General features: G+C 46.1%; 3 protein-coding genes and 1 non-coding gene across 4 annotated transcripts; 3 read left to right on the top strand and 1 right to left on the bottom strand.

Moving 5' to 3' along the window:
- Positions 1–18,268: 18,268 nt before the first annotated feature.
- On the top strand, positions 18,269–28,345 carry Serping1 (serpin family G member 1). Its single transcript, XM_032903604.1, has 8 exons — positions 18,269–18,303; positions 18,806–18,880; positions 19,988–20,525; positions 22,169–22,303; positions 23,156–23,359; positions 23,541–23,677; positions 25,634–25,853; positions 27,868–28,345. Exons 2-8 carry the CDS (start codon positions 18,830–18,832, stop codon positions 28,119–28,121), a joined length of 1,539 nt encoding a protein of 512 aa, XP_032759495.1. The 5' UTR covers positions 18,269–18,303; positions 18,806–18,829; the 3' UTR covers positions 28,122–28,345.
- A 3,938-nt stretch (positions 28,346–32,283) lies between these two features.
- On the top strand, positions 32,284–32,390 carry LOC116902476. Its single transcript, XR_004388094.1, has one exon. It is a non-coding gene; the product is annotated as a U6 spliceosomal RNA (small nuclear RNA).
- Positions 32,391–55,792: 23,402 nt separating this feature from the next.
- On the bottom strand, positions 55,793–60,333 carry Ypel4 (yippee like 4). The gene is made up of 5 exons (XM_032903603.1): positions 60,119–60,333; positions 57,522–57,846; positions 57,317–57,360; positions 56,909–57,017; positions 55,793–56,734 (listed from the first exon to the last, which is right to left on the bottom strand). Exons 2-5 carry the CDS (start codon positions 57,660–57,662, stop codon positions 56,645–56,647), a joined length of 384 nt encoding a protein of 127 aa, XP_032759494.1. The 5' UTR covers positions 57,663–57,846; positions 60,119–60,333; the 3' UTR covers positions 55,793–56,644.
- A 5,713-nt stretch (positions 60,334–66,046) lies between these two features.
- Positions 66,047–69,782, top strand: Clp1 (cleavage factor polyribonucleotide kinase subunit 1). The gene is made up of 3 exons (XM_032903602.1): positions 66,047–66,214; positions 66,899–67,526; positions 68,685–69,782. The coding sequence occupies exons 2-3, from the start codon at positions 66,921–66,923 to the stop codon at positions 69,354–69,356; spliced, it is 1,278 nt and encodes a 425-aa protein (XP_032759493.1). The 5' UTR covers positions 66,047–66,214; positions 66,899–66,920; the 3' UTR covers positions 69,357–69,782.
- Positions 69,783–70,776: the final 994 nt, after the last annotated feature.

Raw genomic sequence — 70,776 nt, 5'->3', positions numbered from 1 at the left:
TCTGCTAACCTCCCTGGGCACCAGGCATATGTATGGTGCACACGTATGCAGGCCAAAGAATCATATACATAAAATACTCTTTTTTAACATCAGGAAAAGAAGGGCTGGAGAGATGACTCAGAGGTGAAGAGCACTGACTGCTCTTCCAGAGGTCCAGAGTTCAAATCCCAGCAACCACATGGTGGCTCACAACCATCTATAATGAGATCTGATGCTCTTTTCTGGTGTGTCTGAAGACAGCTACAGTGTGCTTATATATAATAAATAAGTGAATAAATAAATTTTTTTTAAATTAGAAAAAAAAAAAAGAACTCAGGGCTGGAGAGATGGCCCCACAAGTAAAGATTGTGGCTCCCCAGGAGCCACATGGTGGGAAGAGAAAAGGAGAGAACTGAGTCCCTTGGGTTGTTTTCTGATGTCCACATGAATACCATGGCACACACACACACACACACACACACAGAGAGAGAGAGAGAGAGAGAGAGAGAGAGAGAGAGAGGGAGACTACACACACCAAGTAAAAATATAATAAAAAATGAACCCTAAAATTTATTTCTTTTACCTAAGCATATTTGGTATCTATTATCCAGCTTCCTGTATAATTCCTCTCTGCTTCCCTTCCTCACTCCCTAGTAATATTTATTCTATTCTCTGCTTCCGTGAGAACTTTTCCAAATTCCCACACAGGGAAAGAGCCAGCTGTGGTGGCACACCTGGCACCTGGTGGGTGGGGACAGGACAATCAGTTCAATGTCAGTATTGGGTCCTTGAAGAGTTGGCAGCCAGCCTGGGTTAGAGGAGACCCTGTCTCAGACAGACAAACAGAACAGAAACCCCATATGTGACTTACAATATGTAGTATTTGTCCTTCAGTGTCTGACTTATTTCATTTACGACACCCACCAGCCATGCCCTAAAATTAAAGGTGGAAAGGTTTTTTTTTGTTTTGTTTGTTTTTTTGTTTTGTTTTTTGTTTTTTTGTTTTTTGTTTTTTTGTTTTTTGTTTTTTTGTTTTTTTTTTTTTTTTTTTTTTTTTTTTTGGAGCTGGGGACCGAACCCAGGGCCTTGCGCTTCCTAGGCAAGCACTCTACCACTGAGCTAAATCCCCAATCCCAAAGGTGGAAAGTTTTAACAACCATCCAGTCAAAGCTATAAACAAATACATAGTTTAAAGGCAAAGGTGGACATTTAATTTTCTTAAGATTCACTTTATGTGCTTGAGTGTTTTGTGTGAACTTGTGTGTGGGTACCACATAGATGCCTGGTGCTGAAGGAGGTCAGCAGACCACGACAATATAGCAAGCAACATTGTTGTCATCTTCTCCCTCCTCATCATTCAGGCCAGTGCAGGTAGAGGCCCCAAAAGGATGCTGAACATTTTAAATGGGTATAAGTAACAAAACTGGGGCTTTAAAAAAAAATAAGTAGAATGCATATAAAACCTGGCTTTACTCTCCAAAGCTACAGAATGCACAGACAGATTTAAAAAGCATTTTCTGCTTTGGGTCTGGTTAAGTTTGGTGCATGATGCTTATTATTAAAAAACCAAACAAAACCTTGCAGCCAGGCAGTGGAGGTGCAAGCCTTTAATCCCAGCACTGGGGAGGCAGAGGCAGGCAGATCTCGGAGTTCAAGGCCTCTATAGAGCAAGTTCCAGCATAGCCTGGGCCACACAGAAAAACCCTGTCTCAAAAACCAAACGAACACAAAATCTTCATATTAAATGTATTATTAAACCATAATAAAAAAGAATACTCTTGGCATAGTAGCTTAGTAAGTGCAAATGAGAAGACCTAGTTTAAATTCTAGAGCCCACTTAAACACACAGCATGAACACCCATAACCCCAGTGCTCCTATGGGAGCCGGGGATAGAAATGGGGAGGAAGAAGAAGGCTCCTCTGAACCTCACAGGCCAGCTAGCTTCCCAAGAAGTGGAAAAACAAAGAGACCCCATCACACACACACACACACACACACACACACACGCAATCTAGGTAAGGGGTATGAGTAACAATACTCATTGTTACTATACTTAATTTTCCCTCTAATTTTTTTAAAGATTTATTTATTTATTTTTATGTATGAGTACACTGGTGCTGTCTTCAGACACATCAGAAGAGAGCATTGGATCCTATTAAGATGGTTGTGAGCCACCATGTGGTTGCTGGGAATTGAACTCAGAACCTCTGGAAGAACAGTCAGTGCTCTTAACCTCTGAGCCATCTCTCCAGCCCCTTCCCTCTAATTTTTAAAGAAATTAAAGTTAAGATATATTCATAGACCCCTGAAGGTATCAGGCTCAAGGACCTGAGCCTGGCTGGCCCAGACCTTTTCCATTTGTGATGAGTGTTATTGATTTCCCGTTTATAGAGATGATGCCCTCCTCTGTTTTCCCATTAGTGTCGCCAGTAAACAAAATGAACCATTAAACAATATGAAAGCAAATACTCCTCTGGTTGGTTAGATGAGACTGTGGTAGGAATCAAAGCCCTTCATTGCACTGGAGAGCAGAATGGGGTCTAGAGACATTCTTCCTAACCCGGCCAGGGCAGGAAGTACAGATCTGAGCAGTCTCAACCCGTCTGTGATGAGGCTGTTTCAGCTGCCCCTGAACAAACCCGGAAGGGCTGATCTGTTCCCAATGGCCGGTTTTCACCGGATTCGGGAAGTTCCAGAATTACCCCATCGCCTGCTCTTGCCAAGCCTGAGGGCCTGGGGAGCTTCCCAGAGGACCCTGTGAGGAAACTGCTTCAGACTGGCCTTTGTTTTCATTAGAGCACTCTTTCTAAACTGCTGAGTACTTTTTAATCCACACTGCCACATCTTACTGAAGAAGAGGAAAAGAGAGGGTGGGGAACTTTGAAAAAGAACAAATTAATGGGGCTGGAGTGAATGCTAAGCAGCTTAGAGTGCCCCCTGCTTTCCCAGGGACCTCGAGGAAGTAAAGTAGCATCCCTGACTTGGAGGGGCAGAGGGGCGAAGGCAGGCTTCTGTCACTCAGGCAACCAAACCTAACCAGATGACCCACCCAGAGGTGGGACGATAGATCGAGATCTGAGAGTTTTGTTCCCTCCTGGTTTTCTTTTTTAACCTAATGGGGGTGGGGGGGAGGCTAAAGAGGCAGGCCAGAGTTAAGTGAGATAGCCCATGCACGCACGGGTCGGCTTTCTGGACCCGCTATTTGGATGTCAAATGGGAACCGTGATAAGAGATAAAAATATGACCATTGAAAATGCAGACAGAGGAAGGGCTGTGGAAGGCGGGGCCCTTTGTGGAGTCTCAGTTGCTCTATGACTCCAGGTAAGACCTAGAAAAGTCTCTAGAAAGCTTCTTGACTAGGGAAAAAAAACAGCCTGCCTGGGGATGGTGGCCCATGCCTTTAGTCCCAGCACAGGAGGCACAGGTAGGTAGATCCGAGACTAGCCTGGTCTACAGAGCGAGTTCCAGGGCTACACAGAGAGATGTGTGCGTGTGCGTGTGCGTGTGCGTGTGCGTGTGCGTGTGTGTGCGTGTGCGTGTGCGTGTGCGTGTGCGTGTGCGTGTGCGTGTGCGTGTGCGTGTGCGTGTACACTCCATGTCTCAACGAACAAAAATCACTTCCCACCTGTCTCCTGAGGCGGGGTCTTTCACTGAACCCAGAGCTCACCACTTGGCTAAACCAGTTAATCAGGAAGCTCTCAGCACCCCATCTCAGCCCTACCCAGCTCTTATGTGGTTTCTGGGGATCAGAACTTAGGTCCTTGTACAAGCCTTAAAGGTTATGGGGCAAGTGATTGATCAGCTGAACTATCTCTGGAACCCCATGTCTGTATCTTAAATAAAAACTCTGTGAGCAACGTGCAAAAGCAAACAGGAAGGCAATAGAGGGTTTGGGGTTTTTTGGCGGTGGTGGTAGTTGTTGTTGTTGTTGGTGGTGGTGGTGGTGGTGTTTGCCCAAGGATCACTTTCCTGTAGTATGCATGCCCAGGCAGACAACTCATGTGAAGGTTTAAATATTTGACGTAATAAAGGGATTTTTTAATAGGAAAATGAGAACCATTCTGGCCTAGAAATTGTGCGGAAAGATGAGTGCTGTGTGTTGGGATAGGGTCAGTAAGACAAAAATAAGCTTTCACCCGGGAGCAGTCACGAGCTCCTGCTGCAGCTGTTTCTCTGGAATTTAGGCAGTCCAGCTCTCCCTGTCCCCATCCATCCTCCATGTAATATCTTTGTTATCTTTCCTCTTAACTCTTATCAGCTCCCTAGAGGAGGCAACAAGTAATTCTAGCCTCTTTGTAAGCCGCTGCCAGAGGACACCAGTAAGGATGGGTGTGTAGGAGAAATAACACTGAAAGGCTTAATTGCACAATCTGGGTCCTTTTCAGCCAATATCAAAGAGCCTTGCCTATTCAATTGGTCAACAGCTATTTACTGAGTTTCTGTTGTGTGCCTGGTGTATGTGGATGTGAGGTGGTAGGGGAAAGGGATGACAGGAAGTTGCACAGACCAGAAATGTAATCTGAACTTTTCAGGAAGCAGGCAAGAATTCTGACACTGGGTCACAGTGGACATCCCTTGACTGACTCAAAGTCACCCTTGGCCACAGCGGAACTTAGAAGGGAAAGCCAGTGTGCGGTCAGTCTGCTTCTTTTAATGCCCATCTCTCCCAGTGGACATGGTGTTCTGTTGGTGGAGTGCTTGCCTCATATGCAGGAAGCTTCGATCCCCAGTACCACGAGGATGCACACATGTAATTTTAGCAATCAGAAGGTCGAGGCAGAAGGGTCAGGAGTTCAATGCTATCCTCAGCTACATACTAAGTTTGAGTTTAGCCTTCGATACAAGACGCACGTCTCCAAACAAACAAACAAACAAACAAATGATGCTATTCTCCTTAGCTATTGGTGTTCTTCCCATCACTTACTCAGATGAAAGCAGGATGTATCAGAAAGATGTAACTGTTAAGATTGTTAGTGGTCAACAGAGCGGACTCTCAAGCAGCACCTAACTAGGTAAAATCGTGTATGTGTGTTCAATACATAAAAATGCACCCCCAGTGACATGCATCTCTCACCAAGGACACAACACCTAAGCCTCCCCAAACAGTACCCAATGGAGACCAAGTGTTCAAATGTCAGAGACAATGGAGAGCATTTGTCATTTAAACCATCATGCCCACCCGGGACTGGAAAGATGACTCAGTAGGTATAAACACTGGTTGGACAGGAGTTCAGTTCCCAGTAGCCATCTCCAGTTCCAGGGGAATCTGATGTTTCTGACCTCCGAGGGCAACTACATTCACGCACATAACCGCATGTGCATGCCTATACATATTTAAAAATAAACTCTTTAAAGAAGTTCATTTCCAAACCTTGGCATTGGGGGCATGGCTCAGCTAGTGCACGTGGCTCTGAGTTCCATCTCTAGTTCTAGCACTATATAAAATATCAGCAAAGAGAAGTCCCAGCCGGGCATGGCAGTATACATACCCTTTAATGTCAGTCTGGGAAGCAAAGATAGGGGTCTCTGTGAATCTGAGGCGGGTCAGCTAGGGCTATATAGAGCAAAATCCTATCTCAAAAAGAAAGAAAAAGAAAAAGAAAGAAAGCCAGGAATATGTTTGGCAGAGGCACTACCAGTATGGCGTGGGCAAAGGGGGTGCCTGTGCAGGCCCATGCTGAGGTATCCCTTAATGGATAAAGTATGGAATAGATTTTATTTAGGGCATGGGGAGGGGAGTTAAGGGGGTAGTAGAGATTGGGGGAGAAAAGTAGAGGCCAGCCATGAACACGTGGAGAGAGGTGAGGGGAGGGCAATGAGGAGAGTAGGGGCAGAGAGGGAAGAAGGTAAAAGTGAGGAGGAGGCAAGCAGCCCCTTCTATAGTGACTTAGGCATACCTGGCTGTTACCGGATAACTGTGGGGCGGGGGGGGGGGAGAGAGAAGTAAAGAAAGGAAAAACAAAAACATCCAACCTGCATGTGGAAAGCTAGTGAAGACGCAGTGTTGTCACAGAGAACAACAAAAGTATGGTTAAGAATCTTCTAGAGGGCTGGAGAGGAGCTGGCTCAGCGGTTAAGAGCACTGATTGCTCTTCCAGAGGTCCTGAGTTCAAATCCCAGCAACCACATGGTGGCTCACAACCATCTGTAGTGGGATCTGATGCCCTCTTCTGGTGTGTCTGAAGACAGCTACAGAGTACTTATATATGATCAATCAATCAATCTTTAAAAAGAAAGAGAGAGTCTTCCAGAGAAGTTAGTATGTGTCGTGTGTGTGTGGGGGGGGGTGACATAAGAGGAGTTGAGCAATGCAGAGGAAGTTGGACAGGGAGACAGGGGTGTCAGCTTGGACATCAGTCTCAAAGACCTGTGTGGTAAGACAGCCTTTCATGGGGCTTTTCCGTAGAATGGTGTCCCTGGAAAACCAACTCATATCTTAATGATTCTAACTGTGGATTGGACAGTGGATGGAAGGGCCAAGAGGAAAATAAAGTCCAGTGACGATTCAGTGTTCCAGGTGGGAAGTGACTGTGCTAGGCTGTGACTGTGCCTAGCTGTATGGACAGGAGGACAACTGTAATGTACACAGCTAAAACCAAGAAACAAAACCAAGCATGAGTGGTCACCTGACTCATTTGCTAGCAAGGAAATAAAAATTAAGACCTCACAGTAGATTGGCTAAGAGTTTTAATTCCGGCACCACAAGAAGTTAGTGGGAATTTAAAGAAACGATGACTTCTTTTAAAGAGGTTTTATTTTATATGTGTGTGTGAATGAAAATTTTTGAAATGAAGCTGTGTGTCTCTCTGAAAATAACCACTCAAAACCTCCTGGAAGGAACCTGTGTCTGCAGAGACTGGTGGACAGTTTGAAATTTCAGTATGGTAGAGAGATTAAATCTTTGTAGATTCAGAATTATCTTGGACTAATTTTAGCCATTCCTGGCCCTCTCTGTATCTGAACTAACACCTCGTGATAGTAGATTAAAACCTCTTAAAAGCTGTTAACTTGAACTAACGTCTTGTGATAATAAATAAAGACCTCTTAGAAGCTGTTAAACTTAGCAGAACACTAGCTTCCATCAATCTAAGAGCTGAGCATATGATCAGATAACACTTTAGGCCTATAAAAAAGTTTCCCCCGTTCTCCATGTATCTGCCTCTCTGGTGTCCCCACCAGTGCATTTTAAACTTGCCTTGATTTATGATTTGTTTGTTTATAAAACTAAAAATTTCATGAAACTGCCTCCACACTGGAACGTGGATATTGGGGTAACCGAAATCTGTGATCCAGGGCCATGGTCACTCAAAACAGCTCCAGAACAAAATCTCTTTTGTTCCCTTTAAGATGACAGGTGTGATTTTTCCATCAATGGGTGTGTCTGCGCGTGGGTATGTGCACTTGAGCACGGGTGCCCACGGAGACAAAGAGAGCACTGGACCCCCTGGAGCTGGAGTTACAGGTGGTTATGGAGAACTAGAGTAAATGCAGGGAACTGAACTGAGCAAATGCTTTAACCTTGGCACCATCTCTCCAGCCATCTCTCCATGGAGTGGCTTTTGCTCCGGTCACTTCCTGTTCCCCATGGGGCTGCCGAGAGGTTCTCAGCCTGTAGTGAGAGAGTGGTCTAACATATACTGCCCGACACTGGACAGCCAAGAGGGACAGGGATTAGCCACATCTAGGTCATTACCCTGAGTGAGGACAACACAAGTCACGGTAGACCACACAGCGGCTGACCTCTCAGGAACAGAATAAACATCTAGAGGTGGTGGGATTCAGACATTATAATAACAAGAGTCTGAGGTGGCTCTCCTTTGACTAACTCTGAAGTCCGCCAGGGAACTTAAGATCATTGCTCGTTGATACAGGAATGTACCTGATACCCTTGACAAGGAAGGTTGTCAGCTAGAAGCCTTATCCAAGGGAGCAGAGTGGGAAGTTCTTGCCACAAGCCCCTGATATTCTCCAGCTGTCAGGAGAGCACGCACTATTGAGCCTGACTGTTTAGCCTGTATTAGTCATGTTTTCCAGAGAAACAAAACCAACAGGATGTGTATATATAAAAAAGAAATTTATTTAAGGAATTGTCTCACGTGACTGTGGAAACTAATCTAAAAGCAGTCTCCTGGCAAAAATTTTTTTTCTGGAAAGAGGGAGGGAGGAGTGTTCTATTAGTATCTCAGCTGACATGACCAGACCCTCCTACATCATAGTGGGCAATTTGACTTCCTCAAATGTGAAGCTCATCTAAAAACCCTCCTGGCCTAGATGGCTCAGTGGGTCCCCTCCCTGTGATCCACACTGGGAGAAGGAAAATAACAGCTCTTGTGGGTTTCAAACCTCTAAACAAATACATGTGCAAACACATACACATAAACAAACAAACATTTAGAGAGAGGCTGGAGAGGGGCTCAGCAGTTCAAAATGCTGTTTTCCAGAGGACTGGAGTTCGGTTCCCAGGACACACATGGGGCAGCTCTAGGGCACTCAACATCCTCTTCTGTAATCTGTGGATATCTGCACACATGTGGTACACACATACACAGCACCTGAAATATAGGGCACGTACACACACACACACAAATAAACTTTAAAAATAAATAACTCAGGAGGCATGGTGGTGCATGCCTTTAGTCCAAGCATTGTGAGGTAGAGGCAGGTGAACGCCGAGTCTGAGGCCACCTTGGTATACATGGCAAGTTCCAGGCCAATTAGGGCTACACAGTGAGGCCCTGCCTGAAAACAAACAGCAAACAAAAATAGATTCCTTCAGAATGTTTGACCAAATAAGAGAACACTGGCAGAAAAGCAAGTGAGTCTATAAAAATGTAGCACCATTAACACCAGCTGAGGTGGCACGTACCTCTAAGCTAGGCTATGGAGGTTGGAGCAGGAAAATCTCCAGTCTGAGATTGGTTTGGGCTACATCGCAAGACCAGCATAAAATACAAACAAATTTAGTTGGGTGTTGTAGGCTTAGATTTTTCAAAAACTAATTTTAGTAAGTGTTCTTAAATGTTTTAACCTCCTTTCTAGCCCATCCTCCACCAGAGGGAGTAGAAAGAAAAGGTTAGTTGAGCAAAGGAAGATGTGGACCTGTTTAGAAATATTTCCTTGCAGCAAATTCAATCTGCATTGTCAGGATATCAGCAGTTCAGTTTACAGAAATCAGCTCAATCCACTCACAAACACCATCCATGATCAACAATGGCAGGTCGATCCAGAAGAAACTGCAAGGCTCTGCCAATCTGCCCGAATCTTAGAAGAGGAAAAAAGCCATCAGTTGCCTGAATCCACAGAAGCAGCAAGAGGCCACCAGAACACCATCCCAAGTGTTTTGGTGCCTTTCTCTCTATGAAGCTGTGACCAACAAAAAATGGTAAGGGGTACGAATACCACCCAGCATCATCCACTGTCTGTTGGGTAATACATCCTTTCCAAGCATCATGTGCTCTCTCAACCATCCACTCTAACAAAAGACCACATGCTCTTTTATCCAGACTGCCTACAGAAAAATACCCCGTGTCTGTTCTTAGCAAAATATCCTCCCACATGTCTGCTTCAGCAAAAACATTCTCTCATAAGACAGTTTCCAGAAAAACATCACATGACACAACAGAGTCTCCAAAAGAAACCAGAAACTTCAGGGTGTAATGACAGACTACAAATATTCCAGCACTTGGTGGGTAGAGGCAGGGAGATCAGGGGTTCAAGACCACCCTAAGATAAATAAATAAAAAAAAAGGAAAAAAATAAAAAGAAGGAAAAAAAAGAACGATTGCAACACTTGTTTAAACTTCTCGGAGAGTCTACACTAGGAAAGACGTGCTGGAAAAGGTCAGTGGAATGGAGGCGGCATAACATCCCTGAGCCACGATCCTCCCATTTGTAAGCCCTTAAGAGACAGACTGGAAACAGGTATGTCCAGAGTAGCATTGCACGAAACCGCTTGAAACTGGAAGCAACCCCAAAAGCCATCAACAGTAGGACAGATAAAACTGCAGAGCACTAAAATTACTGAAAGTTGGCAAGGTATAATAGCATGCATCAGAAGCCCCAGCTCTGAGGCAGGAGGATGGACTGAGTACTGAGATGAAGACCAGCCTGAGCACACAGGGAGGTTCTACTTTCTCCAAAAAAGAAGAAAGGGTCCTGCAAATCACATACAAATGAAAATCAACTACAGCCAGATGCCATAGTAGTCGGATTTTTTTTTTTCTTTAAGACAGCCAAGCTAGGGAGATAGTTAACTGGAAAAGTGCTTGCCTTGCATACAAGAAGATTTTGAGTCCAATCCCCTGAAGCCATTTATAAGAAGGTGGGCATTAGGCCAATTAGAGATGGCTCAGTGGGTAAAGGAACTTGCTGCCAAGACTGATGATCTGAGTTTAATCCCTGAGAGCCACAAGAAGAGAAGTGACTGCCTCAAGCTGACCTCTGACCTTCACACATTCCCCCATCCCACACAAATACGCAAAGGCAATAAAAATTATAAAGCGGGGGTACGGTTTTACTCATCCACTTTCTGCCATGACAATAAAAGCCTTGAAACCACAAAAAAAAATTATAAAGCATCAAAATAAAAGGGAGGGCTAAGGAAATGGCTCAGTTGTTGAGAGTAATCCTTTGTTTATTTATCTATTTATTTATTTGGATTTTTTCGGTTTTATGAGACAGGGTTTCTCTGTGTAACAGTCCTGGCTGCTCCTGGAACTTGCTCTGTAAATGAGGCTGTCCTCGAACTCACAGAGAGATCTACCTGCCTCTCTCTTCTAAGTGCTGGAATTAAAGGCATGTGCCACCATGCCCAGCCTCCGTAATTTTAAATGATAAAAATTTGAAGACTGTAGACAGCCATTAAAACACATACTTCATCAGAAAATAAAACGTAAAGTCAGCTGGGCTGTGGTGGCATTCGTCTTTAATCCCAGCACTCAAGAGGCAGGGGTAGACAGATCTTTAAGTTCAAGGCCAACCTGATCTATAGAAAGCGTTCCAGGCCAGCCAGGGCTACACAGAGAGACCTTATCTCAAACAATAACCAAACAAAACCAAACAAACAAACAAAACGAACAAAACACTACCACCAAAATCATAACATCAAAACCTAAACATATAGGTGATTCCACAAACATTCTTGGTTCCATAAAAAAAGTTCATGACCCAGGCTGGAGTATAATCTGTAAGTTGAAATAATTTTATGATTTATCATGTTTTATCACAGCAATAGAAAGGTAACTAATACAGAGACCAAATTCACATCTGGATAAACAAGACAAACCTGGACCTCTTGGCATAAGAGATGACAACTGACACCTGGGGATGAAGGTTAAACCAGGAAAGCAACAAACACACCAGGTAAGCTGCTGGACAAGAAGGGTAGCCATTAGTAAGTGAGAGAACCTTCTAGAATCAGCAGGCAGCTAAGGCTAGCTTACAAATCAACTCAAATTTCATTATGCCTGAGGTCAAAGGAACAGTTTATGATACATCCATACAATGGAGTGCTATACATCTGCTAGAATGAACTAGAGCTATCTATAATGACTGAGGTTCTCGTGATACCTTATTAAGTAAGAAACAAATTATTATAGGGGATGGAGACATACTTGTGTTGGTGGAGTGCCTGCTCAGCATTCATAAAGCTCTGGGCTCAATTCCCAGCACCACAAAAACCGGGCGCAGAGACACAAAACCTAGTAAATGTGGAGGCTGAAGGATCAGAAGTTCAAGGACATCTCATATACCAAGCTTGAGTCCAGGGTTATATGAGACCTTTAAGACAGAGAGAGGGGCAGGGGAGGGAGAGGGGGAGAGGAAGAGGGGGAGGGGGGAGGGAGGGAGAGGAAGCATGAAATAATTATGTATTCAATATATGTTTTTTATAAATAAGAGATAGATACTGGAAGGATACACTAGTGTATCCTTAAAAAGCAGCTGTGTCTGCAATGAATTCATTTTATAAATGTCTGACTTATTTAAAAAAATTTACAAAGCAAATATATGACATTGAAGTGATAAGCTTGAAAAAATAAAATACCCTTAGATAAACGAATGAGCCAATTTAGAATGTCTATATCAGGAGTTACTGAATGCTTCTATTCTACTCTAAAAAGTTTTGCGCTACTACGGAGGTCATTTAGAGTTTTGTGGATTGGAAAGTTTGTATCACAGCAAGTATTTGTATTTATTTCCGGTCTTATCTCTCATCTCCATCCACCTCTTGGCACCAGCTGGAGACTTCCAGGAAGAAAAGAGTAGAGGTTTTAGCAGAAGAGTTATGAATGAGCAAGATTTCCAGAAAGGCTCAAACAGTGTAGAGCTGAGCAAGAGAACACCCACATGAGGGGACGGTGGCACAGTGCAGATACCACTGTGGTTACAGTGACACCAGGCACCCACATCAAACTCTGTACTTGTGGCTGCCAACTCTGTGGTTTCCACAGAAAGAGGTGTGTCGTAACAAATCAGAGACAAAGCTCATTCACACAAAACACAAGCCTGCAAGCAAACGCCTGCCCGCGGTGGGGAAGGACTGAATTCACAGCCGCAGCCACAGCAGGAAGAGACTCTGTAAACATGGAGAGGCAGTCTCCTGCTTCATCAAACAAGAAAGATGCTACAATGAAGCCACCCTGGGAATGGCCAGGGCGCACAGACAGTGGTGACCAAAATATTGAAGGAAAGCGATCTACGAACAGAGGAAATCTCTTTGCCTCTCCACCGTTCACCCTGAAACTTTGGCCAGAAAGCACTGGAGGGGGCTCCAGGATCACATTCTGGTGGCTGCTCTGAATTGATTGGTTCTAGCATGGGTTAGTAACCACAAGGATTTCAAGGTCAGCCCGATCTGGTCCAAGCTAACCTTTGACACTTACTAGCTGTGTATCTCTATTACTTTTACTGAACAGTAACCAGGTTGTCTAGCACAGATGACCCTAAAGGAGAATATCCACTTTGACCCACAACTCCAGACTTTCACTACATCCAAGCCGAAAAGACACGGCGGAAAGTCTCGGACCCAGGTGATGGAAACGAGGTGGAGGCCCTTCACACTGTGGTATACTGGTCAGCAAAGAGAATTGCAATCAGGGCCTGGGTGTGACCTTCTAAAGCTCAGCCCTAGTGCCTGCCCCACTTCCACCAACCAGGTCCTAACTCTTTTTTTTTTTTTTTAAGAATTTTATTTATTTTATGTATGTGAGTACACTGTAGCTGTCTTCAGACATACCAGAAGGTTTCGGATCCCATTACAGATGGTTGTGAGCCACCATGTGGTTGCTGGGAATTGAACTCAGGACCTCTGGAAGAGCAGTCAGAGCTCTTACCCACTGAGCCATCTCTCCAGCTCCCGGTTCTAACTCTTAAAAATCTGCCCCACCTCAAAATCGTGCCACCAGCCAGAGAGCAATCACGGAGTCTCCAGGTGACAGTTCAGACTCAAGTCATAACCTCCCACACCTGGCCACCTCGTAATGCGAAATAAATTTAGTGCAACTTTAAGAACCCTAAAATCTGCAGGCGGGTAGCAAGGAAATATTAGCTCCAGGTGAGAATGAAGCCAGTGGGGTGAAGGTCCATGTTCAGCATTCCAGGCATGTAGTAGCACCGTGTGAATTTAATAGACCTCTATGGCCTCCTCGTTTGTAGTACACATGGATGCTCTCTTGGGTTGGCTTCACGTGGGGCCTGCGATTTTTTCTCAGCAGATGGCACCCAGTTCTGGCACACCCGTCTCTTATTCTTTACCTTCACAGCTTCATACGTGGGCCTCTCAAGGATTCACTGCAGGGTTCTGAGCTTGATAGCTATGCCTGGCCTCCCAGGCTTAAATTATCTGGGTGCAAGCTTCCACGATCACAAAATTCTCACTCTGCGTATCTATAAAGCCAGCACTATGCAGATGACCTCGGCTTCCACTGCTAGGTCCAGGAGTATCCAGGCTCCCTTGGACCTCAGCTGAGTTTTACATAGCATAGCATGGAAGAAACTTTCTTAGGTGGAAGCCTTTCAGCACTGGAAAGATGGCTCAGCGGTTAAAAAAGTGTTTACCACTATTGCGGAGGATCTGAGTTCAATTCCCAGCACCCACATCAGATGACTCACAACCACTGGTAAACTCCAGCTTCAGGGAATCCGAGGCCTTTGTTCTCTATCCTTCTATCCTCTGAATGTGAGACACACACACACACACACACACACACACACACACACACACACACACACACACACACACACATGCACGCAAATAAAATTTTAAAAAGGAAGTCTTTCTAATGGTATTTCAATTATATGCCCTGGATCTACCTGTTAGCATTTCCTCTAGGCTTCACCTGTTACCTAGCAACAGCCAGGTAAAAGCTTGACTCCCATATAAGAACAGCACACGAGTGCGCTCTCTCTCTCTCTCTCTCTCTCTCTCTCTCTCTCTCTCTCTCTCCCCCCTCCTCCCCTCCTCTCTCCCTTTCCCCCCTCCAACTTGTCCATGGCCAGACTCTTCCTCTCTTCTCTCTTTCTGTCCTTCTCTGTCCCCCTCCCTTCTCTGCCTCCTCCTTTCCTCCAGGTCCCAAATAAACTCTTTTATATTAAACCTATTGTGGAACTGATTTCCCAGAAGGAAAGCTGCAGCATGGCCCTGCCCAGACACTGCCTTCTATGGCACCACTGCCGCCATTTTATAAAACACAACACTACCTTTGATGTATGGAGTCTCACCCTCAAGACACCTTTTCTGTTGGGCAGAGTACCATTTCTCTTCTGTGTCATTGATCTCTTTAACAATTATAGCCATCTTGTGTGCAGCTGATTTGTCTGCAACTTTAAACAACCCACATTCCTTTTCTAGCCATATTGGAGTCATTATCTTTCTGCCAGTCATTGTGCCCCTGATCCTCACTGCCTCTAAAGTTTTTCTATCAATAAATTAGTCTATTACTTTTCTTTTGTTGTTGTTGTTGAAATTATGCTTTAATGTCTTTTCTTTTTTTTTAAATTGGATATTTTTTATTTACATTTCAAATGTTATTCCCTTTCCTGGTTTCGCATCCATAAGCCCCCTATCCCATCCCCTTCCCCTTCTATAAGTGTGTTTCCCTCCCCAACCACCCACCCTTCCGGCCCCCAGACATTTCCCTACACTAGGAGGGTCCAGCCTTGGCAGGACCAAGGGTTTCTCCTCTCATTGATGCCTGACAAGGCCATCCTCTGCTACATATGCAGCTGGAGCCATGGGTCTATCCATGTGTAGTCATTGGGTAGTGGTTTAGTCCCTGGGAGCTCTGGTTGGTTGGTATTGTTCTTATGGGGTTGTAAGCCCCTTCAGCTCCTTCAATCCTTTCTCTAATTCCTCCAACAGCGACCCCTTTCTCAGTTCAATGGTTTGCTGCTAGCATTTGCATCTGTATTTGACATGCTCTGGCTGAGCCTCTCTGAGGAGACAGCTATATCAGTCTCCTGTCAGCATGTACTTCTTGGCTTCATCAATATTATCTAGGTTTTGTGGCTGTATGTATATGAGCTGTATACCCAAGTGGGACAGTCTCTGGATGGCCTTTCCTTCAATCTCTGCTCCAAACTTTGTCTCCATATTCCCTACTATGTATATTTTAGTTCCCCCTTTTAAGAAGGACTGAAGCATCCACACTTCTTGAGCTTCATGTGGTCTGCAGATTGTATCTTGGGTAATCTGAGCTTTTGGGTTAATATCCACTTGTCAGTGAGTGCATACCATGTGTGTTTTTCTGTGATTGGGTTACCTCACTCAGGATGATATTTTCCAGTTCCATCCATTCGCCTATGAATTTCATGAAGTCATTGTTTTTGATAGCTGAGTAATATTCCATTGTGTACCACACTTTCTGTATCCATTCCTATGTTGAAGGGCATCTGGGTTCTTTCTAGCTTCCGGCTATTATAAATAAGGCTGCTATGAACATAGTGGAACATGTGTCTTAGTCTATTACTTTTCAATCCAATCTTACTCAAAATTCCAGGACTCTCCAACAGAAGATGGCCCAATTCTTTGCCAGATTGAACCTAATCCATTTCTCAATAAAATCCTTACTGCTATCAGAAACCTCATGACCTGTCTTTACACGCTGGTTGGCAGTCAGTCTTCCAAACATCCACCAAAATAGCCCATTAAATAAGAGTTTACAATATTGTAACATTTCCCTCCCCTTCATTTCCTACTTCCTCCTTATTCTCCCCACAAACTAGTTCTAAAGGCCTCCATACCACAGGTTAGATTTGGTCACAGAAACTATCCTACTCTGGTACTTGGTACCGGTTTTCTATCTTAGTTACTTTCATGTCTCTGTGACTGAAATACCTGACATAGTCAACTTCAGAGTTAAAATGTCTAGCCTGGTTCATAATATCAGAGGGATTCAGCCCATCACAGTGGGGAGGGCATAGCAAGCAGCTGTATTCACACTGGCAGGGGCATGGGGCGGAAGTTGGTCACATTACAGCAGACCAGACCAGGAATCAGAGGCAGACAAGCCCGAATCAGAGGCCAGGTGTAACCTTCAAAAGACTGCTATAGACACCCACGACCGGCAATCAGTTTCCACCTCCTAGGAGTTCTCAGATAGTGTCACCTGTTATTCATCTGTCGGTGACATTTCAGCTCCAAACCATACACTTTCGTCTTCCATGGATCTAGTAATCACTCTGAGCTTCATTCCTAAATTATTCATCCATTTATTTTATACAAATACGTGCTGTATGGGCACTGCATGTGTGCTTGGTACCTGTAGAGATCAGAAGAAGGTACTGGATGCTTACACCTGGCCTTACGGATGGTCATGAGCTACCAAGTGGGTGTTGGGAACTGGACCCAGATGCTCTGCAAGAGCAAACAAGTGCTCTCTTACTGCTAAGCCATTCTCCAGGCCCTGAGTCTCATTAAAATAAATACAAAATAATACCTCATTTAAGATGTGATTAATAATTACTTACTTCCTGGCTGTTATGAGAGTTAATGAGAGGAGAGACACAGAGATGTTGTACGAATGCAATGAGTGTATTGGCTTTAGTTTAGCTCACCCATTTCCGGGAATCCACAGCTCATCGTGCCCCCAGGCCATCAATGGGGCCTTGGGTATAAAGTGGAATTTGCCTGCAACTGTTCAAGGGACAGCGCTGAGATTGTGGAACCTCCCTATGGTTTAGCAGCTCCTGGTGTGGTTATAGACTATGAAGCACACGGTGAGGTAAAACTTTTCTAAGGTCCCCAGGAAGATAGTTATGAATGTTCTCTACTCCTTGAGGATCAGATCTAGGCTAAGAACAAACTTTCCTGAAGGAGGCAAAGGCAGGAAGAGTCAGGCCTACAGTTAGACAATCACAGAATTTCACAAGCTATAGTGCTTTACCAGGGAGAACAGCCTGCTTTTGCAGAGGAAGGAGGACTGTTAGATCCAAAATAAAATACAGACTGCTCAGGCAAATTTGAATTTTAGATACAAAACAAATAGCAAAAAGTTTTATCACAAGCATATTACAAGACAGCATGGGACTTACTTAAAATTCAAATCTAACCGGGCTCTTTCCTTGCCAGGATCTCCCATAAGAGGCCTATTTGTGACAACTCAACCCAAACACATATACCTCAGGATTTGTTTGTCTTTTAGGCTGGTTTGGGGTCACCATTATTCTGTTTTAGTTGTTGGTTTTTGTGATTGTTTTGGTTTGTCATGCTAGTAGGGGTTGAAACCAGGGCTTCCTGGAAGCCTCCAGAGTCCCTGGTCTCAAACTGAAACCAATGATTATGTATAAGGATGAGGAAAATCCCTCACCATTAGGTTTTTAGGAGACACGGGTCCAAGCCTGGCATATCTTCAAATGAGGGCAATGGAAGGCCAGACATTTAACTACTTCTAAGGCTTGGTTTCTTAACTATCAAGTGGCCTATTTCCAAAGGCTTACTTTACCCATTAATCTAAAAATCCCTTGTCAAACACTGGGCACGTCTTGTGTTTCTTCTGCCTTTATCTCCATCCACCAAATACTAAGATCGCTAAGAGCTGCACTTAAGCTTCCCCACCACAGCCCATCACACCCTACCCCATTCCAGGAGGAGCTCCAGGCTAACCTCGTAGTCTGGCCCACAGTTCCAGACTCGGTCCAATCTGTACCATCCTGAATTACAGGAACTCACAGTAGCAATCAATCATCCTTAATTTTTAACTGGGCTGTGTCCTGAACCAGCCAATAGCTGAGACTGTCCCCCCCCACACACCCCACCCTCACTGACCCTTTGCAACTGTCCACTCAGTCTGCGCTGAAGCAGCCTAGTGACCAAGAACTTGGACCAGGTTTGGTAATGGGGCTTTGGGAGGACTACCAAGTTAAAGCGGGCTTGGCAGGGAGATCTCCAGCCTCCTTCCCTACTCTCCAGGCCGTTTGTTATTTCTGCAGTTTCCATGGGCTTGATTCTACTTGAGCCTTCAGCCTCCTCCTCCTCTTCCTCCCTTCTCCCTCCCCCTCCCTCAAAGCTGTACTGCCCAGCTCCCCCTGGCCCTCCTCCTGCTGTCTCTAGCTTATTGTTTAGTTAAGCGGACCAGGGAGATTGAACAGATGGGCAGAGACCTGGGCGTGAAGGGAGAGAAGGGCCAGCCGGTGCCGGGAAAGGGAAGCGGTTTGGGGAAAACAAAACAGAGGGCGGAGCCAGGGAGAAGGTTGCCCCAGAGGGAGGAGGAGAGAACACACCAAGGAAGGGTCGAGGCCTGGGAAGGAATGGGGGCGGGCCCAGGGATGGATTGGACCCCCAGAGCTCCTAGGCTCCGCGCCTGGCTCTGAGGCTAACTGGCTTCGTAGGACGCAGCTGACATCGCTGCCCAGATGGCCTCCAAGCTGACCCCACTGACCCTCCTCCTGCTGCTGCTAGCTGGGGTAAGTGGTCCCTCTGTGAGGAGGTGGGTTGGGGGTAGGAGTCAGAATTAACCCTTCAGGCCTTGGCGAAGGAGGGAAGCCTCTCCTGGGAGTCTTAAGTTCGAGCCTTGAACTAGCGGTATACCAGGGACCAGCGGGACTGGGTTGTGTATTGGAAGGTACGTTAGCTGAATGATCTTGGGCAGGACTCTTTTCCAGGCTTTCTTAACCCAATATATAAAAGGGAGAATACATAGATCCTACCCGGCCCATCAGCCGGGCTTAGATGGAGCATAGAAAGGAAGATGAAAAACAAGCCCGAAGTTGTGAAAAAAACAGACACCCTCCACCTTCCGTGCTGCTATGATGGGCTCCTCTAGGCTAGGGTCTGTAGGAAGCCAGTTGCAAAAAGGAAGGCGAGCAGACAGACCTGGACTCCATTCCCTCACCCCCACCAACCCCCAAGGTTGAGAGCACTGTGGTCCCAGTAGCCTGGTAGGTCAGGGATAACAAGTAAACTCATGAAAACAGTGAGTGCTTGCTTCCGGTGGGTGAGCAGTGTTTATGCTGGAAACTGGCATCTTGGGTGACACTAGGGAGTAAGCAAGGGTCTTTATTTTACACACTTTCCTACCCACTTCTGAATATACTGCCACATACGGAGATGCTCCTGTCTCCACTTTCCAGATGCCCAGATGACTGGGGTTATAGGTTGGGCCACTGTTCCTAGTCCCCACCCTTGCTACCTTTCCTTTTGGAATACCGTTTTCAGTACCCACGGTGCACCGCATCCATTCTTGGAAAATCCACAGTCCTAAAATAAGACTGGCACTAGTCTAGCAAGTGAGTCAAAACAAACAGATATTTACAAGAAAACAGCTTCTTGCATGGCGATCACTGAACACAGATAACTGACAACCAGATCAGAATTGCCTTGTGCCTCCTGCAGAGAATTCCCCCAGCATCACCTATTTCTGAAGGAACTGTGGGGTTGCTCCAAGGTTTCACCTGCCAGGCTGTACCAGAAGCAACTGGTACAATATGTTCTTCCCAATCTTCTTTTCTTGCTTGGAATGGTTGAGGGACTATGGCTCACCAGGAAATGAAAAACTGTTTCTTGAACCACAGGATAGAGCCTTCTCAGATTCTGAAGTGACCAGCCACAGCTCCCAGGATCCACTAGTAGTTCAAGAGGGAAGCAGAGACAGCGTCCCTGAAAGAGATGGCTCCTGGAGTCCCACTGAGCACACAGGACAGTCTTCTACCTGGCCAACAACCAGTGGATCCACCAAAATATCAAATGACACCATGGATCAAGTAGCCAACGAGTCCTTCATCCAGCATGTCCAACCAGCTGCTCAGCTACCTGAGGATTCTCCCAGCCAGCCCCTTCTGAATTCTTCCAGCCAGTCTCCCATGAATTCTTCCAGCCCACCCTCCACAGCCTCAGCCCCTCCCACCCAGGCTCCTACTGAACCCCTCTGCCCAGAGCCACTTGCTTGGTGCTCTGATTCAGACAGAGACTCCTCAGAGGCTACATTGTCGGAGGCTTTGACAGATTTCTCTGTGAAACTCTACCACGCCTTCTCGGCTACGAAGAAGGCTGAGACCAACATGGCCTTTTCCCCATTCAGCATTGCTAGCCTCCTCACGCAGGTCCTTCTTGGTAAGACTCTGACTCCTGTCCGGGCTATAAGCGGGACCCTTTCATGGGGATCACCAACCACAGACCTTCTGCCAGGCTATGTCTCTGGAAAGAAGCTGTAAAATGGGCAACATGATAGGGGTGCAGGCCTTCACTCTTCAACAGTGCTTCATATAACCATGATTTAATTAGGTACTATTATATTTCTGGTTGTGAGCTTCACCTTTTTTTTTTTTTTTTTTTTTTTTTTTAACTTGAGTATTTTTTATATACATTTCGAGTGTTATTCCCTTTCCCGGTTTCCAGGCAAACATCCCCCCCCCCCCCCCCCCCCCTTCTTTATGGGTATTCCCTCCCATCCTCCCCCTTGCCCCTCCCCCAACAATCTAGTTCACTGGGGTTCAGTCTTAGCAGGACCCAGGGCTTCCCTTCCACTGGTGCTCTTACTAGGCTATTCATTGCTACCTATGAGGTCAGAGTCCAGGGTCAGTCCATGTATAGTCTTTAGGTAGTGGCTTAGTCCCTGGAAGCTCTGGTTGCTTGGCATTGTTGTACATATGGGGTCTCAGGCCCTTCAGTGAGCTTCACCTTTAATGCTGATCCATCTCTTCAGCCCGTACACTTGCGTATACACTAAACCCCTATGGACTCATTAATAACATATAAAATAAGGTCCTAGTCACCAACCATGGTTCAAAGCAATGGAAGGTGATTAAGAGCGATGAAGTCACCAGAGACAGACCTAAGATAAAATCATGGTGGAGCACGTTTTAGCTATGCCACCATGGACAGACAGTTCACTCAATCGCTCTTGTCTGTGGCTTCTTGCCTGTTAAGTAGAGGTGGTGATATCGACCTCCTATGAAACAAGAGTCAGATAATGGGGTGCCTGGACTCCCTGGGAGGTAAAAAGCCTTCTGCCTTCAGGAGAGTGATTCATCTGGGAAAAGGCAATAACAAATTCCCATGGGCAGTGGAGAGAGAGAGGTGTGACACCCTCTCTCTCACAGCCCAACAAGGAAAATTCCAGAAAGTCTTCTAGAGATTGCACAGACAAGATTCCTTCTCCTGGCTTCTCCAAATTCTAATGTCCCACCGTAGCTGGTAGCACCCGACTCTCCAGGCATGATCCCTGAAATTCCAGGGTCCTCTTCTGTATCATAGGAGCGTGAGTATCCTATGTAAACGGCTTGGTGGCAGTTTAAGAAGGTAGCATAGGAGAGGTACGAGATAGAATGCCTGGAGTAGAAGAGATGCTCTCGACAAATCTTAGCTGTTACAGCAGGGAAGATGGGTACAGTAAGTGCTAAAAAGTAACATCCATCTTGTTTATAATAGTGCTCAAATGACTCTGCTTATAGGATGTCCCTTTGGAAATCCCAACCATCTAAATTGAAGTTAACGTATGGGATTCACAAAGTGAATCTGCCAAAGGGAAGAATATTTGAAGCCCTGGAAAAGTCTAGTGGGATGACTTTGGGACTGCCCACTACCTTCTTCCTGACACATGAACTGTCTTTCAGAATACAGTTCTGATGCTCCGAGACCCCTAATGGAGCAAAAATAAAACATCCTTCATTCTAGCCAGTCCTGAGCCCCGGTCTCAAATTGTAAGTCTCCCATCCTCCCCCAAGATCCCTCATCTCTCTCTGTGTCTGTTGCAGGGGCTGGAGACAGCACCAAGAGCAACTTGGAGGACATCCTTTCCTACCCCAAGGATTTCGCCTGTGTCCACCAGGCACTAAAGGCTTTTTCATCCAAAGGTGTCACTTCTGTGTCTCAGATTTTCCACAGCCCAGGTGAGTGTCCAGGGCAGATTGTAAGCTATGGATGGTTCTGGAAAAGAAAGCCTGGGAAAGAAGATGTTAAAATAAGAAAGTCCTATGTACCTGTTAACAGCAGGACTAGAGGTTAGAGGTTAGAGGTTAGAGGTTCTGCGTTGTAGGCTGTGTGAAGCATAAGCAAAGCCTAGGGTTCTGATCTATTTTGATCAAATTTGTCTCTGATCAAATATGTTGATCTACTTGGTCCAGTCAAGCTGTTCACTCTTTCAAGAACTCACATTTCCTTCAGTAGACTTGGGCTGTGAGAGCAAAAGTCAGGAAGTCTTGTCATGAACTCCCCCAAGGCCTGGAAGTAGGGTCTCTTCCTGCTGAATGAGGGAAGAACAGCAGGGAGAGGAGAGGGTAAGTGACCGTGGACGGCGGTCTAGCCAAGGGCAGGTCTGCAGCAGCAGCAGCACTGAGTAGCTCTGTGGCTCTCAGTTCCGAGTTTGTTTTCTGGAGCCTAATTAGCCCATTTATAATAGAGGCTCGGACTGGCCCCTGCTCCAGCATTTTGTCATCATTGGAGCGAGCAAGAACCACCATGAAAACCTGGACAAATGTGATGGTCTTAATTCCCTGCACTCTGAAGGCAGAGGCAGGCAGATCTCTGTGAGATCCAGGCCAGTCTGGTCTATATGAGTTCCAGGTTAGTCAGAGCTTCATACTGTAGCCATCTCAAACAAAAAAATAAAAAACAAAAAGCAACAACAACAACAACAACAACAACAAAAGCCTATGGGGAGTGTGCTCACTCTCATACTGGCTCTTTGAAGGAGGGTAGGACTGCTCAGAGGACTCACTTCCCTGCCTTGCCCTGCCTCTCAGATCTAGCCATACGGGACACCTATGTGAACGCCTCTCTGAGCCTGTATGGAAGCAGCCCCAGAGTCCTGGGTCCAGACAGTGATGCTAACTTAAAGCTCATCAACACCTGGGTGGCGGAGAACACCAACCACAAGATCAACGAGCTGCTGGACAGCCTGCCCTCTGACACCCGCCTCGTCCTTCTCAATGCCGTCTACTTGAGTGGTAAGGGAACACCAGGCAGGTAGCTTGCCTAATGCGGTTCTGCATCCCCTCCTGTCTTCACATGCCCCAGGCTGGGTTCCACAGCCACACTCCCATGTGACTGACAGTCCTACCCTTCCCTAACAGGCCCTTTAACACCCTTTGTCCCTACCTACATCACAGCCACCCTTTCTTCCTTTAGCCAAGTGGAAGAAAACCTTTGAGCAGAAGAAGATGATGGCGTCTTTCCTCTACAAGAACTCTATGATTAAAGTGCCCATGTTGAGTAGCAAAAAGTACCCTCTGGCCCTTTTCAATGACCAGACTTTGAAGGCCAAGGTAAGTTCTGGGTTCACTGTAGTCCTTCTTCAAACATGAGAGGCCTGGCTTCATTTCTGTAGTGACTTCCTTTCTCCTGACCATTATGGGGTGGCCTGATGGCAAATTCCCCATTTCAGCTTCTTCTGTCCGTTAGCCCTGTCCTCTTTTCTCCTTCTCCTCTCTCTAGTTTTGGCCAAGGCAGGGACTTTTAGGCTGGAAGACATGAGTCTAGACACGATTCGAAAGCTTCTTCATTTATCTCTACTGCATCAAATGGCAAACAGTGAGTTGTTTTTAAGTCTATGTATCGTTCTCTCTCTTAGCATTCAGCACTGTAGGTCGACTGTAGCTCTCCAAGTCCTCTGTGTGTGCATACTTGTACAGTATTTGTATGCATTGTCGGTGTATAACTGTATATGTGCAGATATGTATTATACACAGGTGGTTTTTTGCTCTATTTTGGGTTTTGTTTATTTTTTCCCCCAAGATCAAGTTTCTCTATATGGTTTTGGCTGTTCTGGAATTCACTCTGTAGACCGGGATGGCCTCAAATTCAGAGATCTGTTGGTTTCTGCCTCTTGAGTACTAGGATTAAAGATGTGCACCACCATACCAGGCTGAATTAAGTTCCTTATCAGAAATTGAGCAATCTATTTCTAGTGGGGAAAGGGAGAGAAAAGACAGAATATGGAGCCCAAGCTGGGTTGGGCAGTGCATGCCTTTAACCCAGCATTTGGGAGGCAGAGGCAAATGGTTCTCTGTGAGTTCCAGGCCAGCCTAGTCTACATATAAAGTTCCAGGACAGCCAGAACTATATAGTAGGGAGTTCCTGTCTGAAGGAGGAGGAGCCCAAAAGATTCTAGTTAGTAAATTCTTCGATGCCCAGTGCCTAAGCATTCCTGCCTTGCTAGCAAGACACAGATCTGTGGGACAGGAAGCTATGTCTCAGCACTGAACGTAAGGGAAACGCACCTTCATAGCATAGCATAGCCTGCTTTCCACCTTGGGAGATTTCTGGGTCCGGTTACACTCAGGTGTTTGCATCAGTGTCTCAGAGAGAGGGTTTTAGAGCCAGCATCCCATATCCAGGGGTGGTGTGTCCATGGATTAAAAGAACTCTCAACAGAAAACAATTTGAGAAAAGATTATACTAAACACACCCAAACCTTTTTTCTTGTCATTATTCCCTAAACAATATTTATGTGGCAGATTTACCTTTGGTATCAAAACTAATCTAGAGGGGTTGGGGATTTAGCTCAGTGGTAGAGCGCTTGCCTAGCAAGCACAAGGGCCTGGGTTCGGTCCCCAGCTCCGAAAAAAAAGAACCAAAAAATAAAATAAAATAAAAAAAAAATAAACCACATCTCAAGCTCATTTGGTAGAGGGCTTGCCAGACCTACAGAAAGCTTTGGTTGGATCCCCAGCTCCTCATAAAATTGACTGTGGTGGTATATACCAGTAATTCTAGAACACGGGAAGTTAGAACAGGAGTCTCATAAGTTCAGGGTCAGGTGAGGAGTGGTGGTGCATGCCTTTAGTCCCAGCACCCAGAAAGCAGAGTCAGGCGGATCTCTGTGAGTTCCAGGACAGCCAAGGATACAGAGTCTTGAAAAACCTAGAGAGGGAGGAAGGGAGGGAAGAAATTAGTTCAGGGTCATCCTCTGTTTGAACCCATTGTGAATTGCATAAGATCTTATGGGAGGGAGGGAGGGAGGGAGGAAGGGAGAGGGAAGGAAGATAAGATGGGAAAGAAGTAGTTAAAAAACCAAAACCCTTCTTTATTACATTGCTAGTCAGGATATGATTCAAAACTTGTGCTCATTCCTTGGGCTCTCACCAGGACCAGCATGCTTCAGTCAGACTGACTGGCATCCCCGTTTCATGGCACAGCACGTTAGTCAGGTTTAACCGGCCGCTTAGTGAAAGACAGTCCTGGGGCAGAAGAGCTAATGATGCGTATCTCATACCCTTTAGGTGGGACAGCTGCAGCTCTCTCACAACCTGAGCTTTGTGATCATGGTACCCCAGAGCCCGACACACCAACTTGAAGCCATGGAAAAGGCACTCAACCCCACTGTCTTCAAGGCCATCCTGAAGAAGCTAGAGCTGTCCAAGTTTCAGCCCACTTACGTGATGATGCCTCGCATTAAAGTAAAGAGCAGCCAAGACATGCTGTCAATCATGGAGAAAATGGGTGAGCCCTGGCCACCTTCCGTTACTCCTCAGTCTTGAGGGGAAGTGGGAAAGGCGGCGCTAAGATGTGGCATCACTCTACAGGTCTTTTTTTCCCTCATCCTTAACATGAGTTTACTCCTCAGCTATGTAAGTTAAAGGGACAGGGATTTTTATTTATCCCATGAAGTCACTGAGAAAGCTGAAAGTCTGAAACTGTGTGCGACTTACCAAAAGTTTGCCTGACTTCCCCTTGAACTAGTTGGAGTCAAGGCACAAGGGCAGTTCAGATCTCCATCCGGGATGTGCTTCCTCTAGCTCATTGAACCACGTGACCCAGATGAGCTGCCAACATTCACTACCTCAGCTACACTCAGTAGTCAACCACCTCACAGGATAGGCTCAAATTCATCTAGATGTGACAGTTAGGGGCTCTGAGTTCTTGGGAAACTTTAGAAGCACCATTTTATGTTTCCCCATTGATTTAATACTATTTAACTTTTTATTGATTCCTTGTGAATTTCATGTCATACACCCCAAACCCACTCATCTCCCCATCCTTCGGTATCACTCTTCACCCTTGCGACCTCCCCCACGATAGAAGACAAACAGTCAAACAAACGAACAGTCAAAAAATCTCACTGTGGAAGCTGTAGATTGCCACAGTGTGTCACACAGTACGTAAACCCTTTGCTTTACTTGCAAGCGTTCATTGCAGTTCTGGTTCGAGGCCTCTGGCTTCGGCTACACTATCAATACTGGATCCTCACCAAGTTGCTGGGTGCTGCACAGAGAAACTGCAGCTTTGGTTTGGCAGGACCAGCCCTTTCGTGAGCTCCAGAAGTTCACAGATGGGGTACATGTTAGGGTGGGCCAGTGTAAAACCCTGGATCTGGGCCTGGGTAGTAGCTGAGTTGGTCATCAGGACAGCTCTTCCATAACTACACCATCAAAGCCAGTGAGCCAGAACCCAGATACCTGGGCCAGCAATCCAGCGCTGCCCAGCAAGGAGCGGAGCCAGCTCACTGGCTCTCGTAGAAGCACCATTTTCTAAGCTTTAACTTCACCGCTAGTAGATTGATCACTCACTTCCTGTTCTGACTCTTGACCACCTAATATGTAATCTCACTTTCTAGAATCAGGATACAAAACCAAATCATACACTAAAAGATGCACCTAGTACTCCTACTCGTGAGGAATTACAAGGGGTTTTAGGAACAGGAATCAAAAAACAGATATTGAGCCAGCGGGTGGGGGCCCACACCTTCAGTCCCAACACTCAGGAGGCAGACTCAGAGGGTTCAAGGACAGCCTGGTATACATAGTAAATTCCAGGACAGCAAGGCTACGTGGAGAATCCCAGTCTCGAAAACAAAACAAGGGGCTGGAGAGATGGCCCGTTGGTTTAGAGGTCTGACTGCTGTTCCAGAGGTCCTGAGTTCAATTTCCAGTAACCACAGGGTGGCTCACGACCATCTGTAATGGGGTCTGATGTCCTCTCCTGGTGTCTGAAGACAGCTACAGTGTACCCACATACATTAAATAAATAAGTCTTTTTTAAAAAAGGAGAAAACAAAATCAAATATTAAAACAAAATGTTTTAATATTTTAAATATTTAAAATGGCACTTCTGCTGCTAAGGAAATGCTAGGGACTTAGGGGCTCTTTGTTAGGAATTTAGGGCAGAGACCAGTATATATTTATGACTTATGAACTCATGGCATTACACCCTCCTATGATCTCATTTTATAGCATATTACCCACCACTATTTTCCAAAGTCCTTTTAAAAGCAATGATGTCATTTTTTCAGGGGAGAATTGGTGGTAGACAGTGAGGCCTCTCCTCTCTTGAAGAGTGGTGGTTGGGTCTCCTGGCGGGGGGTTCCCACTGACAAGACCAAAGGCATGATGTAGAATCTGGGGAGGAGGAGACTACAGGAATTTGAGACTAACCCAGGAAATTAAGAGCAGAATCTCCACCCACCAAGGGTTTCCTGCAGATGTCTGATTTTGTCTTCCTCTTGTTTTTGCCCTAGAATTCTTTGACTTCACTTACGATCTCAACCTGTGTGGGCTGACCGAGGACCCAGATCTTCAGGTGTCTTCCATGAAACACGAGACGGTGCTGGAACTGACAGAGACAGGCGTGGAAGCAGCCGCAGCCTCCACCATCTCCGTGGCCCGAAACTTACTCATCTTTGAGGTGCAGCAGCCTTTCCTCTTCCTGCTCTGGGACCAGCGACACAAGTTCCCAGTCTTCATGGGCCGTGTATATGACCCCAGGGCCTGAGACAGGCAGGAGTCAGGCTTGAGTAAGCACTGCCACCCAAGCTTTAGCTCATCCAGTATTTCCTCGCCAATGCCTGCCCTAGCCACTTCCAGCCTTAGGAACTGGCAGAAGGAACAGTTTCCACCCACCAACCCCCATGGTATTGACATCCTCTCTAAACCACTGTTTTGCAGCTTTCATGGTTCAAGCTTAACAGAGTCTACAAATAAAACTTGCAGACACTTTCTTGTCTCGCTAGCCTCTGTGTTTTAGTTGCCTCAATATCAAAAACAGGAATTGCCACGCTTCCTGCATCAGCTACGTGTAATAAGCCAGTCTGTACTTAATGCCTTACGGCCCCCGATGTTTACTGTTTCATCCATGCCTCAGGATTGGCCAGTGTCTTGCTGACCTGACTAGCTGAGCCTCCCTGGACATATAAATGCATTTTGCATAGTGAGCAGGTTGTTTGGGGGATGACCAGTCTTTGACGGTTGTCTTAGTTTGGGTTTTATTACTGTGAAGAGACACCATGACCAATAAACTCTTATAAGGGAAAACATTTAATTGGGGCTGGCTTACGGTTTCAGGGGTTCAGTCCGTTATCATCACTGCAGAAAATATGGCAGTGTGCAGACAGACATGGTGCTGGAAGAAAGGAGAGTTCTACATCTTGGTCTGCAGGTAGCAGTTAAAAACTGTGAACCACTGAGCCTGGACTTAGGCATCAGAGACCTCAAAGCCCACCCCCAAAAGTGACTTCCTCTGACAAGGCCACACCTACTCCCACAAGACTATATCTCCTAATAGTGCCACTGCCTATGGACCAAGCATTCAAACGATGAATCTATAGGGTACCTATTCAAATCATCACAATGGTCTTGGGTGACACTTTTTGAAACTCTTGTATTTGTCTCCTATGTCCTGCCACCAGGATGACCTGTGTTCTAAGAACATAGCCTCTTTCTCTCTTGTCTGCCTATAGCAAGTTTACCATTTTTTTCTTCAACAAGCAGCATGAAATTTTGATTTAGAGTGTGAAACCACTACAGAGTTACAGGGTAGACAGCCATTAATTGAAGGACCACAAATGCAGTGTATCTGCCTTAATCCTCATCTTGATTGTTTGCTTGCCCCCCCCCGTCAAAAAAAAAGTAGCAATAGATAGCTCAGTGGTTAAGCGCTCTAGCTGTCCTTCCAGAGTACCGAGCTTCAGCTCTCAGCATCCACAGCAACTCAACTGTTTGCAACTTCAGTTCCAGGACACCTGACACCCTTCCCCCTCCACAAGGACCAGGTACGCACATGTGTACTGGCTTACATACAGGCAAAACACTGACACACTAAACATAAAAGATAAACTCTAAAAACGCAACAGTAGCAGTAACGTGGTGGGAATCATCGTGGGCATTCTGCTAAGAGTTTTGCAGACACTTAATTGCTGTAATAACTTTGTGTGACTAACTCAGAGGCTTTCTTCTGGGCATGGTGGCACAAACCTGTAATAAAACATTCTGGAGCAGTGGTTCTCAACCTTCCTAATGTGGTGAGCCCAACCTTACAATTATTTTCACTGCTGCTTTATAGCTGTAGTTTTGCTACTCTTGTGAATTGTAGTGCAAAATAGTTGTGTTATCTCATGGTCTTAGGCAACCCCTGTGAAAGGGTCATTCAACAACCCTCCCCAAAGGGGTTATGACCCATAGGTTGAGAACCATAGCTCTGGGCGCTAAGGCAGAAGGAATATACATTGTAGGATAGCCTGGTATAACAAGAGTGCTCCCCAAAAAAACCTTTTTATAGCTCTGCCTCCAAATTTGTTTGTTTGTTTGTTTTTGTGGGCTATACCCATCCTCAGCTCTGACCCCTCCTCTCTTCTCCCTCTCCCTCTCCAGCCCATATCCCTGTCCCTCATCTTTCTGTCTCTATTTCTCCCCACCTCCTCAATACATCTCACATTCTTACCTCCCTGTCTCCCTCTTCTTTCATGCGAAAGGCACATCCAACTCAGATACTCAGACCACCGTTCCTTGATTTACCCCATCAGCTTCTCTTACTGATGAGGTGAAAGATCCGGACTCCAGCTTCATCCATCTCCCCTCCCCAGCTCTGTCCCCAATACTTCAGACCCTCAAGTTTCGATCCACTACTAGCACAGAGGTAAGTGTACTCCCTGAGCTGTCGCTCCTTGGACATTTCCTAAGCCTCTTCCAGACATGGTGAAGATTTAATTTTCAAAAGAGGTCAAAGGTCAAGCCATGCTGCTTGATGTAGTTCTAGGTCAGGGAATCTCCCGCAGGCTGCAGATGGCCAGGATATAGAGTCAAACAGCTGTTACCCCACACTGTAAGAACGTCTGTCTTTCCCATCCTTCCCTCCCAGAAAATGTAAGAAGCTGAGACACTTGGGAAGTAGGTGACAGAGTAAAATGTCACCTAACCTAACTGTACCCAAGCATGAAGCTCTTGTGCCTTTGGGCTTGTCCCTTTCTCCAAGGTGCTGAGCTAGAGAGCCGGGCTCATGGCTAAATAAAGGATGTGAGGTCACCCAAGCTTCTAATAACCCCTGGCAGGATAAGCTTAGCATGGATTCTGGTTGCTGTCTTGTTACTTTTCTATTGCCCTGATAAAACACCATGACCAAGGCGGGGCAGAGGGTCACAGTTCCAGAGAGTTAGAGGCCATGACCATCATGAGAGGGAAAATAATGTCAGATAGGCATGGCACTGGAGCAGTAGCTTACATCTGATCAACAAGTAGGAAGGAGGGAAAGAGGGAGAGGGGGGGAGGGGGAGAGAGGGAGAGGGGGAGACAGGGAGGGAGGGGGGGAGGGAGGGAGGGAGGGAGAGAACATAGACTGGATGGCAGTAGTATGGTATAGGCTTTTTTAAACCCCAGGTGAGGGGTTGGGGATTTAGCTCAGTGGTAGAGCGCTTGCCTAGGGAAGCGCAAGGCCCTGGGTTCGGTCCCCAGCTCCAAAAAAAAGAACCAAAAAAAAAAAAAAAAAAACCCAGGTGACACACTTCTTCCAAAAAGGTTACACCTCCTAATCCTCCCCAAACGGTTCTACTAACTGGGGACTAATTATTCAAACAGAAGAGACCATGGCAGCCATTCTCATTCAAACCATCACAGTAGCCAAGAGATTTATTCCCGAAAGCCGGAAGTTTGGTTCCTGTTTCTGGTTTACCTGTTCTGCTTGAAGTCAAAGCATCCTTAGCGGGAGAGGAGATGGAGCCACAGTCATGGCTTATCCTTTTCCTCAGTATTCACCGCTATGGGTCTGTTCAGGCTTCTCCTCAGTTTCTGACTCCTCATGCAGGCTAGGCAAAAACCAAGCAAAGCCTCAGAATTTTGGGCCAATTCTTCATTGTAGTTTGTCTTCCAGCCAAGACCAAGAACCAAACAAGTCAGCCTAATTTGTCCTAAAACTGTGGAAAGATCCCTGCTTCCCACTACATTGCATTGTTCAACAGTTGTCCACAGCCCTCCCTTCTGTACCAGTGTGGACTATGTGTGGAGAGGTTTGACCTTGCTGGCTTACATAAGCTCTTGCACACATTTTGGGACATGATGTTAAGGAATCACATGGCCAACTGTTCCACGTAATCTCACTTTCATAGAGGCCAGTCTGGTCTTTCTCATACAGAGGTTGCAGACATAGGAATTCAAGGTCTTTTTGTTTGTTTGTTTGGTTCTAGGTTTGTTTGTTTTGAGACGGGATTTCTCTGTGTAACTCTGGCTGTCTTGGAACTAACCCCAGACCAGGCTGGCTTCAAACCAGAGATTCACCTGGCAATGGCTCTCAAGCCCTGGGAGGTATGTGCCACCACCACCCAGCTACAAGGTCCCTTGAATGTGAAGTTAGGAAGAGATATAACATCACTCCTGCTTAGTGACATTGCTCAGTTAGTTGACAAACCAGCTCAAATTCAAGATAAAAGGACAAAATCTCTACATCTTTAAGACAAGACTCTCAAAACCACTCTGAAAAAGAGTGTGGATGTAAGAGCACATGATCCCTTTGGCCACATTTCCAACCTAAGTGGTTGTACATATTTGTACAGGGACTTTTAGCAACTCTCTCTAGCAAGCTGTTGCTCTGAGCTTTTCCTTACAAAGACCAAGGGGATGGTCCAGCAGCTAAAAGTGCAGAGAGAACCAACCTTCAAAAACTGTTCTGTGTGTTCACTTCGGCAGCACATATACTAAAACTGGAAAGATACAGAGAAGATTAGCATGGCACCCGTGCAAGGATGACACGCACATTCCTAAGAACTCAAGAAGTTAGACCCAGAGAATCAAATAACCATTTTAAAAGATGGGCTACAGAGCTAAACAAAGAATTCTCAGCTGAGCAATATCGAACGGCCGAGAAGCACCTAAAGAAATGTTTAACATCCTTAGTCATCAGGGAAAAGCAAATCAAAACAACCCTGAGATTCCACCTCACGCCAGTCAGAATGGCTAACATCAAAAACTCAGGTGACAGCAGATGCTGGTGAGGATGTGGAGAAAGAGGAACACTCCTCCATTGTTGGTGGGATTGCAAACTGGTACAACCACTCTGGAAATCAGTCTGGTGTTCCTCAGGAAATTGGACATTGAACTGCCTGAGGATCCAGCTATACCTCTCTTGGGCATATACCCAAAAGATGCCCCAACATATAAAAAAGACACGTGCTCCACTATGTTCATAGCAGCCTTATTTATAATAGCCAGAAGCTGGAAAGAACCCAGATGTCCTTCGACCAGGGAATGGATACAGAAAATGTGGTACATCTACACAATGAAGTACTACTCAGCTATTAAAAACAATGACATCATGAAATTCTTAGGCAAATAGATGGACCTAGAAAATATCGTCCTGAGTGAAGTAACCCAATCACAAAAGAACACCCATGGTATGCACTCATTGATAAGTGGATATTAGCCCCAAAGTTTGGAATACCCAAGATACAATTCACAAACCACATGAAGCTCAGGAAGAAAGAAGGCAAAAGTGTGGATGTTTCAGACTTTCTTAGAAGGGGGGACAAAAATTCTCACAGGATGAAACACAGAGACAAAGTGTGGAGTAGAGACTGAAGGAAAGGCCATCCAGAGACTGCCCCACCTGGGGGATCCATCCCATATACGGACACCAAACCCAGACAATATTGTGGATGCCAACAAGTGCATGACAGGAGCCTGGTATAGCTGTCTCCTGAGAGGCTCTGACAGAGCATGTCAAATACAGAGGCAGATGCTTGCAGCCAAACATTGAACTGAGAACAGGGTCCCCATTAGAGGAATTAGAGAAAGAACTGAAGGAGCTGAAAGGGTTTGCAACCCCAAAAGAACAACAATATCAACCAACCAGAACCCCCAGAGCTCCCAGGGACTAAACCACCATCCCAAGAGTATACAGAGATTGACCTATGGCTCCATTTGCATATGTAGCAGAGGATGGCCTTGTCCAGCATCAATGGGAGGAGAGGCCCTTGGTCCTGTCAAGGTTCTATGCCCCAGTGTAGGGGAATGTCAGGGCAGAGAGGTGGAAGGGAATGGGTGGGTGGGCGAGGGGAGCAACCTCATAGAAGCAGGGGGAGGGGGAGGGGATAGCAGGTTTCTGGAGGGAAAACCGGAAATGGGGATAACATTTAAAATGCAAATAAAAAACCCAATAAAATTGTTCTATGACATATACACCACACACACACACACACACACACACATACACACACTACAGATACATACTCTGTAGGCATAACTTTTTTGCAACCTACTTTTAATAAGAGTTCAACCTCTCCTCTAGCCCACCACCCAGCAGAGGTGAAAAGAAAAGTTATTAAGATATGGGGGAAATGTACCTGTTCAGCAGTAGCTCTTTGGGGGCAAGCTTGATCTTCTTTGGTAGCAGAGCAGTTCAGTCCTGTAGCAAACCCCAGTACGACTCTGCAGCTGCAGACCAGTCCTCTAGGCAGGCAGGCACCATGCAGCTGTAGTCCAATCCTGAAGGAACTGCCAGGCTCACCAACTGGCCTGAGGCCATGACAAGCCTTGGGTGGGTTTTTCTCTTAACTGCTGAGCCATCTTTCTAGCCCAGGGTGAGTTTTTCTCAATGGCAGCCTTATCACAAGTTGAGCTCCACAACTCTATGTAAGGCAGGCCAGTATACACATGTCCTTAGTGCGAAGAAGTGCAAGACGGAGCAGACCAAGGCTCAGTGCTCATCCCCCCCTCTGTCTGTGGGGTCATAGTTACACTCCTTCATCAAGAGTCCTTTCACGTGTCTGCTGTATCCAAACACCCTTTCACCTGTGCCTGCTTCAGGAAAACAGACTTCCGTGTGTTTGCTTTAGGAAGACATCCTTTCACCTGTGTGCCCCAGCAAAACATCATTGACATAACTGACTTTCCAAAGAACTTCAAGTTTCCATTTCAATACCCTGCCACATACACACATATACCACATACACACACACTCCATACACACACAAACACACAAACACATCCCACACACATATACATCCCCCCACATAGCCCTACATACATGTACATACCCCTCCTACATATATATCACACATATACACTCCACACATGTACACTAATACATACACACAAGCACACACACACAAACACACACCACACATATACATTGCACACACACACACACGCACACTCCACACATACATATACCTCACACGAACATACATAACTACATCATACACACACTCCATACAAATACTGCACACATACTCCACACATACATCACACACATATATATATACCCTACACATACTACACACAAACACACACACACCACACACACAAGCACACACATATACACTCCAGACGTACATTACATATACACACACCTCACACACAAATGCACACATACACTGCACATCCCACACACAAATACACACATATACCGCAACACAAACACACACACACCTGCACCAATAATGATAATAAGAGTAATAATTAAAATATTTTAAGGAGAAATCTGTTGTTTGTCCGTAATAACAGTACTGAAGAGGTTGAAGTAGGAGAATTGTGGAAACTTTAAGGCCTACACAGTGAGCTCTAGGCCAACCTAGGCTACAGTAAGACCCTGTCTTGAAAACAACACAAAAAAGCCCTCAGGACGCACAGGCAGGTGGATCTCTGTGAATTTAAGACCAGCCTGATCTGCACAGGGTGTTCCAGAACAGTTGGGGCTACAAAAAAAATAAAATGAGCCAGATGAGGGGGCACACGCTTGCAGTCCCAGCACCCAGGAGGCAGAAGCAGGCAGATCTCTCTGAGTTCGAGGCCAGCCTGGTCTACAAAGTGAGTCCAGGACAGCCAGGACTCTGTTATACAGAGAAACCCTGACTCAAAGAGAACAAAACAAAACAAAGCAACACCAAGATGAATTAATTAAAAACATTTTGTCGACATCATAATACTAGGAACAAATTGGTTACATGCGGTGGAAGGACAATTGCATTGAATTTTCTTCTTGCACTGACTTTGTGACATCCTTAATCCCAGATCCTACAACACATGCATCTTTAGAAGAAGACAGAGGATTGCAGAGAAAGACACATATTCCTAAAATATCCACCCCGACGCCCTACTTTTGGGCAAACAGGGTCTCGTAAGTCAGCAAACCTATACCCAGAATCCTGTCCCCCAACTAAGCACCTGTGTGAGATTCTAAGATCAGTGGGTTGTGGTTTCTGTACAATTAGCATTTCTGCCACATGGTGGCGCTATTGAAGCTTTGTCTTGCATAGCCACGTGGACATTACCCTTGAATTTTGGTTGGTCCAGACTATTTTCCTTCTTTCAAATATGAAAAAAAAAAAAAAAAAAGACCTCAGGAATTTGCATAAAGTTTTTGTATGGGGCCATGACAATCTTCTCCGTGTAGTTCTGGTGTTTGTTTGTTTGTTTTACTTTGTATGGGTGTTTTTCCTTCATGCATGTTATGTCTGTGTACCACATGCCTGCCTGGTGACCACAGAAAGAACCGGCCTCCCTCCATCTTAGGCTTAAAAACCGTCGTATAGTAAAGATAAACTAGGTTCATTCCTGTTTACGATTAAACTGTGTTTCACGGATGGGGCCGTGCCCCACTGTAACCATAACTACAGCTCTGTGCTGCCTGTTGCAGTAATGGTGATCATGTCTTTGTTTCAAAAAACTAATAATCATTTTGCAAACCCTATCTTTGTTCCAAAAGGGTTGTTATTGGCTACCTTGTCATGACTACCTGTTGCTACCACCTCCTTGTAATCATGGTTTTGTTTCTGGAAGTCATTATAACTAACTTGTTATGCTTACGTTTTGCTCCTGTAACCCCTGTTTATTTTGCTTGCCAAATCCCCATTTGGAAATTCCCTACCCCTAAGCTATAAATGTCTTGTCTTCTTCATATCCAATACTGACCTCTCAAACCCTGCCTTAGGGAGTAGCAGCCCGTGTGCTCGAATAAAAAGCTTGTTTTAATTAATTGCTTGCTCTAATTAATTTGGACATGGTGATCACAGAACCGGAGTCACAGAAAGTGTGTGCTACCCTGTGGGTGCTTGAAATCACGCCTGCATCCTCTGGAAGAGCCGTTAGTGAGTGCTCTTAACCACTGAGCCTTCTCCCCAGCCCCTAGTTCTGATAGTTCCACGGGTGCGGCTGAAACCAACAGTGACCCACAATCTTATGTTGCCCGATATGGATTTAAACTCTGATTCCTGGACAAAGATATGGCTCAGTAACAGAGTGCTTGTCTAAAACACAAACACAGAACGTTGGCATTCCATTGCCAGACAACAATAAATAACCAACCCTGGCAAAGTTTATAGCTCTCACCAGCTCGACTGCTGTTTCGGTAACAATACCCTCAGGTCCTGTTGAGGCTCTGGAAGGCTCCAGACCTCTGTGCCCCAACCGTCCTGGGGTCCACCAATGTTCAGGGTCTTCTCCTAAGCTATAGCTTAGTCGTAGTGGAGTCAGTAACTACCCAACACAAGGTAAACCAATGTTATTTAATTTCAGAAGCCAGCTTGATGAGTTTTTGCCATTATCTTTGGGAATGTGTTTGAGAATGTGTCAGTGAACACCAGCATGTGGATACAATGGGCCAGTGTGAAAGCCGTACTCTTGGTATAGATGGGGGCAGTCTATCTAGCTGGCTTCAGGCACTGATGGAGCAAAATGGTGAAGGGAGGGGCTAGGAGCTCTTGCAGGGTTTGACTCCCAGCACCCACAGGATGGTTCACATTGTCTTTGGGTCCAGTTCTGGGGGTCTGATACTCTCTTTTGCCCTCTGTGGGCACTCAGCATGCAAGCGGTGCACATACACACGTGCCGACAAAATTACACCCACACCCTGGGCACCGGCTACCCAACCTGAGGATGACCTATGTTCAATCCTCCAGACCCACAAAGTGGAAGGAGAAAAGCAGTGTCAGCAAGCTGTCCCTGAGTCTCACACTCACGTCACGGCGCACACACGCCTGTACACGTACACGCTTACTGAATAGGTAGTGGAATGACGATTTTAAAAACACCTGCACACTTAAATATAAAATAAAAAGTTTTAAACATTTAGGGTAAAGGAAGTGAATCAGTGTTCACTCCTTTTTCTAGAGCTGGGACACAGTTCTATTTTTGGACCTTAGAGCACTAGATTTTTCTGGCTTTTAGAGTCCAGTACTTTCACTAACAGTTTCCAGTTCTCAGACCTTTGGCCTCTGAGAGTTACACCACAAGCTTCCTTGGCTCTGAGACCTTTGAACTCGGACTGTGCTGTATCACGGATCTCCCTGACTGACCAGCCTATTAACGTCCTGCCATGGAACTTCTCGGCCTCCGTGATCATGAGAGCCCATCCCCTTAGTAAGTATCCTCTCAGCACGGTGTGGTGGCATACGAGTGATTCCCATCTTTGGGAGGGAAAGGCAAGACGACTGGGAGTTCAAGGATATAACCTCAGCTACATAGCAAGTTCCAGCATACCCTGGACCTTTTCTCAAAACAAAACAAAACCACAAGCAAACAACTAACCAATCAATAGACTAGAAAAACAAAAACAAACGAACAACGCAGTAACCAAAGAACTAAACAAACAAAACCAAAGGCCTGGGCCAGATGCAGCAGCCTACGCCTTTAGTCTCAGCACTGATGGAGCAGGCAGCGCCCTTAACTGCTGACCTACCTCTCTGACTTTATTTGGGGTTTTTCATAGATTTCGAAAATGAACATCTCTAATTTCCATTACAAAGTTATTGATTTTGTTTTGTGTTTTGGCACTAACACCTTGGCTTCATGAACCGAGATAACATCAATCCAGGATGAAGATTCAATGATTACTCTGGATGTTAACATCACATCACATCATCACTAATGTCACTGTCAAAAGTTATGATGTACTTAAACAACAGCCCCGTTTCACACGAGTGTGGACGGCAGTTACTTACTGTGGCTACCTTAAGTGGTTCTGCCGCTAGCAATGATTGTGAGTATAGGTTACAACCTCCTCAGCCAGCAATTTTGAAATTACATAATCCCATGATGATTTTTTTATAATTGTGGGAGATTTTTCAGTATTTCAAATTTGGACCATTAAAATTTACATAATATATAAGTAGCACCGGGCATTAATATCTCCTATTTATAAATAAAAAAATGAAGCTTTATTAATAGAATGCACTTATTCAAAGTGTCTCAGCTGACAGATGGTGGAGTGAAGAGTAACCTCCAGTGTCTAATTCCACAGCTCGTGCTTGATAGACAAGATTCGTTTTCGTCCGTGGTGGTTTTATTATTTTAGAAGGTACTGACAGCTATTTCTTCTCCTAAGCCTTGGTTAAAGACTCACCCAGAAGCTTGGCATGGTTTTGAATCTTAGGAAGAACTGCTGAGAACGTATGAGAGTCCCTATTTTCTACAAAGGGGCCTTGGGTGTAACCACCACAAATGCAAGTAGAACGCTGACTGGTCCACTGGCCCAGTGCTTTCAGAATGGGCTGGGGCTGCCTCCTGCAGCACTGAGATGGATGGACTTCTCAAGAGTCTCTTTAAATGTCACATAAGAAAGCCTGCTACTGAGGTTGGTAGAGCGCTTGCCTAGGAAGCGCAAGGCCCTGGGTTCGGTCCCCAGCTCCGAAAAAAAGAATTAAAAAAAAAGAAAACCTGCTACTTCAGTGATTCCTCACTCTAGCCTTTGCCTTGACTAGAGATTTAACACATATGCCGCAGAGGATTGAATAAGCTTGGCCCAGAGAGCAGCACTTTTAGGAGGTGTGGCCTTGTTGGAGGAAGTGTGTCACTGTGGGGGTGGGCTTTGAGGTAGCTTCCTCACAGCTGCTTGAGGATGCCAGTCTTCTCCTGTTTGCCTTCTGAATGAGATGTAGAACTCTCAGTCCCACCTGGACCATGCTTCCTGCCTTGAAGATAATGGTCTGAACCTGTAAGCCAGCCCCAATTAAATGTTGTCCTTCTAAGAGTTGTCTTGGTCATGGTGCCTCCTCACAGCAATACAAACCCTAACTAAAACACATACACACACACACACACACACACACACACACACACACACACACACACATCCATGAGACAGAAGAGTCACAAACCATGTAGATGTTCACATTCACATTCTTGTACAAAAAGCACATGAGCACATACATGCTGCTGTCTTGAAAGGGGTAAATTTTACATCCTAGCTCCTGAGGAAAGCCTCTTGAGTATCCTAGCTCCTGAGGAAGGCCTCTTGAGTAAGAAGGGTACATCCATTTCCCACTGAGCTTCTCATCACTAATTCCAAGCCTTGAATTAGCTTCATCCATCATTCTGAAGGGACAGGCAGGCCCCACAGCTCCCTTCCCCATCTACTCTGTTTTTCATTGAGTGACCACAGATCTGTTCCACAAAGCAAACAAACAAACAAACAAACAAACAAAAAAACCATTTTACTTCAATATTCGATTCTCTCCAAAACCATACATGTGGGCATGTCCAAGCTCAACCCCTAGGCTTCTGCCCCTCTCCCCCACCACAAAGAGAACTCATATTGGACTCTCCCTCCCCACCTCCAATGCCAAACTCCCTTTCAACTAGTCTTTACGTGTACACGCATAACATCGCAACAATCCTGTGGCCTCAAGTTGATTTTTACCACAGTCAAACATAAAAATAAAGCATTTAAGGTATAATTTTTCCAAGATCTGTGTACAAGCAAGATTAGAAATGTCATTCACAGCAGGGTTCCAACTCCGTCCCCAACGCACTAGCTCAGGTTGGAAGAGCTAGCAGAAGGATCTGTGGCTCAGCATTTGTGCTTGGAAGCCCCATGGGGACCTCTTCTACATCACCTCTCCTCTATTGCAGTTTAAGATTGCAAAGCTGTATTAGCCCCGTCAGGAGAGACCAGATACAAACCTTAGAGGCACCAGGCCAGTGACTAAGCAGATAGTGCCCAGCAGAGCCAATGGAGCAAGGACGCTTCCAATGTCCCACACTCGTATGGGCACATCGCTTCTCTCTCGGCTGGCTCCAGGCTCCAGCATTAGAATCAAACCTCAGACTCTTCTGTCTCAACCAGCCTTCCCTCCTTGCAACTCCAACCCCTTAGCTATGAAACTCTACTTTGTGGAAGAAGGCTGATTTCCAAGAGCATCCCAAAGTGAGGTCAGGAGTGGGCCATATGAGAGAAATTTACTCTGGTGCTGATGCTGAAATGACTTTGAAAACCTCCCTGAACGCATACACATCTTTTCTCATTGTCCTTAGCTCTATATTGTCTTAGCATAAAGTCTGGCACCTTCCAAGTGCCACTTGGATTCATATTGCTTAAAACAAAACGCAGAGAGGAAAAAAACCCTTTCTGCACACTTAACTGTTTCTGCTTGTGTATCAAGTACAAACCCCATTCCTCGATATGTTTTCTTGTCTTCCCCCAGCACAGAACCCTTCCTACACTGCAGAACCTTTTTTATCCACTCAGTAGCACACTCACAAGTACTTGAGTCTTTTCTTTTTCCACTACTAAGATTATTTAAAAATGTTTTTTTCCTAGGGGACTGGAGAGATGGCTGAGAGGTTAAGAGCACTGGCTGCTCTTCCAGAGGTACTGAGTTTAATTCCCAGCAACCACATGGTGGCTCACAACCATCTGTAATGGGATCCCATGCCCTCTTCTGGTGTGTCTGAAGTACACACTACAGTGTACTCATATACATTAAATACATACATACATACATACATACATACATACATACATACATCTTTTTTAAAAATGCTTTTTTTAGTGCTGGGGTCTGAACCCAGAACTTCATTGTAAACAAGTGCTATTCCAGAACTTGGAAGCCCTTTGTGAACCTAATTCAGACCACATTTCACTTCTTTTTTTTTTTTTTTTTTTTTTTTTTTTTTTCAGGAGCTGGGGACCGAACCCAGGGCCTTGCGCTTCCTAGGCAAGCGCTCTACCACTGAGCTAAATCCCCAACCCCCACATTTCACTTCTTTGATATCATTTATTCTTTTTTTTTTTTTTTTGTTCTTTTTTTGAGCTGGGGACCCAACCCAGGGCCTTCGCTTCCTAGGTAAGCGCTCTACCACTGAGCTAAATCCCCAGCCCGATATCATTTATTCTTATGAGTGTTTAGTAAATAGCCCAGAGTTGTAGCACACATCTGAAATCTCAATGTGTGTCTAGGGTATATATCTAGAGGTAGGAAGATTACAAGTTTGAGACCAAGTTAAGCTAAGAGTGGATTTGAGGCCAGCTGTGGTACATGATAAGACCTTGTCTCATACACAAAAATAGATTAGATTACAAAACAAACAAGGCCTTAATGATTAGATGCACTATCCCTGTCTTATAATTGCATCAACCAGGAGAGTTCAAGAGAGAACTTGGAAGGGAAAGCAGGAAGATCAGGAATTCAAGGCTAGCCTTAACTACATAGTGAATCATAGGCCAACTTCGGCTACTCAAGACCCTGTTTCAGACAAATAGACAAATCAAAAAAACAAAAAACAAAAAAAACCAGACTTGGAGAAAATGGTTGGCATTTTAGAGGAAGGTAGTTAGGTGACTGAGAATATCACTCTGGAAAAAATTAAAACTGGCCTGGCCAGCCAGGCGTGGCAGCTCATGCCTGCAATCTCAACACTTGGGGAGCCTGAGGTTGGAGGAGCATTGTGAATTTCAGGCCAACCTGTAGTACATTGCAAGACCTTGTCACCAATAAATTAACAAGATTCATATTGGTCGTGTGCAGTGAGTCACTGCATCAGTTCTTTCGAGAGTAAGTTGCTATAAAGAACAAGCTTAGCCTGTGGTGGCAGCAGTGGAGGCGGTGGCGGTGGCAGTGGCCATGGCGGTGTTGGTGGTGCACACCTTTAATCCCAGTACTTGGCAGCCTTGGCTACAGAGCAAGTTCCAGGACAGCCATGGCTACACAGAGAAACCTTGCCTCTATATCCCTCTGGCTTTTAGTCTCTCTGCGTGAGCACTTCCTCTCAAACACTCTCCTAACATGGTGGGATCCATTGTGTTCTGATGCACCCAAGGGGTCCCTCACTAGAGGCCAAACTAATAGGGAAGCTCAATCTTGGACTTCAAGCTAAGTAACCTTTTTATATTTTTTTCTTTGAGACAGTTTTTTTTTCTTCTTAAATATTACATTTATTGCTTTTATTTTACATGTGAGTATTTTGCTTGCACATATGTATGTGCACCAAACACATGCTTGGTGCCTTTGGAAACCAGAAGACAGCACGGGATCCTTTGGAACTGGAGTTACAGAGGGTTGTGAACCCCCACGTGAGTGTTGGGAATCATCCTTTGCTACACAGCAAGTTTGAGGCCTCTCTGGGCTATATGAGACCTTGTCCCAAAGCTGAGCGATTTAGCTGAGGACCGTGGTTTTGGCATGCTCACTCTCCATCACTTGCCTCTGACTCTGTTTACTGCCTTGTCACATTAGGCTTTCCCATACACGACAGGAGCTATGACCGTTGGCCATTTCAAGTTTGCCTTCTTCCACTAGCTTGCCAATCCTAGCAATATGGCTTTTTCAAAGGTTCAAGTCAAAGCATTCAAGCCAAAAAACTATGATTGACTCTGATTGGTTACTCATCCTTGAATCAATCAATTAGCTAAGTCTGGTGTGGTTGACGGCCTTTGGAATAACTCGAAATGCTGCTGTATCCTGGTATCCAGGCTCTTGTGTAGTTCCCTCCTCTTAAATAACTAATTTCTTCTCTCTCTCTCTCTCTCTCTCTCTCTCTCTCTCTCTCTCTCTCTCTCCCTCTCCCTATTATTATTTTTGTTATTATTATTTTAACAGAGTGACTGATTTCCAATAAGTTGTCGGATGTTGAGGCGTTGCCGCTTCCACGACTATGTTCCTGAAGCTTGTGACTTTCATCTTGCCAGCAGGGTCTCTTTCTTGTTGGCTTGACTGATTCAAGCTAGTACGCTGCAGAGTCCCACATTGCAAAGAACTTAAGCTGATAACGCTGTGAAACAGAGGCTCTCAGTCCATTGGCACTGGAGGAATGGAACTGAATCTCAAAACTAATGAAAGTAAGCAGGGAAACAGACCCATCCTCCCTGAAACCCCAGCCATGAAGGACACATTGTAGCTTCACGAGAAACATAATCAGAGGACTCGGCTAAGTCTCACCCAGATTCCTGAGCCACAAAAACAGCGAGGGAAAAGAAATGTGTGTTATTCTAAGACATTCAGAGTTGGACTAACTTGGTACCTAGCAGTAAGCAGGGAGTACATTTCAGTGGTGTAACTGCCCTTGAATGGGCAGGTGGGGTCAGTCTCATAGGAATCATGGTGACTGAAAGTAAATAGTAAGGTATCTCTGGAAAACAGAAGTAAAATGCAGTTGCCAGAGGCGGGGTGGAATCGAGTCAAGCAAAATCAGCAGCTGCTCATCTCGCACATCTGTTTGGGAATGTAAGAAGACAGCTGGAAACACATGCAGAGATACAGATTTGGCAATGACTGTTGAAACGAAGAATGGATAAAAATCGTCACTAAAGACAGAAGAGTCAAGAGCAGTTCCCTTGGGAATCGCAACAATTAAACAGCAGATGGGAAAAGAGCCCAGAGGGATAGGCAGAGGCAGGAGTGTAGAAAGACATGGGTTTGATGTTAAACAAATTGGGCTTGTTTGGCAGGTACGACATCTGTCTAAGGAATCGTTGTCTTCTGTTAGAAATCTGAACTTTCAGCTCAGAAGTTATATGTTTGCAACTGTCGTTACAGAAGTGACTAGAGAGCTGAGCATGGTTCCACACAGCTCTGACACAAGCAACCGAGAGGCTGAGTGCAAGACCAGGCTGAGGAACATCCAAGACCTTGTCTCAGAGAACAAGACAAAGCAAAGCAGACAAGCACAGAAATGTGACTGCCAAAGTTAGGCACACGATGATCGGGTCCAGTGGAAGTGTGCATGGAAAAAAAGGGCTAACGATAAATTCTTGCAATGCCAAGTGGTGGCAGCTCACGCCTTTAATTCCAGCACTGGGACAGAAGCAAGTGGATCTCTGTGAGCTCCAGGCCAGCCTGGTCTACAGAGTAAGTTCCAGGACAGCCAAAGCTAGACAGGAAAACCCTGTCTTGAAAAATAAACAAAAAATAACAAAATAAATTCTTGCAGACTCTGTATGCTGCGAGAGTGAGAGAGGAAAGAGGGAGCTATAGAAAGGGAGTTAAGCAACCACTGGAGAGAGAAACAGTCCAGCGGGACTCGTTTCCCAGATATCACGGACATTCCAAGACACATGCAGTTGAGCCGGAGAGATGGCTCAGTGGTTAAGAACACTGACTGCTCTTCCAGAGGTTTTGAGTTCAATTCCCAGCAGCCGCATGGCAGCTCACAACTGTCTGCAACTCCAGTTCTAGGGAGCCTGACACCCTCAAACACCAATGCACAATAAAAATAAATAAATTTTAAAAACGACACAAGTAGTCAACAATGACAAATGATGAGACCTGAGGCTAGTGGATCAATAACAAGGAGGCCTTGGGAAGTAAAGAATGCTTTAGTGGAACTATTTCAGTGGGAGTGGGACCAGAAAAAACAGACTACAAGAATTTAAAAACAGTCACGTATGGCTGGTGAAATGGCTCAGCCGGTCGAGATGCTGGCTACCAAGCCTGGAGACCTGAGTTCAATTCCTCAGACCCACAAGAAAGGAAAGAGCTTCCAAATTTTGTCCTCTGACCTCCACGAGAGCCCCATAACATATATGTACACATAAACAGATACACATAAATAATCACATGTAATAAAAAAAATTGAGACAAGGTCTCTCTATATATCTGGCTGTCCTGGAACTCACTCTGTAGGCCAGGCTGGCCTTGAGCTCTCAGAGATCTGCCTCCCAAGGGCTGGAATTAAAGACAAGTACCACCACACCTGGTATAAAAAGTATGATAATAATTTTTGTGAGTGAGTAGAGCTGGAGAGATGGATGGCTCAGTGCTTAAAAGTGAATGCTGCTCTTGCAGAAGACCTGCATTCAGTTCCCAACATTCACATCTGGTAGCTTACGTCCACTTGTAATTTCAGCTGCAGGGGATCTGATGCCTCTGGTTTCCAAGTACACTCACACCCATGTTTTCTTATCCACTCCCCACATACACAGAATTTAAAAAAGAACTTAAAAGTGGGTCGGTAAATGAATCATGCCAGAACTACTGAAACAGATGCTGTACGTTCTCTGGATGCGTGTGAAATACATATGTGGAAACTGAAAAATTGGGTCTCAAAGTAGAAGTGCGTTGCTGTGATTACTGGGTGATAGAAATTCCGGGGGGAGGGGTGGTGGTACGGTGCAGAGAAAGCAGAGGATATATGAGTGATGGACACTGAGTCACTTACCCAAGAGGAAAAGTCGTAGCAATTTGTATAACTTCTGAAAAAAAAAAAACTAGAAAAAAAAGGAGAGGTTCCCGTTCATTATCCTGACTTGATCGTTGATACATTGTAAACTTGTGATTGACTCACATACTGTATACAAACTTGTTATGCATTAATTTGAAATAAAAGAACAGAACAGAAGAATGAAAAGAAGAGCTAGAGCGGAGCTAGTACTGCTCAGTGTTTTGGAACAGACTGAGAGAAGACATGGATTGGTCCACGGAGGCTGAGATGCAGAGTGGATTGTGTCCCTCCCAACGTCACTGTTAGGCATCTCGATTGCCTACTTGGACTCCCTTTTCCTCTTTTCCGTTTGCTCTTCTCCCATTCTATCCCTTTTTTCATTCTCTTTCATGTTTGTTGTTTCAGGCAGGATCTTATCATGGTGTAGCTCAGGCTAGCCTGTAACTCATTATGTAGTCCTGGCTGGCTTCAAACTCAAGATGAACAGTACTCCTGCCTCGACTTCGGGGTGCTGGGATGATGTCCCAGCCCCTTTCCAGGTCCTTCTCAGTTGCCCATCTTACATTTTTCTAAAATGAACAAAGTCTAAAACTTCTCAGAAGCGAGGCATTTGGCAAGCTTTTTATTGTAAAGCGCTAGGTAGTAAACGTGCCAGGCTTTTGCCAGCCATGTTTTCAGCTGCAATCACTCAGCTTGGTTGCAGAAAATAGCAAAGGGAGTATATTCACTAAGGAGCAGTTGTGTTCTGGTGAGCTTTATGCACACAAAGATAGGCAGATGCAGGAGTAGGTCTCTGAACGTTCCTTGCTGACCTTTCCCCTAGCTTAGGGAAAGGCATCGGAGATAGTCATTAGGGCAATTGCTGAAGCAAGGTCAGCATGAAGACCTCAGAGAAAGGAATGCACTTCAGAACGAAGAGTCTCATGTCTGTTTGAACCTGTCCCTTTTGATGTGCCTCCTGTGTACTTCTCTGCTTTGCACACCTAGTAGCCAACAACGTGTTTGAGGCCATCCAGAGTCTTCCATACTGTCGGTTGCCAGATGTGAAAGCACACGAAAGAAGCCAGACAGTGAAGATAAAAAGCCACCTTACTGAGGGATGAGGGGAAACTGAAGAGGCTCTTACGGACAGCCTGCTTCAGTGAGTCTGCTCTTTCCTGAGAAGCTGTTCTGCTCTCTTACCTGAGAAGAGATGGGGTCAAGCAGGGCTTTGGAAGGCTGTGAATGGAAAAGGAAACACTTCACCCATATGATTATACATGGGCAGAGCCGAGAGAATCAGTCCTCTAATGGGGAAGGAGAGTCTGCTCTGTCTGCAGGGAGAAGTCTTGGTGAACAGAGGACTTTCAGACCAAGGCAAACACAGCCGAGAGCTAAGGATAGACCAGCTAGACGAAGGCAGTAAGGGAAAGGGGAGGGAACCTTCAAGAAAAATGAGGTCTTTGCAGCTGAGCAGTGGCTACAGGAACTCTAGAGTCTGCCCTAGCTTGCTTTTCCACTCTTCCTGTTTTTCTCAGTACACATTGGGGTTTTGAGGCCTCCCCAAACAATAAAGAGTACCTATCACCACATCCCTACCTCTCAGCTTCTATGCTGTTCCTTTTTCTTTTTCTTGGGGTGCTCTGGCTCTCCTCAACCATAATCTTGTCTGGATCCCATTGGGTGGTCAAGTCTCAGGTACTGCTTCCAGGCATTTCTTTAGAATTGCTTTCCAAGTCTTCTCTTCTCTGAAGCTTTTTCTCACCAAAGAAGGCGTCTAGCAATCTCAGCCCAGGAGTAAAGGGATGTTGAAGACAGAGCCACTTCCTAGGTATCTCTTTAACTTCTGACATACAAGCATGTTATCCCTGCAGAACCTGCTAGAAGCAGAGATTGAACAAATATTCTACAAGTTCAGCCCTCTTCTTTACGAGTGCCCTCTGAGCTGTGTTAGAGTCCTGTATGTGTATTCTGAGCTTACATCTATGCGAATACGGTACACCATGCATTCCCATTTCTCCACAAGTCCCAGTGTCTTGTATTTCTGAATAAGCCCAGGAATGAATAAATCCAGTCATTCTTTCATTCCCTCAGCAGTTTTTCCTCATGGTAGGAGATAGTAAGGTCTTTCACTAACACTGATTCAGGAAGCCGGTGCTGTTCTGTTTCCTTCCTCCCTCCCTCTTCTTCTTCATCCTCTTTCTTTAATAATCTTGCTATGTAGTCCAGATTGGTCTCAAGTTTGCCAATTCATCTGTCTCAGCCTCTGAAGTCCTAGGATTGCAGCCATGTACCACCATACTCAGCTTCTGCCTGTTTTCTTGTAACTCTAGCTACCCTGGAACACAGGGATCCCATATGCTGGTTAAAGAAACCTATTGGATCATCCCACAACTGACCATCCTTAGATATCAGCCACTGTGATTAACTATTACACCAGCTCCCATATAGCCTTGGTTAAAATACACATTGAATAAATGTAATAATGTGTGTGTGTGTGTGTGTGTGTGTGTGTGTGTATTAAGCTATGTACTGGTTTTATTGGTGCATATTAAGGCATGAATAAATAAATATCCATATTGCCTGTGCCCTTAGTCAAGTAGCACACTCTATCTCCATCCCTAACAATATCTTAATTTTGGCTGTTGAAAAAAAGATTCTCATATGGTCTAGGCTGGCCTCTAATTCAATACGTAGCCAACAGTGATCTTAAATTCCTGATCATCAGTTCTTTGTCTCCTAAATACTGAGGCTACAGGCTTGTTTCAACCAAGCTCAGCAACATCTTGGTTTTATCCTTGTAAAAGCAATAAGGTCCTACACGGTGGAAGGACAAAACTGATCTCAGTTGTCTTCTGACCACCATGCATGTCCCCCACACACATTGCATATTAAATAGCACAATTAAAAAAAAAGATAGCAGGGTTGGGGATTTGGCTTAGTGGTAGAGCGCTTGCCTAGCAAGCGCAAGGCCCTGGGTTCGGTCCCCAGCTCCGGGAAAAAAAAAAAAATAGCATCTATACAGAATGAGTTCTGGACAAGGATGTTGAATTTCCTTCCCTATGCATTGATGCCCCTGGTGATGTCTGATGTGGATCTGCACAGCTTTTGATGGAATAAAGGATTGTCTTTACTAAAGGGGGAGGGCAGAGTGTGGTGGCACGTGTTGGGTGGTAATCACACTGTTGGGGGGAGGCTTATCGAAGAGGCCTGACTGCTGCAAACTTGGGTTGGATTTGTACCACCTAGCAAGACCTTGTCTCAAGAAAACCCCCAAACTTTACACAAATACACACACAACAAAGAGACAAACATCCAAGAATATTCTGTCATTCATCAGGATAAAGAATATCTATTCAAAGTAGCCATTGTATGAAAAGGGACAGTCTCAGTTTTATAGCAAATTCAAGGTTGTGACGCTGTCTCAAAACAAAACAAAAAGCACACAAAATAAACAACAAAGTCATAAAGAAACGCAATAAAATTAATATACAATTAACATATAGTGATCCAATTTAAACTAAATTTGAAAGCCAGTTCCTTTACTCTAGCCAGATTTCAAGTGCTTAACAGCTTTGTGTGTCTGGTGGCTACCATCTTGGATGACACACTTAGATAGAATCATTTCCGTTTTTACCCCAAAAATTTCACATGGCAGCTGTTTTGGAATTGAGGAGACTGAGGCCTATGGAAGGAACATGACCGCTGCATGCTTGTTACAAGCAGATATAGATGTAAATATAAGCTACCTTATATACCTGATATACCCCACCCCACCCCTTCCTCTTGAGACTTTAGGATCCTCCAGCTCAAAGACCCTAACCAGTGCAAGAAAGTCAGCCTGGACTAGGCAGAGGTGGCGGTGATGGGGGGTGGGGGCAAGGCTGGTTCAGAGGGATGTTTGTGACTGAACAGGGCTTCAGATGCTGCGCATTCCTGATCAGGTCAGGCTTGCCCTGCGGCTCTCTGGATTAGCTCTTCTGAACAGCCCCACCTCTTCTTTCTGGAGTTGCCAGTTTCCTGCCCAGCCCAAGGGGCGCACGTATTCAGGAGGCTCCCGCACTGCTTTGGGTGAGGCTAAAACGCTGAGAAAACAGAGAGGGAGTATTGAAGATAGGCAGGAAATTGACCCGGTGCATCTTTCAGAGGTCTCCAAGTCCAGAGCCAGGGGCATCTGGGAACAGCCTAGCTGCAAGTTATATTTGGCGGGAATTGCATTTGCCCTCACCTGGGGTCGTGTGTGTGTGTGTGTGTGTGTGTGTGTGTGTGTGTGTGTGTGTGTGTGTGTGTGTGTGTGTGTGTGTGTGTGGTGTGGTGATGGGGAGGATGGAAAGGAGCTGGAAGAGGGGCATCCTGAAACAGGGTAAGTGTAGGGAACAGGAGGCGAGAGGCCAGGGGAGGGGGCGCCGGGAGCGCCCTGACCTCGAGGGCTGTCGAGAGGCGGAGAGGATGGGGGTTGGGGGAGAAGAGGGGAGCCTGGCAGCCAATGGGAGGGAGGATCTCGTTTCAAAAGGGTTAACACACAGCCAATGAGAGCCTGGGGGAGCGGATCCTGCTCACTCCATTCAAGAATCCCAAGTATTCAAGATGGACGGCAGGGAGTGTGGAAGGAGAAAGGGGGCGCGGGGGGAAAAGCGAGATCTGTAGAAGAGCAGAGCGCCACAGCCAGCCTATTCCGGAGCCTCGGTCTTGGCCGGAGGGTAGAGGGGCAGCGGGCGAGGACTGGAGCCTGGCGGGGGAAGAGAGGCTGGCGGGATACGAGAGGGCGTGAGAAGGGGAGCGAGGCCAGAAAAGAGAGCCAAAAGGGAGGGAAAGGCAGAGAAAGAGCCCGGGAAGAAGGAGGTGGCGGGCAGAGGAACCTAAGAAGAGCGATGTGTAGGTATTGGGAGCTCGGCGCTTTTCGGTTTTCTTCTCTTGGCGAGGGGAGGGGGTGCTCTGGCCTTTTCCTCTCTTCTGCCCTCCCCCTTCACTCGTAGGCATCTTCTATATTTTTCCTTTCGAAACACTAACTGGGGAGCACCAGGCATGTCTTTCTGAGGTAGCTTCACTGTCATTTTCCAATGGGGGGCGTGGTGGGAATGGGTGGGGGGCTCTGAGGCTGAGCCATCTGCCTGTCTCTGGGCTTGGGAGGGTGTGGGGACACAGGGGACTTGGAGGGTGTGTTCCAAGAGCAGATAGAGCATTGCAGGGAATTCGTCACGTCCAGAACTTGTGAGGTGAGCTCCACTTGCTTGTAGGGGTGTGAGGCTGGCTTTAGCTAGTAGCGGTGGGGTGCGAGGACGTGGGGGGCCATGCCTCCTCCCTCCAGTTGGGGTGAGTGTCGACTGTGGGGTGAGTTGTGCAGCAAGTATGGCTGAGAGTTTGTACGTGTGCGTGTGAGCGCGTGTGGTCCAGCCTCGAGGTGTGGTGGGGGCACAGTTGGGTGTCGAGGGAGAGTGCCCCTCACCCCACACTTCCCAGCTGCCCCTCTCATCCCATTCACAGAACAGGGCTTTCAGGACCCTCCTGCTCTCCTCCTCCCGTCGCCATGGTTGCGGGAGGAGGTGGGGGGGATTGCAGGAGGAGACAGTTGGAGCCAGCCCCTTGCCCCTGCTGCTCTAGCTAACCCCCCACCTGCCCTTTCTCTCCTTTCCACAGGCTGGGCCCCATTCCTGCTGCTCTGGCGGGCTGGGGCCGGAAGATGGTGGCCAATGAGGAGGGGGAGTGGAGAGAACTTGAGCCAGGGCCTCCCCTCCCCCATTTCCTCCTCTGTTTCTACACCGGCTTCTGGAAGGAGCTGGGGGATGGCTCCTAGGCCCAAGGTGGGGGAGGGGTCCTGCTGGCTGTTGAATTGCTGATCTCCCCTCAGGAATGAGTTGGGCACGGGAGCTCCAAGGGACTCAGTGTCCCTTCTGCGTATCCCTTCACTCCCTAAGGAAAGATCTGGGAACTTCTTGATGAAGAATCTTCTTTGGCTACTGTGAAGCTCACTGGGTAGTCTTGTCTTTGTCCCTCTGCCCCATGTTGGTCTGGTCCTGTTCCCAACTGGCTTGCCCAACTCCAGGAGCAGAGAGGCCTGGCGACTGATCCAAGCCAGGCCTTGGTTTCTGTCCATTAGAACTGTGCAAACTGTGGGGCAGGGCCCAGTGTTTGCTGATTACAAGAACAAACTGCCTGGGAAGGCGGGAAAGACGCTCTCCTGCTTCCTGAGGCGGTGGGAGGAGGCTGGAGGGGAAAGCCCAGAGGAAGAACTCCCAAATGGAACTCTGTCCTTCCGTTTTTTTTTTTGTTTTTTGTTTTTTTTTCTGCTTGTTGCAATTTGAGGGGAGGGTCTCCCTGAGGCTACTCCACGGTCTGAATGGGTCTCCACAGGGAGGCATTTCCTTGCAGTGTCTGTCCCTTTGGTCAGAGCTGTAACTGGCTTCTGGTCAGTATGTTTAGCTGGTGTGTGACTCCAGAGGGCTCTGAGCCTTTGCATTCCAAGTGCATCTGGCTTTGAAATTTCATCAGTCTCTATTGTCCTGAATGAAATTAAGGATGATAGACTGGGGTCACAGAAATGAGTGTGAAGACTCTACAACAGGAAACGAGGCTTCTAATCCCACTATCATTGAGAGCTTATCCTTAATTCAAGAGCTAAATCACTGACCATTTTCCTTAATACCACATCCATAGAGTATTTGGAAGACATCAGAAAGGAAACAGAATGGGGTTTTGTTTGCTTGCACCTCCAGATCTGGGAGCTTCTTTCTCCTGCCTAAGCACCTGTAGTCATCTTCCATTACTCTGGTCCTGGAGGGTCACTTGGGACCTCCAAGGTTTCTTTTATTAAAAATTATGAGTTAGCTTTAGGCTGGAGATGAGTAAAGGTTGCAGGCAGAATGCAGTCTCACCTATTACCACCTGGACTTTTTAACAGTTATTTCCTTTGAGAAGCGTCAAATGCTGAGACTCCTTGTGGCTCTGCACCACCACCCCTCAAGGAAAAGGGCATCTTTGCTGGGAAGGAAATGAGGATGAGAGGAAGGCTGTGAGCTGAGTTTGGTCAGGGACTGGGAGAAAGGGTGAGGAGGCGGGCCGGCATGCCTTTGCTGCTGGCCGGAGCTCTTTTCACATTGTGCTACTGTCTACACGTGTACCGAGCAGTGCAATGTTAAAAGGGCATCGGCCTTGTAGTACTACCCAGTGCCGGCAGCCTCCTCAGCGTCACTGTTTTCTCCCATCCGAGGACCAGTCAGCGACCCTGGTGGGAGTTTGGATATATGAAGCCATTCGTTAGGTGAGAAGCTATTTGGCTTGTGCTGTAAAGCTCCTAAGTGAACAGCTCTGCTCTAAGCCCAACAGGAAGGCACTCATGTTTTTGTAGACCTGTCCAGAGAGATTTGAACTGAGGAGGTGAATGGTTTTGATGCCACCTGCTGGTTATAGGAGGGTATCATCTGGTCTTCAGCTTTTCAGAATAAAACCCCAGGGGCAGCTCCTTAAATGAAGGTCTGAGTTTTCGGATGAGGCTTGGGGTGGACAGTTTGTAGAGTTTGGGGAAATTTTGTGAGGCCTCTGGGAATGAGGAGGTGCACAGGAAAGGAAAAAGGACAGCAAGAATGGACAGGCACCTAGGCAAAGGGACTTCAGTGACCCTCCTGTCCTCTATTGCTCGTCCCTGCATCTTCCGTGTAGGAAGGAGGTCTCTTCACTCACAGTTTTCATTTCCAGCACAACCCCTTCCTGATCACTCACTTCATCAGGATGGATTTTGAAGGCAGACCTGCCTGGTCACCCAAAATTTGGACAGCACTATTTATGATCTTAAAAGATTAATCTCTTAAGCGGTGACCAGAGTCTTCTCATGCTCCACAACCATACCATTGACTTTTCTGTCTTTCACAGGGCTGCTCTCTAGTAGATTTTTAAACTTGCTCTGATGCAGGAAGTGGGGCCAAAGGATGGAATTGGGTACCTACTAGAATCTAAGGAAAGAAGATACTGGTATCAATATAGTGGGTCAGACACTCCTCCTTTGGCCCCAGCATTCATGCTTCTGGCTTGGCCCTTCTGTGTCTGCTGGTTCTTTGTCTTGTCTACAGTCTCCATTCCGATATTAACAGCATTTGAGATACTACAGATAGATCTAAATCCACTACTTCAACCTAATAAAGTTATCTGAATCTCCACACCTTTAATCGCAGTACTCAGGAGGGAGGTAAGACTAGCATGATCTGTATAGGAGGTTTCAGGCAAGCCAAAGCTATGTAGTGAGACTGGCAAACCCTCTCTCCCCAGGGCTTTATATCTAACACAAAATAGTCATTTAATAATGTCATTCTACTTTTCTTAAGTTTTGGGGTGAGGATGGGGGTCAGTCGATAGAGTGCTTGTACAGCCTGCATGAAAGTACCGACTTGATTCCTAACACAAGAGATCCAACTGGCCAGATACGGTAGAGCATGCCTATAGTCTCAGCACTTGGAAGGTGGAGGTAGGAGGATTAGAAAGTTGAGGCTGGAGAGATGGCTCAATGGTTAAGAGCACTGACTGCTCTTCCAGAGGTCCTGAGTTCAATTCCCAGCAACCACATGGTGGCTCACAGCCATCTGTAATGGGACCTGATCCCCTCTTCTGGTGTGTCTGTAGATATCTACAGTGTAGTATATATATACATAAAATAAATAATTCCTTTTAGAAAAAAAAAAAGGAAGGGGTTGGGGATTTAGCTCAGTGGTAGAGCACTTGCCTAGCAAGCACAAGGCCCTGGGTTCAGTCCCCAGCTCCGAAAAAAAAAGGAAATCAAAGTCATCCAGCAAGTTAGAAGGCCAGCTTAGGCTACATAAGACTCAGAATAACAGTAGTTTGCCCGTGCTTTCCCAGTGTATGTGGGATGAAATCACAATCCTCTAAGGTTTGTAGCTCTTCCTTCCTGTTTCTCCCATTTTAATCTCATGTCTCATCCTCTTGCACTTCTATTCCAGCTTCAGAAAAACGTAATTTCCTCAAATTAGCCCAGCTTGTGCCACATCCCACAGTTCTGTCTGAATTTCCTTCATCTTGGCCTTTCCCAGCCCATCTTTCCAACATGGCCTCTCTTTTGTGAAGCCATCCCTGACTCCTCAAATCTAGGAAGCTGGACTGTACTAGAGCCCTTGTTATCTTCTGTTGGGATCAATTAGCGTCTTCCTGGCCATTAGATTTAGAGCTCTAAAACGGCTGGCCATGGCTGGTTTGCTCACCAGACATCCCTGGAGTTCAGTACAACGTCTGGCAAATAATACATACCTACAAATATTTGCAATGCCCATGAGTTGATCTAGAAATGAGAATGTAACTTATGATTTTTACCATAAATTGAGCCACTCCAATTCACATCAGTGCACCCCAACCATGTTTCTTACGTCACTTTTGTGTTGATGCTGTAACTTTTGAGTTACATCCCACTTTAGATCAACTGTCAGCAGCATCTCAGCCCATTGATTTTCAGTTTGGCCTCCATGGTATCCACGAATTAAGACATTTTAGGACCACCCCCCCCCCCCCCAAAAAAAAATCATGGATACACAAGAAAACACCAAACTGTGGGATAAGTCTACACCAGCTGCTCATCTTGAGTCCAAGTAAAAGCCTCACTGGGTAGAGGTCCGGGGGACTGAAAACATTAGATCTTCCCTTTGGACAAGCTCACGAAAACCCATACCTCTTGGTTCACCTGGATGCTTACCGCTTGTGAAACAGGTGGAGGGTCTTGCCACAGACAGAGCAACTGCTGCCTCCTATTGGTTTAAAAGAGGGGGCCCTTGCTGGTGTGCATACAGTGGACAGTACAAGGTCCATACCTACGGAAGGAAAGCCAGGACAGCCACCTCACAGTTGCTTTTCCCCTTTTTATTAAAAATAGACCCAAACACTTTATGTATCATACAAAAATTTCGTTCGCTGGTGGCAGTCACAGGAAAGACTGGTCCCCTCAGCGCTGATGATCCGCCTCCTCCAGAGGACTGGGTCCCAGGGAGCAGTGGCTGAGCCTTGGGGAACGCCTGTAAAGACTGCTCTCTCTGGCAACGGCCAGCTGGGGGTAGGGGCTGTTCTCGGAGCAGCTTTTCCCACCCCACCCAATGGCAAAGATTAGATATTTGAAAGTGCCTCTTTAGTGCCAAGGTAAACAGTGGAGTGAAATGGAAACCCCTGTAACTGATTCCCAGGGTCTAGGGTTTGTGTTTTTCCTTCTATTGGCCCCATCCCTGGTCCTTTTTCACCATGAATGGGGGTGGATAAACTACCCTCAGACTCTGGGGCCCTGATATCTGAGACCAAAATTTCACTCCATCTTTGCTCTTCTGTAGTCTAGCCCCACCACCAATGTTTGTCCTATTCATTCAAAAAAGGCTGACCAACATTTGGTAATTCGTAGTCCTATCTGCCTGAGTTCATGCCCTGCCATCACTTGGTTTCTGGTGCCACAATTATCTCCTTCCCCTGTTCTGTATTTCCCTGACTGCTACCCACTCCTGAGCCTTAACCACCCCTGGGGTATCCCAGGCTCCTGTTCCAAAGAACCTGGTACTGCTGTGACGGGGGAGGGAGGAGGTGGTCACTTGGAACCGAGTTTCCCCAGGGGTGGGCAGTACTCATGCTGGTGTGGACTGCTCAGCAGGGCCGGGGACTGGTATGAGGAGGGTGGGGCATGCGGAGGAGGGTCACAGACTGCTGAGCCCCTCAGTCCCAGCCGTTGTCCTTCACCATGTGTGACATCTCAATGATGTACTTCCCTTCTTTGTATTTCTGGCTGGTCTCAAAAGCTTGTTCCTGGGGGTTGGGGGAAGGGAGTAAAGTAATGACCAAGGGAAAGAGTGTCTCCCCTCTACCGACACTTAGGCCAACCCAATTCCAAGCTCCCTCTGTGGACTATGCAAAGGCCTGGTATGTGGACACTGGCTTTGGAGGGCCACAGGGACTGTCTAGGAGTCTTCAAATACTTACATATTTCCAGCCCAGTGTAGTCTTGCAGCTTTCACAAAAAATGTCAGCTACCGAGTGGAGTCCTGTGAGCAGGAGGCGCTGTTCAGCTGGCCCACAACCCACGTTGACCCTGTCTCGGGAAACAAGGACCCAGCACACAGTAGGGTTGCTCTGTCAGTCCAGCCCCCAACCAACCCAAAAGGATCTCTACCTGAGGAACCTGCCTTCAGCAGTCCACCCCTTTAGAATTAGTGCTTGAGCCTTCTTTCACCCCACAAAACTAAACTGCTTTTCTTAACCACTTTATAGAGGAACCAGGAGTGCCTGGTCCTTTTGAAGGCTCACCCCCATTTTGCAAAGAGGAAAGCTGTTGAAATAAAAGTACACACACATAAACACACACACACACAAAGAAAGAGGTGGACTCACACGGAGTTAAACAGGTAGGCCCGGCCATGGCTTCCTTGGAAAGACTGTGGAAACAGGACAGACAGTGACCACTGGGTATCCCTTAGCCCCACTGCCTAAACCCCAGCTGGAGTGACTGGAGACCTCAGATGCTCTCATTTGCCTCTCTCTTGGCAAGCTTGGAGTAAAAGACTGGGGGAGTGGCAGCCCCTCACTTCAGCGTTACCTTGGAAATAAGCTCATCATGTTTGGCCAAGTGTGCTCGACAGTGGACGCAACTGTATGTGCGGTGGCAGCGGGGCAGGTAGCTGCGGAAAGTCTTGGTGGGTAAACATGCAGGGGCCGGGCCAGGGTCACAGCTGGGCATGACGGGTTGGAGGACGATGCCCTGGCGGGCTGGAGGGGCTGGTGCGGTGCAGCCCCCACAGAGACGGTCGCAGGTAAAGCAGCGGAGCAGATTGGCTAGAGCCGTGTTTCAGGACGGTAGAAGTGTGGGGGGGCTGCCCTGCCAGGGCCCCCCCAGACGAGAACCAGATAGAAATGGAAATCACCTGGCAAGAGAAGAAGGTGTATCACAAGGTAGGACCTCACAGGGAGCCGTTTCTGAATGGCTAGAGAAGACGGGCTCAGCTCATCTCTACCTTCCCCACCACCACCAGCCCTCAGCCTCGCGTTGCACTTTCCGTCCCCTAGAGTCCCATTCTGTTCTGGCAGCGGTTCCAGGCGTCTTGTGCCATGGCCAGGGATTTGGTACCTTTCTCTCTCCAGAGACGGTAGCAGCCTCTAGCATTTTCCATTGAGAGCAGCCTGCTGGCACAGACCCTGCCTTGGGAGCAACTTCACCTGCAGAGGCCCACCTTGTGTCCAGTTCTGTGAGGAACTGCACCCAAACACGAGATTGGAACCTTTTAAGAGCCAGGTCTTCCTGGAAGTTGGGTTTGTTCGCTTGCTTGTTTAGCTTTTTTGTTTTTTCTGTCTCAAGGCCTCCGTTTGCCAGTACAATTGGCCCACATTTGGGGAAGGAAGGAAAGAGGAACAGGGAAATGGGTACACACACTGTTTCAGCACTCCCCTGGGGTTGAATCCTGCACCCTGGAACTCTATAGAACTTGGTAGCTTCTTGGGTATTGCAGACCTTACACAGTTCCCGGGCTAGAGGGAGCACTTGCTGTCTCCCTAGCTTCTGGTTCTCTGGTGTCATTACTTACTGTTGCCTTAGCTCTAAGTTAAAGACAGGCACCTAGCCCTAGGAGAAGAATTATCTTTCCACCAGCAAGTCTGACAGCTAGACCCATGGAAAATAGGCAGCACATCAGAGGCCAGACTCCTGGGCTGTGGGCTGAGTGCAGCAACCTTAAGAGGAGACAGCAGGGTGAAGGGGACTCCTTATTTTTAAAAGCTGGGCTTTGGGGCACAAGGCAGAAAATATCTCTCCTCCCAGGAGCTAGAGCACAGGCCAGTGCCAGGACAGCAGCAAATGAAATAATTGCAGGGATCTGATTAAGAATCTTGAGACGCTGGGATCTGCTCACACTCCAGTCCTAAAGTGGCTGAGGTACTGCAGGCAGAGGATAAGGAGGGAGGTGTCTTCTGCTAACTCCGATAAGCAGGTGACGTGCCTCTGCCTCTCTAGTGGAGTATTCTGCAGCTGTAGGTGGGGTGGCCTGTGTCTCCTTCAGAGATGCCCGCTAAGTGCTCTCGTGATGCTGGACCACCAAGCAGAGGCGGCAGTACAGCTTCAGTTGCCAAGACAGACTGTTCCCCTGTCCTCTGTGGTGGCCATAAGCACCCGATTCTTCTATTGTCTCCGAGGGCTGCTGGTGCAGTCTCTACAAAACCCCCTGAGTGAGACCATCTTCAGTTTCTGGTCCTCTACTGTTGTCTGCGTCCCAGGAAGACACCTTGGGCTGAATTCAGGGTGACATTGTATTCTGGCCCTCCTTGCTACAGTTCAGCATCACTTCCTTGATCTTTAAGTTTGCCTTCAGTTCCCCTTGAAACACCTACTTCAAGGGACTAGGAGATGCCAGGTTTGCCCCCCTCCCACTATCTTCTTCCCCAGTCCTGTCCTTCCGTCACTGTCACGCCTCCCTCCCTGTCCCCCGCTTCTCTATCCAGCAGAGGAAAAGCTGCAAAGGGTAAAAAAAATAATAATAAAAAGGAGAGTTGGGGTAATTTCTTCTCCCATCTCTGCCATCTCTCGTCATGGGGTGAAGCAAATCAGGCAAATTACTGGGGTCAGAAAACAAAACAAAAACATAGGTGAGTGCTGGGAAGAGGACAAGTCCCTGAAGCTGAGATGGGGCTGGACTGTGGGAGGTGGGGGGAGCACAGGGTTTGCGCCCGGGAAGACTGGCAACTGAGAGCCGAAGTGACAAGGCAGAGACAGGTGGGACCAGGTGCGAATCCAGTGCCTCTCAGGAAATAAAAAGGGGAGGGGGACCTGTGCTCACAACGGATGTATTCAATTGCGTTGAGGTTTTGCCTCCCCCTGGGCCAGGCATTTTCAGTATGGTATGGTCCGAATAATTAGCAGGGCAGCCAGCTCCCAGGGCGGGCTTTGGGGGTCTGCACCAGCAGCAAAAACAATAAACAGTGATGTCTGATGCTGCAGCCAAAGTTGCCGGGAAATAAGTGCGAGAGAATCGTCAGAGCTTAGGGAAGGATGGAGGAGCTGAGAGAGGAGCGGAGGCAGCGGGGAGGGGGAAGGGAGGACAAAGGGTGGATGAATAATGCTTCTGCAAAGGAGAGAAAGCAACACGCAGCGGGAAGAGGTAATTTGCCAAGGGGGAAAATTGATTTGGAGAAGGGCTGCCCCCTCACCTTGAGGTTTGCTCCAGAGATCTCCGTCTATCTCTCTCAATCTCTCTGTTCACTCTTCTCTCTTCTCTGTTGGCTCCTTCAATTGGGAAGGGGATGGGGTTGGGGGAGGGTAGTTGGGGGGCTGAGGTCTGGGACTGCAGGCTGGACAGCTGCTGGGGGCAGAGGTTGCCTTTTGCTCTGTACCTCGGTCTGTGGGTAAATGTGGCTGTGTGTTGTGGAACTGCATCATAACACTGTGAGTCATCCAACCCCCCACCCCCCTCACCTCCCACGTCAGAGCAGGGCTGGGAGACACAGGAGGCGGGTTGGGAGGGAGGGAGGGGGCAGGCATCAAGGGACCAGGCTAGAGGAGTGATGTTAGGGAGTGGGGGCAGAGGGATGGCTGGCTTAGGGGTGTCAAAGTTGGTGGTAAGGAAAAGGAGAAATAGGTTGTTGAGGAGCAAGGCTGGGTGACCAAGGAAACAGAAGCCGAGGAAGGGCAGGGATGGAGTGAGGGTGGCAGGGAGGGAGCAAGGATGGCGAAGTGAGAGGAGGATCTAGAGAGAGCCAGGAAGTACACACGCACTCAACATGATACATTTCCACTTCAACTCTGACATCAGCTCTGATGCAGGGTAAAGAAGGATATATTAATTGTCATGGATGACAAACCAGGCTCTCAAATGTGTTCAGTACTGAATAATTGGAAGCTCTAATGTCTCATTCTAATGGCCACATAGGTCAAACGTGACATCTTAAACCCAGGAACCCTTTCTCACCTCCATCCAAATGGTCTGTGCTGTGAATGGAGACACCTATGTGACATGAGGTTCTTAACAGAGCTGGAAACTTTCAGAGGCAGGTCCTCAGGCAAACTTCGCTCTACATCCCGAGGCTGCAGTGTCTAGTGCAGAGCCCATCATGCTGAAGATATCTGCCAAATAGTAGCTTTCTTGCATCTTCAGATAGGGGCCGAGTGTCTGGCTTTGATATCCAAGACGCTGGAGTTGAAATCTTAGTTCTGCCAATTATTCACCAGGAACCTTGGGCAAGTGACTAATCCTTCTGTGCCATACAGTTCCTCTTCTGACCAGGGAAGCTAGTACATGTAACTCATGGAGAGGTGACTGTGTGGATAGCATGTAAATTTCCAAAGAAATGCCTGGCATATGATGGGCACTAAGAAAAGAGTAACGGAATTTTATTTTGTTTCCTCTCTTTTTAGTTAACTTTTTAGGTTAGCATTTCAATTGGATTTTTTTTTTTTTTTTAATGGGTTAGTGTTGTCTCCCAACAGCATTCTCTACATGGGACAATGAGGTGGGCAGGGCTGCAAATTCCAGGCCAGCCAGTACGTCCTGGTAAGAAGAGGGATGAATAAAAAGAAACTCCAAACCAATACAGATAGAAGCCATCTTCTCAAGGTATGACTCTTAGGCTCAGAGAATATTTCTATTATGTTTTTGGTATTTCAGCAGACAGGATGCCAAATATTTGTCATATGGAAGGATTACATTTTCCTTTGCTATTTTATTTTAATCAGCTTCCAGGTAAAATTCATCTGACCTAGAACATTTTCAACTCCTTTTTTATTTCATAGGATAATTTTCAGAAAATGAAAACTGTGAAACACAGACTTCTGGAGAGTAGTTTTCCATCTATCTCTCTTCTCACACGTGAGGGGTGAAAACAAAGGCTGGGAAAACAGGTAGAGATCCTGTTGGTCGGGTAAAAAGAAAGGAAATTCTGAATATTCAGTCAGGATCAAGTCTGGAGTTTAGGTAAACTCTGAAGACACGGTGTGGTGCGTGTGTTCCGAGGGTTAGCACTCGAGGCCTGAAAGTGAGAAGAGCTGGCTAAGAAGGAGGAGCCTGGCTGGTTACCATCATTCAGGAAGCTGAGATGAGATGAGTCCTCTGAATAAGAGGCCGGCCTGAAGTACACAGGGAGTTGCAGTCCAGCCTGGGCTACAGTGCAAGACTCTGCCCAAAACCAGGGAGACTGGTCGTGACAGCACACGTATGTGATCCAGCACTGCAGAAGCAGACATGGGAGGATCCAGTATGCAAGGTTCTCAAAAAACAAAAACCAGAGAGAGAGGTGGAGAGGGGAGGGGCAGTGTCTTGGTGAGAGATAGAAATGGTAATACTGGAGCTGAAAGATGGCTCGGAAGGAAGTGCACTCGCTTGCCCAAAGCCTGATTGAAAACCCACGTCCAGTCCCCAGACAGTCTATGTCAAGGTGGAAGGACAGAGTCAACTCCAAAGCGTTGTCCTCTGCCCCTACACGGTGGCACATTGCTACCCCCACGTCATCATCACATACAACACAAGGAGCCAAACAAAGGAAAAAGGAAGGTAGTGTAAGAGGAAGATGACCTTGAGGATCCAGGCCTGAGGAAAACAGAGTACGGCCCTTAGGGCCCTTAGGCTGTAGATTTAAAGCTGGAAGCAAAAAGGATATTCATAAGTTTAAATCAACAAAGGAACAAAACTATCAAAGATTTAGCTGCAGAGGAGAAGGATCAGGACACAAGACACAATGATGGGTTGTCCTATGGGGGGAGGGCAGGAGTGCCTGGTGAGATTGAAAAGGAAGAGAGTGCGGGCAGCAGGCACACACAGATATATAATGTCCTTTTTCTGTATTTAAGAAGCGAAATGGAGAGCAATCTCAAAGGGAGGAGAGGGCTCTTCCTGAATTCAGTTGGAGATGGTTATACAATATCTGAAGAAAGATGACTTTGAGGTAACTGAGAGGCATTGACAGTGGAAGCAAAGAACCAGACTGGGAAGAATGCGTTTCGAAGAAAGCAGATGAGGCCACAAGCTTGCTAATGGAAGTCTAGAGCTAACATTCTGAAGAATGAAAAAGGAGCAGTCTACATGGAGTAGTTTGCTGAAAAGCTAATGTCAGCATGGCGAATAAATGGCACAACTAAATCACATCCCCAAAGAAAACTGTGAGAGGTTGGCAACTCACTTGCCTGAAAACTGAGTGCTAGGTAGGACCAGCGAGAGGAAGGTAGACCAGAAAGCTGCCCTAATCTCTCAGTTCAAATTCATCTCATGGGATGGGATGAGGAAAGCAGTCCCATGTTTTAAAGAACAAACGAGGCTGGGAAGATGGTTTAGCAATCGTGGCTCAGAGTTATTGGTGACTCCAGTTCCAGGAAATTTGACGTCTTCTGAACTAAAGGGGCATCAGGCATGCACTCATGCACACACACACACACATACACACACGTAAGACAAAAAAATGCTTATACACATAAAAATAGGTGGGGCAGTTGTGGTTCACACCTTTATTTTTTTTTATTTTTTTTTAAAGATTTATTTATTTATTTTATGTATATGAGCATGCTGTAGCTGTCTTCAGACATACCAGACCCCATTACAGATGGTTGCGAGCCACCATGTGGTTGCTGGGAATTGAACTCAGGACCTCTGGAAGAGCAGTCAGTGCTCTTAACCACTGAGCCTTCTCTCCAGCCCCGGTTCACACCTTTAGGTCCAACATTCAAGAGGCAGAGGCAGATGGCTCTCTGAGTTCGAGCCAGCCTAGTCTATTGAATGAGTTCCAGGAAAGCCAGGGCTACACTGAGAAACCCTTTCTTAAAAAATTGAACCAATTTTTTTTAACAAAACCACAAACAAACAAACAAACAGTATGGGTTGTGTGGAGTGGCTGGAGAGTTGGCTCATGGGTTAAGGGCACTTGTTGCTCTTGTAGAGGTCCTGGGATTTAATTCTCAGCACCCACATAGCTGCTCACAAGCATCCATTATTCCATTATCTTCTGACCTCTGCAGGCACCAAGTATGAGTGTGGTCCACATATATATACACAGGGAAAACACTCAGACATATACAATAAATCTTAAAACTCGGGAAAACGGGTAAAATGGGGTTACAGTTGGAACTACTGCACAAGATTCTACCCAGGATGAAATGACTATACACCCATACGACCATGTTTATCACTATGTAATTGTTCTCCTGTTATTAGAAACTGATCCAGCTCCCTCAGCTCTAAGTTTAAATGTTCTAGTTGTTTCTCCCATTGCTGTAATCAATTGCTTGACAAAAAGCAACTGAAAGGAGGTTTTATTTTGATGATGGTTCAGAAGACTGAGTCAATCAACACAGGGAAGGCAAGGCAGTGACAACGGCTTGCAGCTGTGGTGGTGAAAACTTGCTTAAGTCTGGCCACATCAGGAAGTGGATAGTGTGGAATGTAGGTCCTTAAGTGGCTTTTCCCTTTTCCTCTTCTGATTCAGTCCAGGATCCCAGGCCATAGGGCGGAGCTGTCCACATTCCGGGTGAATCTTCTGCTTCAGTTACATTTTTCTGAAATCCTTTCACAGACACACCCAAAGGTGTGCCTCCTTGGTGTCCAGGTATTTTCTGATTCAATTAAGTTGGCAAAAAAAAAAAATCATCAAAAAAGCCTACCCTTAAGTCTTTATACTTTTTTTTTTTCTTTTTCCGGGGCTGGGGACCAAACCCAGGACCTTGCGCTTCCTAGGCAAGCGCTCTACCATTGAGCCAAATCCCCAACCCCAAGTCTTTATACTTTTAATGCCTGTAAATCCAGTACTCTGGAGGCAGAGGCAAATAGATCTTTGTTTGAGGCCAGTCTGCTTTATGAAGTGAGTTTCAGGACAGGGCAGTGAGACACTGTCTCAAAACAGCAGCAGCAGCAGCAGCAGCAGCAGCAGCAGCAGCAGCAGCAGCAGCAGCAGCAACAAACAACAACAACAACAACAACAACAACAACAACAACAAAAAAGCTGTCCTCTTCTAATAACTGAGTGCTTGGGAAAATGCCTCTGATTATCTTCGTTTCTTCTCGAATGAAATTGGAGATACTATACCTACCTGGGTTTGTAGGGTATTGTAACATGGACTCCTAAAGCTACTTTGAAAATTGTAAAGCACTGTATAAACAGATAAGATTATTATAGTCTCTCCAGCCTATAATAAAAACTTAAGGCTAACATCAGATACTTTCTATATTATAGGCATTGTGCTTAGCACATATGTCTCATCCAATCTTTAAAACAACTTTGAGGTCGAACACTGTTATTATTCCCATTTTATAGACAAGAGATGTCTCAGGGAAAGGAAGCCTGTGATTTATCCAAAGTCAGGCAGTGAACTAATACTAGATTCCAAAGGCCATACTCATGAAAAGTGGATTATAGATGTGGAACCGGTTAGCAGTGGTGTAAATGATCGACTTTGTATAACTGTCAGATGTGCGTGGACAGTTTAAACTCTGGCAGAAGTTGTTGGATAATGACTGATTCATAAGATAAACGAAAGAAATCATTGGATTTTTATTCTAATTTACTAAAGAAAAAAACAGCCTGATTCGTGGCTCAAGTCTGCAAATCCCAGCATTCAGGAGGTCAGAGGCAGGAGAATCACAAGGAGTGCCAGGTTGGCTAGCTTTGGGGTGGGGGAGAGTGGTGGAGAGAAGGGGGAGTGGAGAGAATGAATTACACTTAGTTTCTCCTATATGCCAGTTCCGCATAGCCTCAAAGTGGGGACTGCTTGACATGGTATGTGTGTTTCTTTTGACTTAGTGTGTGTCTCTGCTTATGTGTGTTTCTGCCACTTTCCCTCCGCCTGGATCTCCTGCTTAGGCTGCGTTTTGCTAACTTCCCCCACTTTTTGGCTTGTGGTCTAGTCGAGCAGAGCTCTTATCTAGACAGTGGTGCCGCTCCCTTTCTGGTTGCCCTTAGCTTTGCTGGACAGCAGATAGGGAGCGACCATGCAACCACCTCCCGCGCGTGGGCGAACCAGCAACGTCTCTTTTCCGCCTGCTGCGGTCTTCCCGCACAAAGTGACGGCGCTGCTCCGCCCACCTCCGCGCGTCACAGAACAATCCTTAAACTATAATTCCCAGAGGGCCATGCGGTGGCGCGCGCTCACTCACTCCGAACTACACGTCCCAAAATGCATCACGCGACCGCGTCTCCTACTACCGCGCAAGAGCGGAACCGCCTTTGCTTTCCGGCTAGTATTTAGGTGAGCGTCGTTCATGGTTGGGGAAGTCTGAGGTCCTGTACCGAGGTTTCTGTAACGCTTGTCTAGATCCAGAGGCTCTACAGGTAAGGCTAATTACCTCTGAGAGGTTCCGGCAGGTTTTGATGTTGGAGTTAACTGTGATAAATACTGGACTCAGAATTGTGGTTCAGAAATAGTAATTTACATTTCTTTGGTAGTTTCTAGTTTAATATTTTGTTTTTCCAACTGTGGTCCTTGTTATCCCGGCACTGTACTGTTAACGGTAGGACGTGTAAATGCCCATCGTATAGCAGCTGGGGAGTTGGTTTTGGTATTAAATGGTTGGATTATAGTAACTACTAGTAGTCCCAGAGCTGGACATGCAACTGTTTTCTGATTCTGAACCCAGTGTCCCGTTCTTTGCTTACGATTCAGAGGCTTGTTTCTTATTGGCTAAGGGAGTTGGAGGAGAATGGCCATGTGTTACTTTCTTTTCAATAGTGATGGAGGACTATGCAATTCGAATCTCCTGTTAATTACATCTGTAGGTAGTTTTCTTTTTATGTCCTAGTCATTCATTCACTCTGTATTTTGTTAAGGTGCGCTACTCTTCTACTTACTAGAGGCAGAGGAGCAAACAAAAATACCTCTACCTTCTGGATGTGGGGAGACAGGCTGTAAACCGTGAGTCTGGAGGCAGTAAGAACTGTGCAGACAAAGATAAAGGGACTAAACCATTGGAAGATTTTTGAATAGTGATTTGATCCAATGTTTAATTTGGGTTCTAGGCACAGCAGCTCAACAGAAAAGATGAGTGAGGAATCCAATGATGACAAGAAGCCAACGACCAAGTTTGAACTAGAGCGAGAAACAGAGCTTCGATTTGAGGTGGAGGCATCTCAGTCAGTTCAGTTGGAGTTGCTGGCTGGCATGGCAGAGATCTTTGGCACAGAGCTGACCAGAAACAAGAAATTCACCTTTGATGCTGGTGCCAAGGTGGCTGTTTTCACTTGGCATGGCTGTTCTCTGCAGTTGAGTGGCCGGACCGAGGTGGCTTACGTCTCTAAGGACACCCCTATGTTGCTTTACCTCAACACTCATACAGCCTTGGAGCAGATGCGGAGGCAGGCAGAAAAGGAAGAGGAGAGAGGCCCCCGAGTGATGGTAGTGGGTCCTACTGATGTGGGCAAGTCCACGGTGTGCCGGCTGCTACTCAACTACGCAGTGCGTTTGGGCCGACGTCCTACTTACGTGGAGTTGGATGTAGGCCAGGGCTCTGTGTCCATTCCTGGTACCATGGGGGCCCTGTACATTGAGCGACCCGCAGATGTGGAAGAAGGTTTCTCCATCCAGGCACCTCTTGTGTATCATTTTGGCTCCACCACGCCTGGCACCAACATCAAGCTTTACAACAAGGTCAGGGAGCTAAGAGGGGGTGGAGGGAAAAGGTACAGTCAGGGTATGAAGTAGGGAACTTTGTTACTTAAAACTGCACAATTTTCTCTCTGAATGTAATTGCTCTTTCTATTTTTATTTTTTTGATGTGATAGTCCACTTGATTTCATGAGAGACCATTTTAAAAGTGTGAGCTTTACACTGCTAAGCATTCGATGACACTGCTCAGAGTAATTCATTATTAAGAGGTAAAACGGCAAGCAGGGGGTGTGCAGACATGGGTCAGCAATTGAGTCTAACACGCACCTTTCATTTCAGCAGAGACAGAGGCAGGTAGATCTCTTGAGTTTGTGGCCAGCCTGGTCTCCATAGTGAGTTCCAGGACAGAGTGAGACTGTGTTGCAAACAAACAAAACGACAAAACCAAAAACAGTACTACTGTCCGGGGTCAGAGTTTGAGGGGTTGGGGATTTAGCTCAGTGGTAGAGTGTTTGCCTAGCAAGCGCAAGGCCCTGGATTCGGTCCTCAGCTCCAGAAAAAAAAAAAAGACAAAATAACAGAGTTTATTTCCCAGTATCCATGTCATGGTATTCCCAGTTGCCTGTCACTCCAGCTCTAGGATAAAGTTAACTCCATGTTATGGGGTTAAAACCACAGTCGTTAAAACCATCAATTTTGATGTTAATATATCAGTGAGTATTGTAGCTGATCCCTATAGGACTTGGAAGGCTAAGATAGGACTTTTAAGAGTGTGAAGCTAGGCTAGAGTTTTGTACTAAAACCCTGTCTCAGAAAAGTAAAAATACCGGAGAGCAGGGGCTAAGGTTGCAGCTCAATTGCCAAGCATACTTCAAGGCTTGTGGTTGGAATCCCAGCCTGTACTTTTTTGGATGGTACCTATTACTAGAAAGAGAAACTTAGATGGATTTAGGAACTGGAGAGATGGCTCAGTGGTTAAGACCATTGGCTCTCCTTCCAGAGGCCCCTAGGTTCAAGTCCCAGCACCCACATGGCAGTTCATGACTGACTGTAACTCAAGCTCCACGGGTATCTGACATCCTCACAGAGACATACATGCTGGTAAACCACCAGTCAATGCACATGAAGTAAAAATTAATCACTAAGAAAAACAGAGACGAATTTATTACTTATTTTGTTCTCCTTTTGATTCTTCTCCAGATTACATCTCGTTTAGCAGATGTGTTCAACCAAAGGTGTGAAGTGAATAGAAGAGCTTCTGTGAGTGGCTGTGTCATCAACACCTGTGGCTGGGTCAAGGGCTATGGTTACCAGGCCCTGGTGCACGCAGCTTCAGCCTTTGAGGTGGATGTGGTTGTGGTTCTGGATCAAGAACGACTGTACAACGAGTTGAAAAGGGACCTGCCTCATTTTGTTCGAACTGTGTTACTCCCAAAATCAGGGGGTGTGGTAGAACGCTCCAAGGACTTCCGGCGGGAATGTAGGGATGAACGTATCCGTGAATATTTCTATGGATTCCGAGGCTGTTTCTATCCCCATGCCTTCAATGTCAAATTTTCTGATGTGAAAATCTACAAAGTTGGGGCACCCACCATCCCAGACTCGTGTTTACCTCTGGGCATGTCTCAGGAGGACAATCAGCTCAAGTTAGTACCTGTCACCCCTGGTAGAGATATGGTGCACCATCTCCTGAGTGTCAGCACTGCTGAGGGCACAGAAGAGAACCTTTCTGAGACCAGTGTGGCTGGATTCATTGTTGTGACCAGTGTGGACGTGGAACACCAGGTGTTTACTGTCTTGTCTCCAGCCCCCCGCCCACTGCCTAAGAACTTTCTTCTCATCATGGATATCCGGTTCATGGATCTCAAGTAGTGATTAGCAAGGAGCCTCACTTTCTGCACCCTCGAGTTCTGACCATCACCAAAGCAGATGGAATGAGCTCTGGCAGTCTTACTAAGGCAACTAACAAGGCCCAACTAGCAGAGAGCACATCCTCTACCTCTTGAAACAGTAGCAGTAGCCAGAGTCCTGGCTATTATTTGGTTCATTTACCTGGAACCAAAAGGAGAGCGCTCAAAAAGAAAATCCGAATATTTTTTTAAGATCGCCTAAGGTACCATTTTAAAGATTCCAAGACCCTAGAGAACTCCATGTCTTCCTACGCTACCATGTAGGTTTTCTTGTTACCATTTTCTACTGTCTCGGTATAGTATTTGTTATATTATTTAACCAGGACGGAAGTGAGAAAGAGTTCAAACTTTAAAACAATTAATTTTAATAAATATTATTGTCATAGAATTTGGTGTGATTCTTTTTAAATTTTACTTCTCCCCTAAGCATTATAGAAACTGTAGGAACGGTTTGTTGCTAAAATAATGTGAGGAAAGGAACACTAAGATCCTCCTTGTGTGCCATCCACATTTTTATGATGGTCCACTCTTGCTGGTAAACCTGTTTCTAGTGCCTGGTGTACTTGGAGATACGAAGCTAGAGATGAGATAATTTGGGATGATTTCATATCCAATTTCCTTGAGATAGGAAATTACCTTTTTAAAAAAAAAATATGTATTTTGTGTGTGAGTGCTCTGTGCACATATGTCTGAATGCCAGAAGAGGGCATCAGGGCATCGGATCCTATTACAGATGGCTGTGAGCCACCACGTGGTTGCTGGGAACTCAGGGCCTCTGGAAGAGCAGCCAGTGCTCCTAACTGCTGAGCCATCTCTGCAGCCCCTGTTCATTACCTTTTTATTATAGCTCTTCTTATCTTCTCTGTGCCAGGTCTGAAAGTCCAAATGTACTAGAGTTTTTGGGCATTAGGCTGAAAAGGCCATTTTGGTGTTTCTTGTCTGAACCTTAGCAAGTGTACAATAAGTTTAACCTTTTCTTCATCCCACAACTCTCATACTCATCCGAAACTGTTCTCAGTGTGAAACGAAGTTTTATGAACTTGCAGCAAAAGAGTAAAAAAGGCAAGTAATATACAGAAGCTTAAATCTGGGGATTTGAGACAGTCAGGAATTGGTACTTTCTGAGTCCATCTTAAGTAAGACCTAGAAAAATTAAGTAGTAAAAACTTTCAGGTAGAGGAAACTGCAAAATCCTAGAAAGGAAAGGTTTGACTTTAGTGAAGGTTTGACTTTAGCATGGTTGTTGGGTGTAACAAACCAAATAAAAATAACAGTGAGGCTAGAGAGAGCTGGAGAAGCAGGTAAAGCGTAGTATATAAATTGGAGTCAAGTTGATTTTGTCCACAGCAGTGGGAGAGATCATAGGACTAACTGGTCATTAA

This window comes from Rattus rattus, chromosome 5 (assembly GCF_011064425.1).
Source record: "Rattus rattus isolate New Zealand chromosome 5, Rrattus_CSIRO_v1, whole genome shotgun sequence".
Lineage (NCBI taxonomy): Eukaryota > Metazoa > Chordata > Mammalia > Rodentia > Muridae > Rattus > Rattus rattus.
Note: the sequence above shows the minus strand (reverse complement) of the source record. Positions and strands in the feature narration are given on the sequence as shown.

Coding starts and splice junctions, on each gene's coding strand:
- Clp1 (XM_032903602.1), top strand. CDS start 66,921: ATGAGTGAGGAATCCAATGATGACAAGAAGCCAACGACCAAGTTTGAA. Junction 67,527..68,684: donor ACATCAAGCTTTACAACAAG/GTCAGGGAGCTA, acceptor ATTCTTCTCCAG/ATTACATCTCGTTTAGCAGA.
- Ypel4 (XM_032903603.1), bottom strand. CDS start 57,662: ATGCCCAGCTGTGACCCTGGCCCGGCCCCTGCATGTTTACCCACCAAG. Junction 57,361..57,521: donor ATGATGAGCTTATTTCCAAG/GTAACGCTGAAG, acceptor CTGTTTCCACAG/TCTTTCCAAGGAAGCCATGG. Junction 57,018..57,316: donor GCCTACCTGTTTAACTCCGT/GTGAGTCCACCT, acceptor TTCCCGAGACAG/GGTCAACGTGGGTTGTGGGC.
- Serping1 (XM_032903604.1), top strand. CDS start 18,830: ATGGCCTCCAAGCTGACCCCACTGACCCTCCTCCTGCTGCTGCTAGCT. Junction 18,881..19,987: donor TCCTGCTGCTGCTAGCTGGG/GTAAGTGGTCCC, acceptor CTTGAACCACAG/GATAGAGCCTTCTCAGATTC. Junction 25,854..27,867: donor GTCAATCATGGAGAAAATGG/GTGAGCCCTGGC, acceptor TTTTTGCCCTAG/AATTCTTTGACTTCACTTAC.